Source organism: Cheilinus undulatus, linkage group 7 (assembly GCF_018320785.1).
Source record: "Cheilinus undulatus linkage group 7, ASM1832078v1, whole genome shotgun sequence".
Taxonomy (NCBI): domain Eukaryota; kingdom Metazoa; phylum Chordata; class Actinopteri; order Labriformes; family Labridae; genus Cheilinus; species Cheilinus undulatus.
The window spans coordinates 36,587,949-36,648,896 of NC_054871.1; the positions used below are offsets into that span (position 1 = coordinate 36,587,949).

General features: G+C 38.9%; 3 protein-coding genes across 4 annotated transcripts; 2 read left to right on the top strand and 1 right to left on the bottom strand.

Annotated features, from left to right (window-relative positions):
- Positions 1 to 26,297: 26,297 nt before the first annotated feature.
- On the bottom strand, positions 26,298 to 44,939 carry LOC121512565 (calcium homeostasis endoplasmic reticulum protein). 2 transcript variants are annotated; one of them, XM_041791887.1, is made up of 20 exons: positions 44,760 to 44,939; positions 43,690 to 43,863; positions 40,727 to 40,765; positions 39,156 to 39,325; positions 38,346 to 38,483; positions 38,096 to 38,247; positions 37,655 to 37,766; positions 37,117 to 37,206; positions 36,206 to 36,404; positions 35,760 to 35,923; positions 33,445 to 33,699; positions 33,070 to 33,265; positions 32,705 to 32,946; positions 32,207 to 32,340; positions 31,442 to 31,528; positions 31,153 to 31,305; positions 29,298 to 29,411; positions 28,859 to 28,953; positions 28,492 to 28,677; positions 26,299 to 28,215 (listed from the first exon to the last, which is right to left on the bottom strand). In XM_041791887.1, exons 1-20 carry the CDS (start codon positions 44,782 to 44,784, stop codon positions 28,178 to 28,180), a joined length of 2,763 nt encoding a protein of 920 aa, XP_041647821.1. In that variant the 5' UTR covers positions 44,785 to 44,939; the 3' UTR covers positions 26,299 to 28,177. The 2 variants fall into 2 exon arrangements, with proteins under 2 accessions (XP_041647822.1, XP_041647821.1); XM_041791888.1 differs by lacking the exon at positions 40,727 to 40,765 and having other exon boundaries at positions 26,298 to 28,215.
- Positions 44,940 to 48,258: 3,319 nt separating this feature from the next.
- Positions 48,259 to 54,446, top strand: dohh (deoxyhypusine hydroxylase/monooxygenase). The gene is made up of 6 exons (XM_041790716.1): positions 48,259 to 48,351; positions 49,162 to 49,271; positions 49,946 to 50,113; positions 50,575 to 50,651; positions 51,496 to 51,751; positions 53,434 to 54,446. The coding sequence occupies exons 2-6, from the start codon at positions 49,166 to 49,168 to the stop codon at positions 53,742 to 53,744; spliced, it is 918 nt and encodes a 305-aa protein (XP_041646650.1). The 5' UTR covers positions 48,259 to 48,351; positions 49,162 to 49,165; the 3' UTR covers positions 53,745 to 54,446.
- A 1,376-nt stretch (positions 54,447 to 55,822) lies between these two features.
- Positions 55,823 to 60,614, top strand: rsph4a (radial spoke head component 4A). The gene is made up of 7 exons (XM_041792004.1): positions 55,823 to 56,074; positions 56,762 to 56,984; positions 57,413 to 57,694; positions 58,250 to 58,699; positions 59,576 to 59,720; positions 59,973 to 60,090; positions 60,177 to 60,614. Exons 1-7 carry the CDS (start codon positions 55,968 to 55,970, stop codon positions 60,406 to 60,408), a joined length of 1,557 nt encoding a protein of 518 aa, XP_041647938.1. The 5' UTR covers positions 55,823 to 55,967; the 3' UTR covers positions 60,409 to 60,614.
- The last annotated feature ends 334 nt before the right edge of the window (positions 60,615 to 60,948 follow it).

Consider the following 60,948-nt stretch of genomic DNA (forward strand, 5'->3'; position numbering starts at 1 on the left):
TGGAACTTGGCTGACTTTCAGGGGTCTTTAAAGATTAAATGCACAGCAGTAACTCCAATATTGGACGTCTTTTTACAAATCTATAATCCATTTTTCAATTGTAGTTAGCAGTTAGCCTGCTGCCATAGTGTCTGTTTGTATCCCAGAGTGCATTGGGACAAGGCTGTGACAACCAATGGCAGGCTATTCTGTCATCACATCATGCTTTGCTGAACAGCTCATGTGTACAGACTTAGAAGCTGCAGAAGAGAGCCTGACTGACTCATAAAACAGATAAAGAGACACAGAGAGGCTGTAATTTGTCACTGTACTATAAATAATGACTCAAATTCCCTAAAGAGGAAGGACATTTTGGAAAAAGGTGAATATTTTGGAGACTTTTTGCCACAGAATGATTACTATTTTATTGTTTCGTCCCAAAGAGATGGGAGAACAAATTTGTGGTAAAAAAAAAAAAAAAAAAAAAAAAAACCTTAGTCATTAATTATCACTTTGTGTAATAAATAAAAATCTTTGTTTTAATTTCCAATTTTTTTGTTTAGTCTTTATAGTCCTAAAACTTTTTTAAAAATTCAAATAAATTGTCCTGAAGAAAAGGATGTTTGGAGCTTGACTGTTCACCACAGGATTGATGTTTTACAAGCTTTTCAAGACAAAAAGTCCAGATAAGACACAATGGCTGAAAAAAATAGCTTAGAGCTCAGAGGGTTTTATCAATCACTAATTAATTAACTAATTTTAAAACGTAAAGATGTAAAATTGCAATTAAAACTGTAGGAAACTGATCACCAACTGGAGCCCCCCCAGAAGATTATTAAATTTAGAAAATATGTGGAAAATGTGTTATGGCATTTATAGTGTTTTTTTTTTTTTTTTTTTTTTTTTTTAGTTTAGTTTAGTTTTGTTATTATCAAAAATCACAGCTATCGAAGGAACCCCAAAATTAAGGGCGATTAAAACTTTTTTTTCTAGATTGGCTTGATGCTTAAACAATTTTACAAAAATCTCCCATAAGCTTTTATAAGTAAATAAGATGCACAACAAATTCATACTCATCAGTCCATTCTTGATTAGAGCTGCTGGTTGCAGTATCAAGCTACCAATTCAGGTGCTTTGAGAATGTCTTTTTCCCTGCCTGGATACCAAAAACATTCAACCAGTTTCATGCATGTGTTTTCACTAATCAAGACATATATATTTATATATATTGACATATATGACCCACACCCAGTGATAAACAATGTGACAGCTCTAAAATATGTGGCCAAAATATCTCAATCGCCTTCTTGTGGCTTGCTGTAATATAGGCAAGAGGGACTGAATTCTCTGCTAATGGCTAAAAATAAGGTACTTTTCAAAGGAAATTAAAACATTTAAATAGATCTTATTTATAACTGGCTCTAGTGCAAATGTTGTCGTGACCCCTGCTGTAGGAGGTTATTAGAGGACAGACAGGAAAAACACTTAGGTCATCACTCTAGTAACATCCTTGTTCTGGTGAGCTGTCAGAGTGTTTCTTTCTTGAGAATTGAGGTGAAGTTCAAGGAAGTAACAGTAATGACAGGGTTTAATGACAGCCACATAGCTCGCATTTCAGCATCATAGAACAAAGAAAGATCATCAAGGTATCACTGCAGGGAAACAACTCCATTAACTTTGGTCAAGTTTTAATGTATTGTGTATGAATATATCTGTTTGCAATGTTTTAAGTAAACCTGCATGTCTGAATATAAAGACAAAGTTTTGCTCCTGTATGTCTCACGGTGCTGTAAGTGTTAATATGTTTGAATGTGCTGTGTGACACTTTTCTTGAGTCGCAATCTTTTGACAAGCCTGGTCCATGATAAAGTTATGTGTTTATGGTTGAGACGTCATTACAGTATGAATTACAATATTACATAATTATTGCAAAAACTAAAATCTTTCATTACTGAAAACACTGGGACAACAAGTTTATGATATAATTTTGTGCCTCTACTGATAATTCACCTGGGGGTCACCTGAGGATATCTGTGCATTCTGTCTAAAGGAGGGATTCAGAATAAGGAGCAGAATGAAACTAAAGATACACTCCTGGGAAATTCAAAGGGAAAGCTTAGCTGCCATGATGAAAATCTCTCCCTGTACTAATCAAAGCATTTTTTTCCCCAAGTGATTAGTGTGCTAGACCAGTCCTTCCCAAACTTCAGTGCAATACGGCCCAATATGAGACCTGAAAATCTTTTTGGATCACCATTCAACCATAACATGACACTCAGAGTGTTTACCTATTTCTATTTGGTAAACAGAGGATTTCCAAGGAAATGCCTTGTTTTCAGAGACATTTACGGCACAGGAAAGTGTTGGCATGAAGTACAATTAACGAATCACCAATATTTAATTTAAGTATGCATCTGCAAACTCGCCTTTATTTTCTTCTAATATTAATCTCCTAAAGTGCACATTGTGACTCAGACAAAACAAATGTTAAAAAGGTGTCACATTAGTAAAATCTTGCTGTGTTTTGTTACCTCTTGGACTAAAAAGAATTGTTTAAACATACAATCAAGTATTATATGAAAAATTTAAATTGGATTTAATGTTTGTAGCTTTTATAGGAGGGAAAAGCCCTCTTGCAGCCCTCCTACAGTCCCCCCTAGACCCAACAGTGGGCACCAGCCCACACTTTGCAAAGCACTGTACGAGACCATTAGTTCACAACCATGGGCTGGGGTGGCGAGGCTTTGTCTAATATGAGGTTGTCAAAATGTTCCCCAAATGGGCTCTAAGCACAGCAGGGTGTGACATATTTCTGGTGAAAAATTAGGCAGCCTGACAACTTCTGCCCTACGATAAGTGCTAAGCCAACACGGAGCCTACTGTCATCATAACTGTCCTATACTGCCTTTATTTGTCCGTTTTTGGGTTCGATTGTTGTTTGTGGTTACTCTTTATGGCATCCAAACGTGATAAAATGACATTTTGGGGTTAAAACACTTCTGGACGGGGCGCGCCGGTAGCCGAGTGGTTAAGACGCCACCATGTATGCAGGCAGCCCGGCATGTCTCTCCCCCACTCTCGTTGCTGATTCTGAGTCTATCCACTGTCCTCCTCTATCCAATAAAGGCACGAAAAGACCCAAAAATAAATCTTAAAAAAAAAAAAACACTCCTTGTAAAACTGGTTAGGAGCCACCATACTAGACTACAAAAGCTGGATCCAGAAGTACCTTTGATGCCATTTCTCTTTAACTTCAGTTAAACTCACCTCCACATGCATGCCTTCATACACACTTTAGTTTACATAAATACACATATAAGTCACACACACCTATATGAACCCAAACAAGAAGGTGTGTGTGCATATGTGTGAAAGAATAATAATTTGACCCAGTGGTGGTCTAAAGATGCATGAGGGACAGGGGCCAAAATAATAATAAGGGCACCTGCTGTATGCTGTGGGGCACCAGGGCAAAACAGTTGTAATGCAGTTGTAATTAAGTTAACTTATAAAGAGGAACTTATGGCAGTTAATTTCATTTTCTCCATTACTGGACATGTGCCATGGAGGGCAACACTCAAAAATGTTGTCTGCTCACAGGACACCAAAGAGGGAACTTTGTCAAATTTCGTCAATTTAGAGGATACCGAAGAAGGCACATTTATCAACCATGAAGTCATGCCCAGTGCTTTGACATCATGGCTTTTCCTTACACAGTCAGAGTTTCCTTCTGTGCGTATGTGTATGTGTTGCTAGGTAACAAGCACCAGGTGAAACAGTGGTAAGCGTATGCAGTGTTGTGTGCTATGAGGACACAAAGTGAGCTTACACATGTGTAACACTTCTACCAGAGTGTCAGGAAACCACACGAAAGCTTTTTCCCATTTGTGAACACATCAGCAGAATATTAATCATTTATTTTTCATTTTATCTTCTTTTTCCCTTGGAGGCGCCACAGCACATCATTTAATAACCAATTAAAGTGTCAGCTCTGATGTATGACTGCATGTTAAAGGTGAGGACACAAGTCCCAACATGTCCTGACAGCAAACTCAGAGGATTCCTAATGCTGCACAGCCTCTATATCTCTCATCACCACACACACAAACACACAAGATGATAACTTCTCCAAAGCGCATGAGATGGGACATTTCTTAAGAGATTAAGGTAATTGTGCTATTTTCCAACAAGTTTGTGAAATGACAGGGAATGCTATTTCCATTTCAGAGCTGCTTTGAATTAAACTATCAGGTCAGGTCAGGTAAAAAGATTTCCTGCTGAATGTGTTTACCATAAAAAGACAAATGAGCATTTCATGTAGAGGAGCATGTGAACTGGAAAGAGTGGAGGGGTCTGTGAAAGCTTTAAGTGGAAAAAGTTTGTAAAGACATTACATTTACTTCCTAGATTTATGACATGAGCCAAATCCTTGTGTAACAGTGCATCATCACTTATCATCATTTATTTCTAAGTCATACAGAGGTGGGATTGTTTCCTGATCTCTGGAAAGTTTTGCATCATAAAAACTGCAGCGAACTTCCATCAGCTCTCACAGTCAGTAGGCTTATCTTTACTCTAGTAACCCCATGCTGTTATCGTCCTCGCCATTAGATGCTTAATGCAATAAGGCCAATTTTCATGGAAAGGGGTGTTGTTCCCAAAAAACTGCATAATGGCTCAGTGTCTCCGTGTGCTCAGTTTTAACAAAAAAGCAGAGTCATGAGTCCAGTATAGTTTTAGTCTTTTAGCCCGTGTTTGAGAGCCAATTTTATATATTGGATTTTATCGAAAATCTGTACACATTTATGTTTTTTATGGCACCATTTTCAAACCAGTACACCCAAGAAGTTTTCTGAGAGGTATCAAGTTCAACTGGAGCAACAGTGTGGCTGGCGAATCCAGACAGACACATAAGTTACACAAATATATACGTATGTGCTGTAAAAAGATTAATGAAGTTTTTAAAAAGGCATCTTATTAGGGAACCTCAGCAGTCAGGAGAAGAATGAAACTGTAATGTCCAGGCAGTAGAGAGACACCCCATTTACAGCTCCACTGAGCAGCCAGGACAGCAAACAACAGCCAGTAAACACCACAGTGAAGCCCTTACTTTTAAAACTTTATGCTCAAAAATCTGAGTTTATTTTCAGAGTTAGATCTTTAAGGCTTTATCTGGTAGAATTTTGCTAATGGAATCAAATTTTCTTGGCCAAAAACATGACTTGATTCAAGACAAGTACCTTCTAACCTGGCACGAAAACCACTCATACACAGTGTTTAAGAAAGGGCAGAGCCTTTGAAAAAAAATTCGGAAAGTGATAGGATGAATGTCCAGTCTGTCAAGTTCTGATAAACTGGTGCTTCAGCAGCATCCCCGCTAATGTCTTCCACCATTATTGCACCGGCCTCTTGTTGCTGCTCTCTTATGTACAACTCTGCCGCACCCGAACATACTGCTCCTCAATGCTGATTGGTCCTGTCACTTTCTAACCTGGCCCAAACGGTTCAGACGGGAGCTTTGCAAGATGGATTCACCAGTAAGAAACATGGAAATGGGCGTGGTTAGCCTTCTGCATTTATTGATTTATTGTGTATTCTCTCGTATTAAATGAGGTACTCGTTAAGAAAAAACAGCACATTCATGTCAGTGGCTTTATTTGTGATGGCTGTGTACAGCATCCATCTGTATGAAGAGAGATCAAGTTATTCCAAAACCGAATTCCTCATAAAATGCTGCTCTCTCAGGAACTGAAATGTAAACTATGATGATCCAAGTCAAACTAAAGTTTCCTAAGTGAGCTCTTAACAATCATCAGATAATGAGTGGAACTGATAGAAGGTCTAAAGAGCTTTGGTAATGACAATAACACATATCCAACATCACACGGCTAAAATACTGATTTCTTTGGAATGGAGTGTCTCCTGGAACATTGTTGCTCCATTATTCAGCAGTGTCTCTCAGCAAAGGCGTAACTATAGACAGTGTAGACAGTTCAACTGCACAGGGGCCTGAGCTGTGATGGGATGGTGGATGGAAAGTGCCTCTAGCAGGAATGGGATGTTTTGGTCACAAACAGGTTGGTTCTGAGAGCCAGCTTTTTTATGTAAACCACAAGAGCCAGCACTCAGTTAAGAGTTGGTTTCCCTTTTTTCTTTTCTGTCATTATTTAATAGCCTACATGGCAGAATAAAGAGATGATATTTTATACAAACCACCCAACCACGAGCCATATTCTGAGGATTTGTGTTGATTGTGCTACAGCTGTTTCTGATTGGGTGCAGGGCAGCATCATGACTTCGTTTTCATTTTAGATGAATAATAAATGAGAGGTAACGATAAACATAGAGCCATATTTACAATGTTTTAGCAGACTTGTATGCCCACACCTGCAGAAAACACTATGTTTGCTTTGTATTTTTGTGGATGACTCTGATGAAGGCCACAATCAGAAAGCCACCAGCAAAGTTGTTCTCTAAATCTCAGCTGTAACTGGAGCTCTCTGTTTCCACATTGGTAGAATATGTCACAGGCAAGAAAAACATATTGTTTGAACTTTTCAAAATTAAAGCCCAGCTTAGCATTTCAGTGGAGAAGCTCGCCTTATGGGACAGAACACTTTTATTCTGAATTGTATTCTGGGCTTGGAGATGGGACTTCTTTCATCTTATTTGCTCATAAAGTGCCAACCTCTGCCCTCATGACTTGAGTTTCTTGCAAAGTTGAGTGGGGCATGTTTATCTACTTATAACAAAGACTTTTCCCAGAAGGAAGCCAAAAAGAGCACATGCCAGGTGGAACTATTGTTACTTATACTCAATCCAAGGGCTAGTCATTGTATCTAGATGACATTGTGTCTCAGTGCAAGGAGCTAAGCCCACTTTAGCACTATTGTATTCAGCAAACAATGTCACTCTTAATTAAAGAGCTGCAAACAATGAAGCACAACACAGTCCAGTTTTAGAGCTGATTTTTTGTGTGTGCATGGGTTTAAACTGACAAGCACATGCAACATATTGCATGCACAATATGTTGTGTATGTTCGTGTGTATGGCTATTTAGCAAAAGAGGTACACATGTGTAAGTAAATGCAGCTTAGAGGTGTGCATGCAGCTGACCCCAGAAATTCTCTCAGAATCCCATGTTAAAAATCACTTCTGTAGTCAGTATTAATAAGAAGCAAAATGCACCAGGCTAGACAGTGGTGCATGGTGTGTCTACATCAAACCAGTGATATCTTGTTATAGTCAAATTATGTATGAAAAAAAATGAAATAAACAACTAAAAAAAACACAAATGAAGAGGTAACACTAATTATTATTTTCTATTTTGTGTATTATAAAACAAGTTATACTGTATTTTTATGAATTTGGGGTTGTAAATTATTACTCAGTGTTAATAAAGTCAAATTGAATGTGCTCAAAACAATGCTTTTCTTTAGCATATTTCTATCAGTTTTTTACTCAACTAATTGCAATTATAACAAGGAAAACTGTAATTTGTGTTTTAACTGCAAAACATTTTAATATGATTAAAATGCGTGGGCTTAAGGAGGAAACATATTTATCAGAAACTCATCAGCAGAAAAAAAAACATCATAAATCCAAAGCTGTCACAGTAAATGATACTGTGGAAGACCAGATGTTATGTTTACCTCCGCCAAGGAGGTTATGTGATCAGGTGGGACTGTTCATTTGTTCATTAGTTAGCAACATAACTCAAAAAGTTGTGGACAGATTGTGATGAAATTTCCAGGAAATGTCAGAAATGGCATATGGAAGAACTAGATAGATTCTGGGAGTGATCCAGATCACCGTCTGGATTCAGGAATTTTTTAAAGGATTCTGTACTCTCAGGAGATAGGGCTAATGGCGGAGGTCTGCGCTGTTACCACTTTACACCAGGAGATGGCAGACATGAGTAACTTCAGTCCTGGCAGCATTTTTTGGTGTGTTTCTATTCAAAGTTTTGGAGTTTATAGAGTTTGAATGACGCACGCCCAGTCGTGGAGGAAATGAGTCAGAGCGTAACAGAGAGAGAGACAGCAAATTGTAGCAAGAATACTCACAACACTGGGAGGAATAGAGGAATATTCACCCTCTGCCATTACCTCCAGTCGTCCAGTGAGACCATGGGTGAGACTGTCAGTGCATCTATTGGCACCGGCAGGCAGTGCTTCAGCAATGACAGTCCACCCATAGTGAAGCCAATGCTTTGCCTCACTGTGATTCCAGCCTACCTGTGAGGGAGTACTCTGCCATTGCCGTGATGGGGGGCACATGGGGATGGATCTAGGAATTATTTAATGGATTCTTTACTATTGGGAGATAGGACTAACAGTGGATGTTTGTGCTCTCGGAGTGCTTTTCTAGTTTAACAAGTCATCATGTTAACTGTAGTTACAACATTGTCAAAACACTGCACAAGTCATGTTATTTCTAATATATACTAGAATATATGGATGCAATGAAAAATTCAACAAAGGTCTTTATTAGTTTTTGATATCTGTTATTATCCATACACATTTGATGCATAGTCACCAATTAACATGGTCACTCATCAAACCACAACACCGATCTTTGTTGTGAAACTTTGATAATAGATCCTGTTACTTTTGTTTCCAGTGCCGTTTGGCAACAGTTATTTGCTCATATTTATTCCTGGTGAACATGTATGTATGATGTGAATTTGGCCATATGAACTGTTCCTAAAGTAGGCTTCAGATTCACACAGTAAGTGGATCATCTGGTCAGGCTTCCTCATACCTGGGACTGTAGAATCACAGCGCACAGACAGTGCAGGCAGTACATTGTACACAGCAATATAAACATTACTGACATTAAGGCCCCATCCACATGGAGACGAATTCAGGAGTATACGCAAAGTTTTTTGTCGTATCGGCGTTTCATCTCGAGGAAGCTGCGTTTTGGGTGACTGTAAACGATAGGCTACTTTTTGAAACTGGGTCCCAGAGTGCACAAATCCATAAACGACTACCGTTTTGTCTCTGTGTGGACAACCAACTGCATCTTTCTTGAAACGATTATGTCACACATAGCATAGCTCTCTTAAGACGCCTGCACAGGTCCAGCCAAAACAACAATGGTGGATTACAGGGTTGTGTTTGTGCTGCAGAAGCTACTGAGCTTGTTATGGCTTTTACAGCAAAATCTGATGCTCCTTTCCCCAGTATCTTAGGTGAATGCTAGGTCTACCCTGTGAATGGCTAACTTCTACTTCCTTTTAGAGCTGAAATCTGTGCCAGGCAAGAGGCAGCCTCTGGGCCTGAAAAATGAAGCCAATGCAGAAGTGCAAAAAATTGCAATACCGTGAGTGTCCACTTGAGGCTCGCTGCAGGAACACCGGAAGTCCCACCTGTTAAACAGACGTTTTTTGCACTAGAAAAAAGCAAAACGTGTCTCATTGGCTAATGTCTTCATGGTGGGGGGGGGGGGGGGGGGTTAGTACCACAATGGTTTAGATTATATTTAGAAAAAACCTCGCTATGGACTGATTGGCACGTCTCATTTGACTGACAGATAGCTCGACACACAGAGGCTACGATCACGATGTCAATATGGAATTCGCTGCGGATTGGCTTTAAGAGCAGTTTGAGTCTGCCTATTGTAAGCAGATGGCTGACGTCACACACACGGTTTGCCCAAGTCTTTCTACAGTTTATGGTGCCAATCATTATTTGGATGTTCAGATTGCTAATTCATGTAACTTTGAACCCCTTTTTATCAGTTGTTTCCATTATTTTCTCAACTCTTAAAATCTTTTTTTTTTTTTTTTGCCTCTTAACCATTTTTTCTACTTTTAACCAATTTTTGCTGCTTTTTAACAGCTTTTCATAGTTTACACCCATTTCACCTTTCTTAACTCATTTTGCAACTTTTATCCCAATTTTGCAACTCTTTAACCCCTTTTTTAACCATTTTTGCCTTTTTTTAATTGTAACTATTTAATTATTTTCCCTTTAAGTTATTTCCGTTCCTTCATCCCATTCTCTCACACTGTGGCATTTGTGCAGATCTTGGCTTCCCTTTGAAATGTGACATTAATTTCTAAATGGTTAAGTCAGTTTGCCCATCCACATTGTTAACATTGGCAAAAAAAAAGAAAATAAAGGTAATCCTGTTTTCAGAAAAGGGGTTTACGTTTTGAAAAAGGCTATAATGTACTACAGCATTGTTAAGACTGTGAGTCATATTTACTGTATTGTTTGTTGTAGCTATATGGTGTAGAGGAGCACTTGTGTTTTCTTCCTCCTCCTCTCTCTCTCCTCTCCCCCACCTTACGCTGTACTGCAGGTGTGGTGCGTCCTAATTGGACGGCAGCGAAGGCGCTCACCAGCTGCTTATTGGAGGAGTGCAGTGGCGTCATGGGCTGCAATTGGCGGAGGGATGATGGCTGCTTGTTCAAAAGAAGACAGCAGGAGCGGAGACACCGACCCTCCTTCCTGACATCCAACATTCGCTACAAAGCAGCTCATTCACTGTGATAAATTGTGATTTTGATAACTAAGTGAACACCAAAGTTAAAAGTAAAAGCAGTCCTGCTACGTAGGGAAGATTAGCTATTGGGGTGATCGTTTTCTCCTGTTTCTTTGGTAGGGAGTCAGTTTAAGTTTGTATGAATTTTCTTTGTTTAAAGATAGATAAGTGTTTTGATTTACAAGGGTGTTTTTGTTTGTTATGTTTGCTATATCTCCTTGAGGTAACTTGTTGTATTTAAAAAGAAAAAGAAATAATGACATTTTGTTTTTGATGGACTGCAAGCTTGTTTCCTGTTCCTTTTGTGTTGAATCATCTTGGGAGTGAGGAAGGAATGGTCAACTTTATGTTACACCTAGTATCCCCCCCTGGGCGTAACAGCAGAAATACATTAAAAATTCATTCATTGTTATTGTTTATTTTTTAGGTTAAATATAAGACATTGTTATCACAGATTAACTTTGCAATGGGCCATGACTTTCCTGACCCCCATGGGCCCCCCATTTGGCTAGGCCCCAGAAAGCCCTCCCCTTTGTCCCCCCTTATAGACTGCCTTGGTGAATACTTGGTATCTTTCAATAAATTTCACAACAGACTTTTGACTACTGTCAGAATTTGACTTGAACAACATAAATCAACAGAATACTCTGCCTTATGTCAGTCACTCTTATTTTGCAAGTATTAAACCTTTAGATACAGGCCTGTTGCCAAACAACTGGCAAAATATAAGGAGTATATGCATACCGGCAGCCTTCATAACTTAAACATACAAAAACCACAAGCAATACCTCTAGTTCTCCCTTCAGCATCATAAGGTTATCCTGCTGTAAACCATGGGGGAATTCATATCATTATAACTGTATTTTATGAGCATCAAATTTTTTTCACAATCAACTTAAAAACACCTGCACAGGTGTTTTTTTTTTCTTTTGGTCTATGGTGGATCATTATGACTGCTGGTTTGTATAAAGTGACGTAAGATGTTTCCTCACTCTGAAAGTGAATCAGGGTGTAGTTACTCTTTAATGGAGGTTTAGCTTTTATATTCTTTATCAATGTTATTGATCAAGGCAGATACTATCTTCCCACCAGCTTGTTCAGTTTGTACTGGCTGGAGCAGGGTGGGCCAGCTGTTAGATCTGGCCCTGGATCTGATGAATCAATATTTAAAATGGACAGTGAGACAGAAGTGGCACAAACAGGATCACTCATACCACATGTGGAGTTTTTTGGAGATTAGTACAGTTGTGGCTTCTGGCCCTGTACAACATCTGACCAGCTCCTTATCTTTTCAAGAATCTCAGAATTTAAAGTAAGGGTAGCTCATCATCCACACTTCTTTAGAACACATGCACAGGTGTCAATAACAGTCTGGCAAGTATAAAATCTCATGAAGCTGTAGTACGGCCTGCTCATAGAAACGGTTCCAGAACTGCACACAGCCACCTAAAGAACACAAGCTATGATTTCAGTAATGATAACAATAACAACACACACATGGCTCTTGTTATGGAAACACAGTCTTGTGTACTTAAGGTTAGGCAGTGGAGTGGTGAAACTGTTTGCTCTGTAAGCCCAGCATATCTGGATTTCATTTTACCTCCAATCAGATCTGCTTTAAGAGCAATTAGAGCCAGCCCGTGTTTCTGGATCATGCCAGGCCTTGTTCCTGAGCGTTGCTAGGGGCAACTCAGGGCACCCTGGAAATAAAGACAAAGCTGTAAAGTTTAAAAGTGCTGCAATATTACTAATGCAACAACAAAAAAAATGGTTTACAGAAATTAGATACCAAGTTCACGGTGTAGATTGTTTCATGCCAGATACCATATGATGCTGCTGTAAACCGTCTACTGAGCAGGCCAGTTTCATCCCAAACCTTAACTTTTCTGAACTAAAAACAGCTACAGCTTACTTGTGAGACTCATCTTTGGCCATGCAGAATATATTTGTGACAGGAACTGGACACATTTTCTGGACTTTGTTATGTATTTTACTGATTACTTTTGTCCCTCAGTTTCAGCTGTTTTGACATCAAAATTTTCCCCGTAGGGTCAGGTTAGGCCAGGTATGGGAGCATATGCTGGTTCAGCACCTCACCGCCTCAACCTTGGTCCTATGGCCTCCTGATGGTCATCCTCCAAGTCTGTCTCTTGCCATCCTCATCCTCAAGATTAGACACACAATCTTACCAACGATACTCAAAGAAGCACAGAAGAGAAGTTATCACAGAGGAGTCAGTTGGCACCTCTGGCTATCAGTCATTGTCCAGGCCTCACAAGAGTACAGTCAGTTTAGAAGGACCAAGGACAAAAAGACTGACTTTTTTCTGCATGCTCAAATACCAGAACGCCGCACTGTCTTGCTCAGTAAACCCATCATCCTATCATAAGTCCAAGTCAGGCCCTGCAGTCAGCAGATCAGATGCCAATGATTACGCTGCCAGGGTTGGTGAACTTCACTACAACTTCCACACTCTCACCATCCACAGACACAGATTTTTCAGCAGCATCCAAGGCATCCCCAAATGCCTGGATGCCAGAACCAGTGGAGGACTAAAGCCTCAGCATAGGGGCACCTGCTCTAACAACTTACTGTAAATTGAACAGCACTCTAAATTGATACTTTTTAAATGCTGTCACAACCTCAACTGTGCCTGAATCAATATTTTTAAGGGGAAAAATGTTTTTTTTTTTTTTTTTTTTAAGTTTGCAGGTAAAACAAATGTTTTATTGTGTATGTATATGATTTGTTGATCAATGTTTTGTGAAAATGAGGCACATATAAGATTTTTCTACTTTCTGCTCCTTTTCATTCTAAGTTACAGATTTTACATTGGATATGAATTTTGTTTTACTGAATAAAATAAACATATAAATGATTGTTTTAAAAAAACTAATTCAATAAAAAGTTATCTTTCAATCAAACCTGATAAAACCTGAAAGGATTTATTTCATAAAGTCACTCCTCTCTACACTGTAGAGTTTAAATGATACCCTCAGCTTTCAGATGTCCATGTACACAAGCATACATAGTAACGAGGTTACACCACAGATTTCCTGCATAACTTAGTTTTTCTTAGACTGGATTTTCCTTGTTCATGTAAATATACTCAGTGACATCATACTGATTTTTTTAACTGTGTAAAATGTGGATTGTCTGGGCCACCTATGGCTGAAAAGACAGCTGAAAAAATAATCAGAGCCGGTTTCAACGAGCAAATTTCAGTCAACCAGCCAGTAGAATTGTCTCCAAGGCAATTTTCTTCATCAAGGCCCAGAGAGGAAAAGTGTATGACATACACACAAACCACTGCCTTGGGCTGCTTTATATACCTTCTTTGTAGCATGTACCCTGTGTAAAAAGTTAGTACTGCAGCCGACTGTAGTCTGAGACTGAATTTTTAATTGTAGCATAGCAGCGTGCCAGGGCAGACAATGAAAGAACTGCAGCGCTCTCCCCCTCCTCTGACCACAGCTTTAACTGCCTGTCCTGTAACCATCAAACACTGCTACTAGTTTCCTACAAGGCTTTGGAGCAAGGGAACATGAAAGGAGAGGAAGACAGCTGAGGTCCCCGCTTCTCCTCTGGATGTGGTAATAGAGGGGTAGGGCTGGAGGCTGCTGGTAATTGGTAGCTTGGTGTTTAAAGAGGGGTCCTTCAACTGAAAAACCTCATGGGAGGTCTTTAATTTGAGCTACTAAATACGCCCCTCTCCCCCTTGCTCCAAGTGAGGACGCATGTGAGGCAGACGGTTTTGTGAGGGAGTGTGAGCTCTGCTCATGTGTTCATTTTACATGATGCTTTTTTGGCTTTTTGCTGACTCAGTGTTTTAGGTTTGGTATTGTCTGAAAGCCTCACACAAAATAATTTGCATGTGTGCACACATACATTTAGCACACAAAACTGTGCCACATGTGGCGCTCAAAAAGGTCATTAAAGTTCAAGGTTAAATCTGAAGCTTATCATTGGAGGGCAAAGACAAGCTAATGGATTATTTACTGTTTTAGGGGTCAGTCTCATGCAGTTATCTTGAGTCTTGCCCACACTCTGGGGGTCTTTAGATACCAGCTTTTGGTTGCTGCTTTTGATGGTATAAGATTTGATGTGGCGTTCACAGCAGACAGGGAGTTGCTTCTGGCTTGGGCATGGTTTACACTTTGCTGTCTATTTCTTGTCCTTTTGTGCAGCAAATCCAAAGTAGTGTTCATATCTCCACATGTATAAATATGTCCTTATTTGAACCACTTCACTGTTTCCATCTCCCACTTTCACTAACTCATGCTAATGTGTCCATCACCTTACTCTCAGTGCTTTCAGACAGACGCAGTTCTGGTTCTGGCTCTAGTTCCATTAATTCTCAGAATCTTGGTGCTTTCTGAGGAACCAGCCCACATTCACACCAGTTTAAGCAGAACCAAAGTGGAGGACGTGATGGGCATGTATCACCACATCCAGCTACACTTTTGCCCAAGTTTTTCTTGCTGTCCCAGCATTCCTTCTTCAGTTTCTTGAGTTTATTAATTATGTGGTCTGGCGTTTGGGTGAACCCAGCCTTCATCATCACTTCAGCACACAGTATAACTTGCTCTTCCTCGAACTACATCCAGCTTCACTTGGAATTCTGTTTATGCCCAGATCACAACCAAACATTTCGTCTCCTCAGCAGACCACTTTTTCTCCATTTTCCACCTGTCTCCACAACACACCCACTGATAATGTCATCGTTTGCAAGGAAGTACCAAATGTTCTTTTGGTTCCAACTGAGGACCAACTTTTCAGGTCCAATTTTTTTTTTGTCTCTGGTTTGAACACACGTTCAAAATTTGATTGGGAACTGGAACCGGCACAGAGCCCTGCCGGTCTGAATGGCCTGTCACTCAGTGTTGTGCAAGGGAACATTAAAAGGGCGTCTTGATTTGTTCCCTCTGTGCTCCTGTTTTAAATAGTTTGAGGATATTATATATATGTAACAGTTATATATAACAGTTTTAATGCTGCAACCTTTTACCTTTTTCTGTTATTGTATAAAATATACAATTTCAGCCCTCTGATTAAAACAGAATTAAACAGACAGAATCAGACAGAGAGAGGGAGAGACTCATAAATGTGTGCTATTTGTTCCTGTCAGCTGAGGCAGATCTACCATTCCCTCGTGAGAGAATCCCTGAATCATTCCTTGGCTGTGGGCTCTGGCAGAAGCCCAGGGAGGAGAGCAAACATCAACATTTTAGAGCATGGTCATAGATGGCCTGTGCATATGGCCTCCTAAGTGACTTGTGAGTTAAAATCACAGGCTGGATTGCTTTGGGAGAGCTGTGAATACTACAGAGGACACTGTTCTTTCACCGTGCCTCTTGTGTCCCTGCAGACACTCAGACCCCTTCCCTTCTGGTGCGAGTGTTATTCCCTCTCCTGCACTCTTACAGAAGATTGTATCCATGTCAGGAGTCGCAGCATCTCTAATTGTTTCAACATGCGAACAAATCAAGACCTGACTACACTATTCAATTCACGACCAGCACAACTCCTATGAGAAAGAAAACATGGGTTTAAACTGCCACGCTTAATGATGGCTCTCTTGATGGAAGCTATTAGAAACAGAATTTCAGTCCATTTTCATGGTGTTTGTTAAAGTGAATTACATCAGCTTAGAGACTTTAAGTCATGCTGGATTTCAATGCTGGCTCACTTCCAACTCAAAAACTTCATTATGCAGCTGAGATTTGAGAAGCAGGCTATGCTCCTTAATAGTATGTTCCGACTCGATTTTTTTTTTAAATCCTCAGACTTTTAGTGATCTTTGAGTTCAAAATGTGCCCCATGCCCAGAACAGCATGATTAAATGTCATTAAGTGAAAGCATCTGCATCCTTTTTTATTAAGATCATAAAAACCTGGTGTGATGGCTTCTCTCTCCAGCAGTCTTAGTAGCATACCTGTACAGATGCAGTGAGTCAGAGGAGGGTCAATTAGACTCATGTTTTTATTTATGACACTTTACTGTGGGCTGTTGCCAATGCTTCTTCTGAAGAAGTAATTGTTTAAACATGCTTAAAATGCATGTGTTTTATGAGGTGATTACATGTTTTTATATAAAAGTTACAACACTCTGCAGGTGTTGGGCAGATGTGGTGAAAAAGAGAAGTAGAATATAAAAATGAAGTGAATTCTCTGCTGCCTTGAAAGAAATCCAGAGTAGTGTGATAACCTCCAAAACAACTACACGATGAAGAAAGCACGACAAAGACAGTCCAAATTCAAGGCCATGATGATTGTTTTCTTTGCCATTAGGGGTATCCTCTTCATCATCTCTGTCAGAATGAAGAAACAAGCTCAAACTTTCAAAGTAACATCAGATTAAACTTCTGGTTAGGTTAAGGGCAAGGGTTAGGCTAGCAAAATATGAAAAAGTCAAAAATCTGCCCTGCAAAGCCTTCTGACACAACGTTTAATAAAGTAAACAGCCTGTTTACAGGAAAATAGCTTGTCCTCCAAGAAAACACTCTAACGCAGATAATGTAGCCAAGGGTAAAGCTAACATTGGCAAAGCAAGCTACATAGATAATATAGCTACGTAGCCAAATCTAAAGTGAAAGAAGCTAATAAAGCTATGTAAAATACAAAGTTATTCCGCTAATGTAGTTTAAAACAAACAAAGCCATGTTTGCTATGGTAGATTATGCTATGTTCACAGCTCGTTTTAGAAGTGGCCATGGGAATGGTTGCTCAGTTTAGCTTTGTTTGTCAAAGCCAATGTAGTCATTTTGGCCTACATAATAACGTTTACTACGTAGCTGGCGAAGCTATGTCAGCTTTAACTAACAAAGCTAAACTGAGCAACCACTCGCAAAACTACTTCTAAAATGCCAGATGCCTAATGCCAGATTAGACATTGGGTCTTTTTTGCTTTTATATTTAAGAAATGTAGCTTAGTCTTAATGTTTGCAATGTGGTTATTTCTTAAATGTAAGTGCCAGACTTTATTAACTGATAAAGTTGAATTAAAAAAAGAAAACTCTAAAACATTGAACCTGCAAATTACATCCCTGCTTTTCTGGCAGAGGTGGTGTCTCACAGTAGTGGTCTGCAAGAGGAGGCATCTAAAATATAAGGTCTGCAGCTAGACCCCTCTCTTGTTTCCTGAGAAGTTGTATTTTTTCATATTAAAACTAAATTAATCCACAGGTTTGGCCACACTCTCTCAGGAAAAATGAAATTGTATCCACACTATGGGGGGAAAGTAACATACATTTACTTGAAATTGGTATTTGAGTAGCTTTTTATATGCACTTGTAACCTTTTTGATTATTTTTTAAATTGTAACTTATATCTAAGAATATTTTGGGAGAAGCATCTCGCTTCTCAACATTTTACAGAGGATCTGTTGTTTCATAAAGAAAAAGGGCAAAAAGAAGAGGATTCTCACACAGAGACGAATTCAGGAGTACACGCAAATGTTTTTTGTCGAATCGGCGTTTTGGGTTGCTGTTAACATTACTTTTTGAAAACAGGTTCCAGATTGCATAAATCTGTAAACGACTACCGTTTCGTCTCCGTGTGGATGGCTATCCGCATCTTTCCTGAAACGATTACGTCACATGTAGCGTAGCTCTCTTAAGACGCCTGCACGGCTCCGACCAAAAAAAAATGGCTGATTACAGGGTTGTGTTCATGCTACAGAAGCTACTGAGCTTGTTATGGCTTTCCCAGCAAAAGCTGATGCTCCTTTACCACCACCGCTAAACGCATACACCACATGTTCTTAAATCCAATGTGGAGAGCAACCAGAAGGGTAACTAGAAGAAAATTTGTGTAAATTTTCAGTGATCTTCTTCTCTCTCTTCTGGTGCATTTCCGTGGCAGCAGTGTTAACGCGAATATTTCTTTACGGAAAACTTTTTAAAACGAAACGGCAATATATCGTTTTTGTCTCCGTGTGGACAGGGCCTAACATAAAACAAAACATCTTCAACATGTTTGCTTTTATATTTGTAGTATTTGAATTTAAAAAGTCAAGCATTATTAACATTAAACTACTTGACGTTTTAACAATCTATTTAATTCTGGGGGTTGGCATCACTTACCGCTCGTAGTACACCAGTAAAGAAAGGCAAATGAATGGATGAATGAAGTCTTGCACTTCATTCTGCTGCAGATCTTTACTACTGCATCATTAAGGCTATTGTGGTTCCATTTTCAGAACACACTGTGACACACAGTGATTGTAGACACACAAACATTTGTTTACCATATCACTGGCAACATCTTGCCCCTAACTCATCCCTAGCCACACACAGTTCAAGACCCCCTACACACTCTCTACAAGTGCTCCCTTTAATCAGAAGTGCCTGTAGAAGTGCTCCCTCCAGTCAGCAGCATGGTGTGTATGGGAAGAGGGGAGCTAGCAGGGACCTTGGGGGTCTTGCCTCAGGCCACATTATAGCTCCTCATCACAAGTGATCTCTTAGTAATAGCAGGCCTCGTACCACCTAATAGCAGCATCTCTCTAATGATGTCTCCATTGATCCAAGTCCACACTGCTATTTTGAGAGAGCTGTGGCTTCTTTGCCACTCGCCTCTGCTCTTGTCTCGGTTTTTACAAGGTGCCATTAGTTGAGGTTGAGCCTGTGAGGTGAGTGTGGCCGGGTTAGAAGTGGGCCTGGGCTCATGATGATGAAAATGCTCAGGCTAATTTAAGGCCTCATCTCTGGCTCTGGTTACACAATAAGCCCTGCTTGGCTAGTGAAGGTTTGTGGTTCAGTACTCAACAACTGACTCTCTGAAGTATATATCTATATATCTATCTGTATAATCCCACAAATAAGATAATGGCTGCCTTCTTATGTATTTCCTCAGAACAAAACCTACTTAAGTGATAGCAGCTCTAGAACAGCAAATAAACAGTTCAACCACCGACCTCCAATTAAAGGACTATTTCTAGCTCATTTAAACTTTTTTAGAGGTTTTATTCAGCTTGATATACAAACACAAACAAACCTGATTTACAGACAATTTGGGAGGTTGTGTAAAATGTGAAAAAAAGCAAAATACAGGGTTACTAATCATAATTAGGGCCAAAGCACTAATGGTGCGACAGCCCTATTGTTTTCGTTGGCGCTTTCGTTTTTTGTGATCACTCTCGCCCATTTTTGGGGCATTAGACATGCATGTAAATTGGAATACACTTTAACCTTGCAAAGCAGATGGATACGCCATTTCCTTGTTTTTCACTGGCGAATCCATCTTGCAAAGCTCCCATCTGAACCGTTTAGGTCCGGTTAGAAAGTGACAGGACCAATCAGTGACAAGGGGCAGTACTTTCAGGCGCAGCAGAGTCGTGACGTAAACAAGCAGCTGGTGCAGTTATGGAGGAAGAGATTAGCGTGGATGCTGCTAAAGCGCCAGTTTTATCAGAACTTGACAACATTTCTTCATTTAAAGAAGAGCAAAGAACAGCAGTGAGTTGTTTTCTTTTCAAACATGACAAAAGTCGAGTACTTGCATGTCTATAGTCGCCCTGTTTCGTGTTATTCCCTGTAGCTGTGCATGCCCAGCTTGATAGTGGCTACGAAACGTGTTCTGTGGCTCTTATTGGCCTGCAGAGATGTGACAGACAGAACGTTCATCCAATCACACTCCGAGTATTTTTTCAAAGCCTCTGCCTTTTCTCAAACGTTTCCTATTGAAGCTTTTCCAGATGGATGTGTGAAACACATCCATCTGACCTGTCAGGTTACATACACCTAGAACTCCAAAAAATTGAGAGGTTGATATAGGTTCTAAAAATGGCGCCCAGGAATGGCCTCAATAGCGCCACCTTTCGGGCTTCTACGGAACACTGTCAAAAGGCAGTTTTAGTGAGATTTATTAAATTTTGTGTGTAGATGCGTTGTGGGGAGATCAACAAACAAAAAAACTCACTGGGACCATGTTTATGTCTCCAACAGTAAGTCCACCATTTTGAATAAATCAGTCCAAAATGAGGAGTTTTTGGCCTGCTCCAGGGGTCAAACTTGATTGTATTTGACATTTGAATTTATTTCCTTGAATTTAAAATCTGAATAGCTTGACTTAAATTTGAATTCCATTGCTTGAATTTGAATTTCTCCACTTGAATTTGAAATTCTTGATTTGATTTTCTTGACTTAAATTTCCCAACTTAATTTTCTTTACTTGAATTTGAATTCTCGACTTCAATCTGATTTTCTTGACTTCAGTTTGAATTTCTTGACTTCAATTTGAATTTTTCGAGCAGAATTTGAATTTAAATACTTCATTTGAATTTCTTGAATTCAAAATTCAAATTTCTCAAGAAAAAAAAGTTGCCATTTCATCTCACCACAAATTTTTGAACAATCCTAACTCTGGTATACATCGTTGTAGCTTCGATGATTTTCATGTGCTAGATAACAGTCCAGGCCAGAACACATTCATATTTTAAATTTTTAAATAATTGTGCAGCACCCCCCTCTGGTACTAGGAAGTCTCTACTCCTGAATTTCACATTCCGATCCCCAGATTACTGGCGAAATCATGCTTACATTTGCTCAGGCATTTCCCAAAGAGTTGACCTTACACATATTTGATGGTCACGGGTATACATCCAGAGGTGTGACTATGCCAAACAGGACATAGATTTTTTTCAGGGACTTAAGCAATGTGAAGAGCAATGAAACTTACCTACAGTAATTCTCATTGGCATTCTGAGTTGATCGATATTACTTTTGCTGGTGGATGTTGCCTATTGGCTCAATGGTGCCCCCTAGAACGTTTCAAAATTTCAGCCCCCCAGGATTTTCAACCTTTGTGGGCAGATAGTTCTCACTAAAAATTTCCATTTATTACAGGATTAGCCAAACACTGCTTGAATTAGCCCAGGCACATCCCCCGTTTTTGTAATCCTTTCCTTAATCTTTTTCATCTTTTTTTAAATAATATATTCACCACATCATTTTATCAGTTCATTGGTTGTCATTTTCAACGTTTTTGTTGAAATTTTCATCTTTGTCATCAGTTTCACCTTTTTTAAGCATTTTCATCTGTTTTTCACCATCATTTTTTGTAATTTTCATTGTCATTTTTTTAATCATTGATTTTTTAATCACTTTTTTCCAGTACTTTTCTTCATTTTGGTATTTAAAATATTTTTCATCGCTTCAAGCTCAAGTCCAAGTTTCATATTTTTATTGTAATTTTTTTTTCAAAAATGTTTATACATTTTTCCCTAATGTTTTCATTGTTGTTATTGTTTTCTTGGAGTCTTTTTTCCAAACATTTTTTCATCGTTTATGAGGGGGTTTTTTGTTTTAATTTTTTTTCTCCCTTTTTGTCCTTTTTTTCATTATTTTGCATTGCTTTTTGTAGTTTTTTAATGTCATTGTCTTCATCAAAATTTTTGTCTATTTTGTATTTTTCAGCATTCTGGTCAAATTTAAGTCAAGAAATTCTGCTCACAAAGAATTCACACTGATGTGTTAACTTTAGGTGAGTTTTAAACCATAAGGTGGCAAACTCTCCATACAATAGCTCACTACACCGCTTTCCACATTATTATGCAAATAACATTTTTCTCTTATTTTCCTAAATATTAATGCAAATGACAGAGAATATTTTTCAAGTCATCAGCCGTTAGAGCATAATTCAAATGTTTTTGAACAAACTTCATAATGATAACCATTATGTTTTAAAAACAAAAAACTCAAAATGCACTGTTCCACATTATTGTGCAAAACAGTTTTAAAAGATTTTATAGGTTGTAAAGAACTGAAAACATCTTAACAGTTACATGTGAACATAGAAGAAATTTGTGGCTGATCAGAGCACAGATGGGTTCATGCAGATAAAGGCATAATGAGGAAGGTTAGATGTTACATGTTAACAGAGGAGCCTTTCATTAGTATCACCTGTGTATATCATAGCCATAGCCCTCCACACCATCCTGACCCACTTAGAACAAAAAAAACAGTTATGCCAGGCTTCTTTACATTGACTTTAGCTCGGCATTTAACACAAACATATCGAAACTAATCAACCTCGGCCTCCCACACTCCACCTGCCTCTGGATTAAGGACTTCCTCAGCGACTGACCACAGAGAGTCAGAGTAGGGCCCCACCTCTCCACAGCACTCAGCCTCAACACCGGCTCCCCACAAGGATGTGTACTGAGTCTCCTGCTTTACACTCTCTATACACATGACTGCACCCCCACCCACCCAGGCAACTCCATCGTGAAGTACACAGATGACATCTCAGGGGGAGATGAATCTGCGTACAGGAATGAGGTAAAAAAAACTGTCATCATGGTTCAGCATCAACAACCTGGTCCTCAACACAACAAAAACTAAAGATAAAAAGTTAGACTTCAGGAGCAACAGACCTGACCCTCAACCCATACACATCAACGGGGTCTGTGTGGAGAGGGTCTCGGACTTCAACTTCCTGTGCCTGCACCTGGATCATGACCTGACCTGGAAAACCAACACCACAGCGCTGATCAAAAAGGCACAGCAGCGACTCCACTTCCTGAGGGTCCTGAAGAGCAACGTCCTGGCCAAGGAGCTGCTAGTGTCCTTTTACAGATGCTCCATTGAAAGTGTACTGGCATACTGCATCCCAGTGTGGTTCTCCAGCTGCACTGCTCAGGAGAAGACAGCTCTCCAGAGGATCATCAACAGCACAGAAAATCACTGGCTGTGCTCTCCTCTTCTCCTTGGAGGAGCTGTTCAGGTCCGGCTGCCACAGGAAGGCCCTGGGCATCCTGAAGGACTCATCCCACCCAGCACACCACCTGTTCCAACTGCTACCCTCAGGAAGATGGTTCAGGGCAACAAGAGCCAAAACTAACAGACTGAAAAACAGCACATATCCCAGAGCAGTTGCAATGATAAATGATAATTACAGTAAATGGAACTGCTTGTGCATTGATTGGAAATGCACACAATTTTGTTGTACTTGTGTACAACAACAATAAAGATTCTGATTCTGATATATAAATACAGCTGGAAACAGTGATCTATTCTTTTCCAAGGGAGATTTCAATGATGTTTTGTGTTTTTTTTAACAATATGTGGACACTCAACAAAATAAAAACAACAAAACAGTGGCAAGAGCATTGTAAATATGAATGTGAATATTTGCATGTCGTGTCTGTAAGTGTGTAGCCCTGCCTGTGTTCAGTCAATTACAAAACAGAATGTGTGTGTCTGATTGTAGTGCTGGTAATAAAATTGATCATTTCTTTAGTTTTGGGAATACCTTGTTAAAACTGAGGTTGGTCACACCTATCAGGGCACTACTGAAACCATCTTTATTTCTTTGACAGAAGCGCCTCCCCATGGCTGCAGCTGTAATTGCAAGCAACTTTTCAGTACTGCAGGAATTTTATTTGGATATTTAAACATCTTAAATGGGGCTCTATGGTCCATGATGAATTTCTGACATAAAAGAGACTCATTTTGGAGGATAATTTCTTACCAGGATGCCAGGCGTGGAGATGAATGGGATTTTAAGTGTAAGAATGCTGGGAGTCTCACATTCTGTGTCTTCTACTTCTAGGCAGGCTGAAGTGGGCTTGCATGGAGTCTTTATTAGGACAAAGTGGAGAATTTAAAAAATGCACCTACAAGGTTCAGTGTTCTTGACATTAGGCCTTATCCTAAAACAAACCCCATATACCCACAAAACAATTTCATGTTAGACGCTCAAAGTGATGAAAACAAAAAACCTAATCACATAACCCACGTGAGCAAAATAAACTACCACACACAGCCATGATGCAGGTGCTGTGGAGTAAGGTTACTGGTATGAAGGAGGGATGATAAAAACAGGTCAGCTTGGTTTTGCTGGGTATTGCTTTGAGCATCTCCATGAGTTCATTATTGGTGGTATTAGTAAAAGATTACATTTGACTAAAAATATTTATTCTAACTAAATAGATTAGAACGTTTTTTCCCAAACTTCAGTGCACTGTGGCCTAATTAGAGACCTGAAAATCTTCTGGGGACCACCAAATCCTTCATTTTACCACAAAATAAGACTCAGGAAGTATTTGCCTCCTTATTTTCTTATTTCATTCAAAGAGAATTTCAAAGCAAACCCCTGCTTTTCAGAAACATTAACGCCACCATAAAGTATTAGTATAGTAATTAAGTACGGTTGGTGAATCGATAGTGCTTACTTCGTTCAAAAGGGTATCTACAGAGTCACCTATATTTTCTTTTCTAATATTGATCTCTTAAAAAGTACATTGCAACTCCATAAACCCATTCATTGTGACATAAATACAGCATAATAGAATATTTAAAAGAATGTCACCAGTTAATTTAGCACCAAAAAAACCAAGACACCTGTTCAATAGATCAGACAAAATAAATGTTGAAAAGGTGACATGTAGGCTAAATAATCTGGCCTGACAGTTTTTTTTTTACTTCTTGGGCTTATAAAAAATGAATTTTAACATGTAATCGAGTATTTTACTAACAAAACTCCAAATGATAGGGAGAAAGTGAATTTGTTTATAGATTTGGGTGGTGATTTTTTCCTGAATTTTCATGGAATTTGTAGTGAAGTTGTTTGGATGTTTGGGGAATTTGTTAGAAAATTTTCCATAATTTCCACTGATTTTTGGGAGAATTAATTTTTAAGTTTTGGGGAATTTGATTAGAGATTTTATGTTGTATTTGCTTTAAAATTTTCCTGAAATGTTCCTAATTTTCCATGGACTGTTACATAATTTGTTTGGATGTTTGGAGGAAGTTGTTCAGAAAAATTCCATAATTTTCCATAAAATTTTAGGGAAGTTTTTTTGTAACATTTAAGGATTTTGATTTGAAATTCTGGGTTGCATTTGTTTGGAAATTTTCAGGTACTTTTAAATTTTTTTCTAATGTAAATTTTTGGAAATTTGACGGTAGGTTTAGGAGGGGACTTTGCTTCAAAAATTTTCCTGTATTATAATGGAATTTTTAGGGCCTTTGTTTGGATGCATGAGGGTATTTGTTTGGGAATTTTCCATAATTTTCCACAGAATTTGATAAGAAATTTCTGGTGGAATTTGCTTAAAAATTTCGGGGAGTTTTCTTAAACTGTTTATTGAAATTCTAAGGCATTTGTTTGGATCCTTGGGGGAATTTGTTTGTAATTTTTCCATAGTTACCACGGATTTTTAGGAGAAAATATTCGTAAGTTTTGGGGAATTGTAATAAATTTTGTGTGGAATTTGCTTTAGTTTAAAAATAATATGTTAATATAGAATAAAAATTCTGGTGGGTCTGTACTACACTAGACTAATAAAAAGGCATGAATGATCTAACATAAAACAAAAAGTAAGGAAATTTGCATTTGGTACATTATTTCTTTGTTGTTTGTAACAGTGCTTCTTGGCAATGAATTTTATACCGTTGGAAAGCCTGTTTATTACCCTTGTAAATGGTGCCAAATTTGTAAGGAACATGCATTTGTGGGATGAACAGCAGAGCTGAGTATGTGGGTTGCGCCCATGAAAAATGTGCCAAATCTTCTCTGCCAATGCCAAACAGCTTATTTTGCTGTTGCTGACTCTTGTTTTGAGCTTCTGGTACCCCCAGGTGCAGCACCTGTGAGCATGGGCCCTGCTACAGTGGTCAGATGTCTGCTTTAAGAATCGGCATGCCACGTTTGACTGATCTGGATAGGGCCTGTCATCATGTGGCATCATTTAAAAGGGTAATAAACAGGCTTTCCCACGGTATAAGATTTATTACCAAGAAGCATTGTTAGAACAAAGAAATATTGTACCAAACACAAATGTCCTTACTTTTTGTTGTAAGTTTAAATAGAACAAGAGGTTTCTCATGATATCAACATGAAAAAGGGTAAATCGCTGTTCTTTATCTTAAGGCTGTGACAGTGTATTTGTGTGGAAAATGCGACTGATTTCATTGTCATACTTTGTTTTGTAGGATTTATTTTAATACTACAACTAAATGACCAATATTTTTCCATAGAATAAGTCATGACATGAAAAAGTATCACAATATTCAGCAGCCAAAACAAACAAGATCAAGACGGGTGAGTTTACACAATTAAAAATCCCCCCGCCCGCCCTCAGTTTTGAGTTATTGAAAATCTTCCCATCATCCACAGTAAGCGATTATCAATACTCTCATCAAACTAAGATAATTCTTAAAAATAAAATTGCAATGAAAATCTCCAACAAGCAATTTTATGAGTTATACCATCAAGGCCAAACAAATTTAGTTTTTCTACTTTAAACAGACTGACCTTTGAGAGTGAAAACAAATGTGTAAAGCCAAGACTGAAATAATTTTGCATAATACCCTGATCATCTGTGGACTGCCTTGACACTTCGCACATTTTAGTTTATTTCCTCACAATAGTTGATAAATTTCTCCACCTCTTTTTTGTCACATAAAGTCCAAGTCAGATCTACTTTATGAGTCTCGACACTGAAAAAGGTCTAACCGGCTTTCAAGGTACTTAAATACAAAACACTGGGGCTGAATAATGAATGATGCTATCCATGTAGTAACAGTTCACAGAGGTACTGCTAGGTTTGTACCTTGGTTTTTGGGTCACGGTTCGGAACAGGCACGGTTCATCTGTAAAAAGGACCAAAAAGTCCCTGAATGATTAGGTTTCCCTTATTTCTTTTAACTGTCAAAAGTGCAGCTTCCTTTTTTTTCATCTACTGCTATTTTGAACTACCTCTGATTGTTGGTATAACCTGTGGTGTATTCAAAGTGACAGAAAAAGAGGAAAAATGCAAAATATAATTCAACAGAAATGATTAGTCCAATGTATTTTTTGACATGTAAAATACATTTGTTAAAAGGGCAAATTAAAATGTGCATTCTAGAGAAATGCATCATATTTATGATTCTACTGTGAGCACATCACATAGTTGTCAATAAATACCTGGTACAAAGGATATTATTGCAAGAGTAGACCACAAACTAGTGTATGTAACCATAGGGTGGGATGTTGTAACAGAGCCTGAGCAGAGCACTTAAATACACACTTGCAGCTGGTGTTGACTACTTCTGCACATCCCGTCTTGAAAATGTATAAACATCATTAATGTCTTCCAGCTCTCTCTTTCACATCCGAGGCTTTTTAAAAACAGCACGTACATGCAGAGGAGAGAAGCTTTCAGGCTGACGTTGCTCTGCTTGCTCTTACCACTGAAGCTTGCATTTCTTTCTCTGTTTTGTTGCACCTGCTTTTTCCTCTTCTTCATTGGTTGTTTAATAGTGGTGAGCAAACACTTGTACGTGTTACTGCGGGTAAATGCTCTCATATGTGATTGATTGTTTTTATGGTGACTACGTTTTTATCACGTGACTACATGTACCGAACCATGACCCATGAAAACAAACCCTGTTACACCCCTAATGTTTATTGTTGGACTTTTCAAAACTGCTAAATTACACATTCAAAATCCTAACTGTTACTAGTGTTAGTGCTCACTTCTTCATCCACAGACAGTTCTTTGTGATGTGACAAGCACACCCAGAGTGTTGAACCTTAGTGCCCTCCAGCTTTTCATGTGTGGTCAAATTTAACATTGTTGGTTTTCAGTTACTTGGTACTGGGTTACAGAGAAAGTATTGGGACTGCAGAATAAAATCTTAGAAGGGCACTGTACAGTGAAGTCTATATTTTTGCAAATGGAACATGAGGAAACTGTTCAATGCGATTCGATGAACTCAGTCGGTTGGAGGGGCTTCCTGAGGTTCACGATTGACTGAAAAGAACAGAAAGAACAGTCAGTTAGGTAACCACAGTATTTAGCAAAATAATTTTTTTGTACTTGAATGTGGAAAAAACGCCATCTAAAACCCTATTTCAAGTTGTTGCTTTGGTAAACAAGGGCATGCACTGTCCTGAAAATATCATCTTCTTGTCCTTGAATATAATGCAATCTCCTAAAAACAATAATTTTAAAGAACCCTCTTCAATACAAGGAAAGTAAAGCAATGTAAACAAACAATCTTTACAATATTAAAGAAAGCTTTGTTACCTTCCTCTCTTGCCTTCATGCGGGCAACAAAGTTGTAACTCTTGTTCCTGCGATAGTTCTCATAAGGGTCGTCCAGTGACACGCCCACACCTTTGTACTGGTCCCATTTATCCCTGACGTCTCCTCCTTTGATGGGGTCCTGGATGCCCTGTTCTTTGGCCCCCAAACCACCTGAGCCACTCCAGCCTAAGGTAAAACATGACAACACAAGTGCATAAAAGAAATTAGTGCATACAGCATTTAGGTAATAATACTTTGAATTGAATTTCAGAACTGAAGACTTCCAGATTATAAAACACCCCTAATCAGTAAATTACCAAATATACAGATTAAACTGTTAATTAAAACAACGAAACAGAGAGCATACCCATCTTCATCAGGAGCTGGTGGCCTTTGTTTTCCTCCCCTAGCCTGTTATCTGTAGACATTTTGGAGGAGGGGGCACCCAACACTGACGTGGAGCTGAAAAGTGTAGGGGATATTTTATTTCATTTAATTTTTATTCACAGTGGTCATGGTAAAGTTCACAATTTTTCATTACATTCCATGGTCAGAAAGGTGCAGGGAGAAGAAAAAATTCTTATTTAGCCTGCCCCTGAAAACACAAATGTTCAACAGTTGGTCTGCCAAGTTTACAATAACACAGAATGATATTACAGCATCATTCAAAAAACATACAGTAACGATTTCAGACTCTGTCAACGCCTACCCTCAGCAATAACATATGGATATGGTTATCTTCACGAGAATGAAGCATGAAATTGAACCATGTAATGTTTTCTTAAAGAGCTGTGAAATGGACTTACGGAGGAGAAGAGCTCCGCGATTTTTGGCCACGGCGTCTCTTGGTGGGTGAATGAGAACGGGATCTTGATCTGGAGCGAGACTGACTTCGAGATGACCTGGATCTACTCCTTGATCTGAAAAGAATTATGTGAGGCAAGTAAGGCTATGTTCTTCAGATGTAACAGTTACAGCTATGAAGATGCAGTGTTTCAAAATAAAAACAATCCTAAAACATATGAAGGAACAAACTGGATCAGCAGAACTTAGCTTACCTTGGGTACAAGAGGCTTCATGTACATATTCAATAGACCTTCAATAATGCTACTCTAAAGTGCTGTTCACACAGAACAAATATTACCTGTGGACTTCTGATAATTTATGAATTTTTCTTACCTATATTTGTCAAAAATTATAGGTTGTTTCCACCAAGCGGTCTGGCTCAGTTCGGTGTAGATGCATATATTTTTTTGGGTTTCCATAGAGCAAAAGTTGGAAAGGGTCCCAAAAAAACGACCCGTACCGTCCCACTTTTCGGCACCCTTCCGTAGGGCTAACAATCTTACCTATCCTGCGACACAGCTTCTCGGCTTTGGGCTGCAAAGCATGGAAGTCTCTGTGAGGAGCAGTGAAAACGGGAGAAAAACTGACTAATGTCTGCATTAATCGGGGATATTTGGACTCGACAGAGATCCAGACTGTTTCCTAATCTGTGGATAATGATATCTGGCCACAAATCAAGTTTCCTGACGTTTATCTGGACCTGATTTTAAGAACACAAAGCAGAGCCTGAAGGCTCACAGCCTGGTCTATCCACAATGGATGTGAAACTAAATTAACGCTGTGAAAGTTTTGTTATTACAAAGCCTTAGATCAGTTCATTCTCTGTATTGGAACTAGTTATTAATCAACTTCTTACTTTAGATAACCTGTGAAAACATTGCTCTGTGGTTGCTGAACATGTTTGTAAAACTTTGGGCTGCAGCCTATTATAAAACGAGATCAGCACTCCCAGGATTTCTGGCATAATCTAGTTTGATTTTAACACCAGATGAACATCTACTTCATTTTTAATGTGGTGAATTCTCACAGTACAGCTCTAAACTTTCATATTTTGTTGTATAAACTGTTCTAGACTAAATATATTTACATATTAACGTACCGTTACAACTCTAAATGTTTCTGTAAACGTATTCCATCAGCTGAGGATCTGTACTGACAGCGGTTAACATAATATGTAGTTATTTTTTAAAAACACTTTTAGCTGATATAGGGGTATTTAATGCTTATTCCCTACTGATTTCTGTCAGTCATCCTTTCTATAACTCTGCGGCTGGACCAGCAGACTCACGCTGCATGTCACGTCACATGCATAGCTTTTATAGTCCGCCCACTAAGTGAGGGCACAGGTGTCTGTGGAAACACAAACTATTTTGGCATACCAAACCATACCAAACCGGACCCCCTGATGGAAACAAGGCTTTAGCCGTGTCCTAACCCTCTCCTACGCAGCATCTTATTCTTTCAAAAAAGGCCACACGAACTGTAAAAAAACACCCATTAATAACAGCGATACGGACTCATATGGGATTGGATTTACCTGTTGATCTCTTTGTGTGCTAAATTTATGGTTGGTAATTGGCCCTGGAATTCTTATACAGCAAATAACAGACATGGTCGATTCACACGGGATAAGAAAACACAGAGGTACTGCACCATTACTACAAATTACCAGAGCTCCCTAGGTTACTATTAATATATTATATTAGGTATACTAATTCTGTGCGAATATGACATAAGTATAGTATACAAAATACTGTTGATGTACATGTATGTATTGGCAAACCACATATTCCTGTGAGATGTGTGTTAGCACACCTTGATCTCGAGTAAGAGCGAGAACGGCTGCGAGAACGGGAACGAGATGAGTGGGACCTGGACCTTGAGGACTTTGAAGAGCGAGAGCTTGAGCGTGAAGAAGACCTTCCTCTGCTACGAGAGTGACTCCTGGAGCGACTGCCTCCACGAGCACTGAGGGAGAGAACAATGAAAGGGGAGGTTAAAGGGTGCAGCAAGACTGAAATTTAAACAGTTGAATCCACGTTTAACATCCAATTTACAACCCAATTTAAAAAAAAAGACAAGGATCCTAAAAAACAAAGCTCACCTGTTGTGTTTCTCCTGTCCCTTTTTCCTCCTGGCTCTCATCTTGGCCCTGAAGAACTCATAAAGGCCATTCTGCTCCCATCCTTCACTGTTGGTCAAAACACCACAGCAGGCTGTCAACTACACAGCAAGTGTCTTTACAAGATTAATCAGAACATAGCAAAACTGCCACTTTAATAGCAACCAACTTGTACCATTTGTTTATCTCATGAATACAAACATTCAGATGTCAGCAGTGGAACTAAAAGCTGGAGTTTGAAGCCATCAGATCATAAATGCAGCCATGGGGTGACAAATGTAGGATTCAATTTATGCAGCTAGTTTCATAATTATTAGTGATGTCGAAAAAGCCCTAAAATTTTGCATGTTTAACTAAGACTTCATCTCCCCTTATAGAACAACAAATACGTTTTATATGCTAATTTAGACAAAAAGTTTGTCTCAGTATTGTAGTTTGCAAATCACTATTTTTGGGCAATGTAAACCAGAATGCAGCTGCAATCGGGATGCACTAATGTTATTAATTTTAAGGTAAACTCAAAACAATGTAACAGTATGCATACAAGTGTTAACAGCCATCTCCAGTAAAATTTTCATGTGATAGTAAGGGGTTTAAGTCTCCTTTTTATCTTTATCTTTCAGGCAGCCGACAAAAGGAGTCAGTTAGAGACGCTAACCCCTGGTAAATCTGCATGAACACCCATAACATCCAAATCACAAGCTCATTTCTTTACATCTTGCAGACAGAGCTATGGTATGTGCATACCTGTTTCTAGGTCGATCATGGGATGGAGGACTGTAGAAAGCTTCAACAGCAGCTAGCAGCCGATCACTAGGTGGCATCGGAGGAGGCAACCGGATGTCTTTTGGGTCCAAAGGTTTATAATCACAGTCTTCAAGCTGTGCAGTAGACAGTAAAGGGAGAAAAAAACACATGTAGATTCGACTGTTGTGACTAATTTAGCCTAATGTATCAATTCTTTAGCATCTGAAGACCCGGCGTGTACATATGAGGAAATTACATTTTACACTGAGATATTTTTTGCTTTAAGCATTTTTTGGATAATTGTCCAGAATGCCACTGAAGTAATTTGCTTGAAATGTTTGGAGAATTTTTACAAATTTTCAGTAGAGATTCTGGTGAAAATGTTCAGATATTATGGGGAATTTCCTTGTTTAAGTATTTTCATTGAAACTTTGGGGATATGGTCATATATTTTAGAGCAAGTCACTAAAAGTTCTGGAGGAAAAGCAGGGGACCTACTTTGACTAATGGAGCCATGAGACCAGCAGGCAGGTCAAAGTAGGGTACATTCGGCACCAGACTTGGGTCATCTTGTACTGGATGATGGCGATGGCGCATGTGAGGTGAGTGACCATTGAAACCATGTGGGGGAGGGCCAAAATCTGGATGCTGCCCTCCACCCCAGGGTGGATGTTCAGCCCCCATACCTGGTGGAGGAAGCCTCTGATTGGGATGGTGATGTGGAGGAGGACCTGGCATTTCTGGAAAAAGAGGATGATTTTGTTAAAACACACTAAACATAAAAACTTTCAGAGGTGATCACAAAAACAGGCAGTTTCTTTTTGTAAATTAAGTAAAGTTAGTGATCATTTGTAACTTCCCACCTCCAGGAAAATCTCCCTGAGCGTAGTCAAAGCGGTGTGGGGTGTATGGTGGTCTGTCATAGTGGTGTCTAGGTGGAAAGTCGTCCTGCATAAAGCGTGGTGGGAAACGTCCAAAATTATGTGGGGGTGGAGGGGGTTGATTGAAAGGAGGTGGCTGCTGGTGCGGAGGGAAAGGTCCCCTGAAATGTGGAGGTCTCTAAAAAATATACACAAAAAAATTAATTATTACTGTGTTTAAGCAGCAGATTATATCCAGTGTTGAAAGTCATATCCAGATTGTGTTTCAGAGGGTAGATGCAGAGAATTCAGAAACAACAAACAATGGAAATAAATATGGGGGGAGAAATCAAGCCCCCGAAATCATCTACAACATGCCTGCATGCGTGGAGGAAAAGGAGGCTCCCTTTGGCCCCATGGAGGTTGATCAGGCTGGTTCCCCCAAGGTGGCTGCTGGTCAAATGAGTTCCAAGATGGAGGGCCTTGGTCAGGGCCACCTGGACCACTCCATGGGCCTCCTTCTCTGGGTGGAGCCCCACTCCAGCTCCCAGGATCCCTCTGGTCATTCCACATTCCTTCATGGCTGTTCCAAGGAGGGCAAGGAGGAGGAGGCTGATTAGGGTCGAAAGGAGGCTGGGAAGATGAAGAAAATACAAGAAGAAGGTCACAACCATGGACAGCTACTGCAAAACCTCTCTCTTCCACATCTCTTCATGGAGGAGAGGCCTACTGCTACAGAAGCTGCAGGCTCAAGGTATGTACAAGAAGGTGGGCAAAATGTGTGCCCCTCCAGAGTAGGTTAGGAAGCCCCAAAAAGCCTTCATTGACATTTAAATGTGTAGAGAGGCAGACACTGATCATACATGGGAAATTTGAAGGTAATCAGATGTTTCATATGAGAGTTATGCCAACTCCCCGTGAAAATGGTGCGATATCAAAATGCTCCCCATTGCCAGTGAGACATCCCTAAATGAAACACCACTGTTGTGGACAGTTAATGACACCTCTCTTTCAAAATCAAAGTTAATGGAATTAGCACAGTATGACCAATGAATATATAACCCAATTATGTAACTTCTTGTTGCCATTAGGAGGTTCTATGTTGAGATCTTTGTATGAGTGTGTTCAGTGTCGTTCTGTTCTGTTGCCTAAAAATGTAAAGAACACAGGACAATGTATTCAAGAGTTACAACAGATTAAAGTCATTTGGCACCATCAAAAAAAGCATTATTTTGAAATGGAGATGAAGGTGGTTGACTTGGGTATTGGTCCAAGGGGCTTTTTTGTAGAGCGAATGGTGATCCATTTGCATATCCAAAATAATAAGCCTACGGTGAAGGGTTTAGGGGTTCTAAATGATTAAAGTTGGTTTTGAGGTAAAAACCCTAATTCAAAGGAGGGAATTTTAAATTGTCAGAATGGGTGCTGTGACAAAGTAATGATATTGATGCATGAATTTATTCAGGATTCAGGTTTTGGGATCATCTCTGTGAAGGTTGATGATGATTGATGTAATCACTGCAGAGTAATGTATAATTTTCTGACCCCAAACATAGCAAAAAAAAAAGAGAAAAAAAGAAAAAAAATTTGTTTTTCAACTTTGGCCCCCATGGCCCCAGCCTCTAGCAAAAATCAGGCTTTTGAAAACTTTCGATCTACATCTTGTCTAGAAATAAGCTACAAAAATCCGGAATCAATCCGATGAAATCCCTTGGGGCTAGTATGAAAAATGTGAAAGTTGTGAATCAGCGAAAGACGCCCAAAAATTGTTAATATCAATTTTCCGGTACATTTCAGGGGATGGTAGAGGAAATAATATTGTTTGGCTGCTACTCATCCCCTACATGACTCTAATTAGTTCAGTCTATTCTCAGAGTGGGCACAATAGTTTCGGATTGGAGCCTTCCAAGAGGAATTTGCCTGATGACAGACATGGAATCTGGACAATCCATCAGCTTTTCAAAGTTAAAATAAAATTCTCTGTTAAAATGCATTTGAGTGTCTAAATGATACATGTTGTTGCAACAGAGCTGTTTATAGCAAAGTACTACAGCGAGGGTTATAATACCATCAACCATTTCTGCTGGAAATGTCCATCTACTGGAAAACAGTCATTTTTCAAAGTTTCATTAAGTTTATTAAAATTGCTTAAAATTTTTATTTCTCCTCACTATACTAAATTTATGTAATGTCTGTTTTTAAAGGTCTATGTCGCAGACTGTTCCCTTACATTAAATGTCAAAAAAATAAATAAATAGAAATCAATACATAAAATGTTTTACCAAGAAATATATGTAGAGACCCAAACTGTTTATTTTAATCAGGCTGTCAGCATGTATAGTTCCAGTTGTTTACTTCTTGTCTACATGGAGACAGGCTTTGTAGGGAGGGAGGGATTTTACCCATCTAAAATGTAAAAGATTCGACTTGGAAATAGTGCACAGAAGTGTTAGTATTTAAATATAACGATTACTGAAAGATTCCTCCATGATGCTCTGCAGCTTGGGTTATTTATCATATGTCCATCAGTTTGGATAAAGCTGCCAAATTAACTGATGTAATTGTAAGTGATGACAGGCCATCATATTCTAGTCTTTAACCTTGCCAAACCGCCATTTATCCAAAAATCTACAAGCAGAGATCCTTAAGAAGTCTGTACACAAACACATATACACAAACAAATAGGTCCTCACTGGCTGGTTAGGGTTCCAGGGGCCCATGTGCTGAGGGTCAAACCATGCAGGCTTGTTGGAGGGGATCTCTGAGGGTCCACTGGGGTTGCTCGAATCCTGTGGTCTGGATGGCGTTCCATCAAACTCCCCAGGAGGAGGACCTGACATGGGAGGCTTCACATCACCTGGGCATAAAACATCAACAAAGTTCAGCACAGTGGTCCACAAACAGATATGTATGCAATATAGAGAAAGTAGCACATTTACATAAGGTGATTTAAAACTAACCAAAGTTACCAAGGTAACTGGTGTTACATGCTATTTACAGTTTTTCAAACAATGAGACTGCTTTTGTTAACGTATGCTATCACTGCAATTTAGGGTGTTTTGGTTGTTAGCCCTATAAAAAACATGGCTCCATGTACTATATACGGCTCTTTCTCCGTTTTCTTAAAGTCTCCTCTCACCAGCTTGTGTGGTCATAGGTGGAGCTTTTTCAGGCTCAGCAGGGGCAGCTAGTGGTGCTACAGGAGCAGGCTGCAGCTGCTGCTGCTGCTTTAGGCTGGTAACAAACTCTTCATGCTGAGTCTTCAAAGCTGCAATCTGCTGCTGGAAGGCCAGCTGGATTGGCTGTACCACCCCTGCATACTCCGTTATCAGAGAGGCCTGAGAGAGTGGACAAAGGGTGCAAAAATTAGAGACAGACACAATGTATTAGTAAATGAAACCATGCAGGTTTAAAAAAAAAAAAAAGCTAAATTTTTAAATGCACTGGCTAGACCTAAACAATTCGTGTAAAATTCTGGCAAAGAGTGAAGGCAAAAAGTGAAGGGTAAACCAGTCATGGTCAAAGTATGTCCAGTTAGCCTTTCAATGTCTACCCTCTTTTGATGCGGCACAAGATAAAAGTAACACCTTAAAGATGTCATTTTTCAATTAAATGTAAACCTTAACCAAGAGTCCCCCTCTTTGAACATAGCAGAACATGCATTTATGAGCCTCTTGAAACTTGACCAATCCTGTTGTGCATGTGGAGATTTCAGTTAATCATAATGTTGCAAACGCTGGACTATTTGTGTGTAAAAATGGGCACAGCCCCTTTAAAAGACATCTCAGACTGAATTCAACAAATGGATCGGTCCTGCTTAAATGTCCAGTATTTCTGTGACTGAGTGGATTTGATCTAACACAGCCTCAGGCTCCACATCTGCTCTGATGTCAGTAGATGGCTAACCTGACACAACATGGGATATATATTTCGAATCCATCTAGATAGCAGCCTTTAGTCAGCATTTAGGAAGGGCAGAACCTTTCAAAATAATCTTGGGGAATGAGTCGCCTTCATCTCAGACCCTACTTCAGATCTTATTCTACTTACTTGGTATTGGCCAAGTCCCAGTGCTGGATTCTGGAGCTGTTGAATGGTCTCCTCATCAAAGTACCCATTCTTCTCCCAAAGCTGTAACAGCTGACAAAAAGAGGATTGTAAGAAAAAAGACTCAGAAATAGCTACACAGCTTCTTAGCCTTTGACTTTAAAAGAAGTAGAGAAGAAAAGTTAAGTCAGAAAAACCTTTCATAATTATTAAAGCATTATATAAAGCCTTCTGTTGGTATCTGTCTTATAAGAAATACTAATGCAACAGTGATGATATAAATAAAACATTAACATGTTTTAAAGGTTAAATTACTTGAATGATCTTTAAAAGATATTATAATGGACAAACTCAAAAACTATATCAAATATCAAGTTATGTGATGTTTTTTCGTTACAATTACTCCAAGTAAACATGCAGAGTTGAAGTCTCTCAAGACGCTAACAGGTTAGCATTGATGAAACTAATAATCAAATCAGCTTTAATGCAAAACAAAACAAAATAACATTCTTTCTAATATAGATGTTTGCCTTAAAATTACCCTTGTGATCTTCTGCTGCTTCTCCTCCTCTACTGCCAGAAAGCTGGTGCAGTAGATGGGAACAACAACTTTCTGTAGGGCTGCCAACAAGTCCTTCTGCTGCTTCCTTTGGCTGAAAGGACACATTAAAATACACGTCACATTATAAAACGAATACAATCAAAACTGTTTTTTAAGATTGTTTTACTAGATTTGTTTGAACAGGACAGCTGATTCCAAGAGGCAGGCCCAAGCAACTATTGAATACATTCAGCCTTGGTCAATAAATCAATTTAACCACCCACTTGGTGGTTTAAGATTTTCAACCACTGTTTAGAATGTGTTCTACCTGTAATCATAGATGAGTTAATGAAGCTTTACCAATATTTAGAAAACAAACTACACCATCATTCCAAATAGTGTACAGTCAAGTGTTTCATCAGTGAATTTAGGTTGTTTTACCAGTGGTGGAGGACATCATTCATTAAATAGATCAGATGCAAGCGAAGCTCAAAATGTGCTCCATCAACAGTGATGCGGTTGCGAAGATGTGATGTCATCAGTTCACAGTGCTGTGGAGTCTTGGCATTGTTAAACATCCAGTTCTTGCCAGCCTGAGAAGGAAAAGTGAGTTATTATTTGATTCTTAATCTGCTTTAGTAATCTAAATCTAAAAGAATCCTTGGAACAACATCTTTTATTGCAGACTTACAGAGATAGCGTCTTTGGTGCAGGTGTCAATGATGGGCTGCAATAGATTGTCAAACTCAGTGATGTCTAACTGAGTTTCCAACAGGAGTTTTTGGGTCTGCTGCTCCATAGCAAGAGCTATGGCTGCAGTCACTTGTTCCTGCATTGAGAAAGGTGCAGAAATACCATAAAGCAGGCTAAACAGAGATTTCTGGAACAATCTGTGAAAAGCACTCCTCTTAAGTACCATATAAAAAGAATAATACAAGATATGGTTATTCAAAAACAAGACAAATGCTGTAATACAACTTATACAACTTGAAGAATGAAACCATTTCTCCACAACTGTGGTCTCTTTCTTCAGACTTCCTCTAGAACCTGTTTGTAATAGTGTTGATTCACCATTGACACTTCTGGAGCCCATTCCTCCAAAATGGTACCCTTACCGTCAAAGAAAACAAACAATATGGCCTTGAATTTTTAATGTACCAATAGATTCGGGTGCTGTTTTGTTCCATTTCACATAAAAAAAAATCCAGTTTATGCATTGCTCAACTTTTAAGCTAATTATTTTCTGACACCTTGGCAAAAACAAGCGAATTTCAATCAGTAGCTAGCAGTGCTAAAGACATCACTTATTGTAAACTTGCAGCAGTTGTGCATGAATACCCAACATTTAATATATAAAACTCCATGTGACCGTGAGCCTGTGGTTTTAGCAACACAATCATAAGCACAGTCTCATCACTTAATAGCCATTGCTCATATTTCTTGCTAGAAGAGAACAGACATCCTCTTGCTTAGAAGCCAAAACTTTGTTCTTGCCATTTACCTGTCTGAGAGTGTGAAGGTGCTGCTCCTGCTGCTGCAGATTCCATTGGCTCTGTTGAACAAGCTCATCAATAGAGGGCCCAGATGGTGGAGGAATTGAAGGTGGGGCAATTACTGGCATTGATGGAGGAGGGATATCAACCACATCCTTAGCACCAGGGTTGTACATGTCTGCAGAGAAAAAAAGAAAACACAAATAATTATGTTTTAAGGTTTGTTAAACTCTGTTCTCTGAGTTCATGTTAGAATGTTTGAAGCTGAATGGCTGCTGACATGATGTAGAAACCTGAAGAGGAAGGTGCATCCCATAAAATCAGATATAAGGCAGATATTAAGTTTTTTTTGCAAAGAAAGTTACTTTCAGATGTTGAATCAAAGAAATAGTTTAAAACAGCAAGCAGATGAAACGTTCCAGGAACTGAGGGCAAGCTTGAAAAAAACGTAAAGGCATGCAACCTGAATAGAACAGCTATCATCCTTTATTTCTAAGTTTTAACTCCTGTGAAAACAAGAAAATACATCCAAATGTCCTGAAACAACAGACACAATAGAGATTGACATGTATAATCTTGGGTTACTTAATGACAGACTTCAAAATTAGATTATTTCAAGAGGTTATTTATAATTATAATCTTGGATGATAAATATTTGTTTAGCTCATCCAGTGCAAGTACAAAAAATGTCTTCCTGTCCTCAGCTAAACACTGGATCCAAGAATTTTAAATGCCACATATGCTTCAAGTCTTCCAGAAACATTTAGAGTTCCAATAAGGGTTAAAGGGTGGAGAGAAATATGAAAATACTTATAGTGTCAAGTAAGATCTGTGACTTAAACTAACTTTAAAATCATTCATAATCTTGTGCACAATGTCCAATCTCATCAATATCAGAAAAAAAAATCTCATGATGAGCAGTGAATCAATAAGATCCACTTTTACTGTAGTCTTCACTTCTAACACAGGTACATACTTGATGTAGCTACTGCAAGTTCATAATATTCGGGTAAGCATCTACATGTCCTATGCAGCTTTAGGATATTAAAGAGATTAAATAGGAATGACATCTACAGATCGAGGTGTGCAAATCAAAGCAGTGTGTGTCAAACAGTGAAGTGTTAAACCTGAAGTGGTTGTATGGTAGTTATTTTGTGAAGATCTAACATAACACTTTGAGGCTTTTTATCCATGACAAAGTACAACCCAAATAACACCGCTGCCCTGACTATTTAAAGATAAGAGACTAGATTAGATAACAGGGCCTGCTCACACCAAAGTCATCAGACTCCTTCTATTTGTCCAAGTATTTCTGAAAATGTGAAGACCGAGGAGTATATCCATTTCGGTCAGCACAAACTTGAAGATATTACTGAGATATCTTCAGTTAAGCTTCATAACAACAATACAGCACAAATACAAAAGAAAATGGCACTAACATGAAAAAAATGCAACTGAAAACAAAGCAAATGCTTTCAAGCACAGGTGGGACAAAATCTAGGAAGATATGCAAAAACAAAACAGGACTTTCCAACTGGAATTTGGAATTTGTCAGAAAAATCTGTCTCCAAATAAATACCTTCAGAATTATATTCCTCCCCGTCATGGGTAGAGGGATCTAAACGGAGAGAAGCAAACTTTAATGCATTTCAGGGAATTAACATCATTGATTCTGACAGAAGAACTTCATGCAACCCTGCACAACACTGTGCTTTTATTACCAGGCTGACCTTATTAGGCTGACCCTCATCTTAACATCATTCAGTGACCAAAACCCAACAGTTTTTCAGTGATGTTAGACCTAGCCTAGGGATGCACCGATACCACTTTTTCCAGACCAAGAACGAGTACCTTTATTTGGATACTTACTTACATCTAGTACAAATATGAATACTTAATATCTTTACAGTCCTGAAATTATTTTCAAAGTTCATTGTCTTTCTTAAGATGTTCTTCGCCTCTCCTTTGTCAAGGAATAGCAGTGCATAGTTTGCAGTGTGCTCCACTTTTGGCATCCTCATTTATGTTAAATATCACCAAACTGCAAGTACGCCTTCAACTTTGTCTACCTTAAAAAATGAGGGGCAAACATCATGCAGTAAATGACGGCGAGTACAGTATCTGCTGTTTTTATGAGTATCGCGCACCGATACACAAAACTGGTATCGGTGCATCCCTACCCAGTACAGTTTCTTTTGTATTTCATTCATCAACACTGAAATTATTCAAAAGGTTTTTTTTTAACAATATTGTAGGTGAAACAGTGTTTGGTTACTTGTTGGACTGAAACATTGTCTCAGGCCGGTATTAAAACTGTGAGAACTGCATTCTGAGAAGGGAGGTTAAGCAATTTCTAGCTGCCACTGTTGCTAAAACAATCATTGTCCTTGTTAGATTTTTTAAGGACCTCTAATGACTAATATTAGTGGTGATTACAAAGACCATCAGTAAATATTATCAATATGTTAGCTGTGCATGCATAGAAATTTTTATATCTGCCAATACTAATAATTAACTTTTTAAGCAGTTATCTGTTAAATTATGCTGATGCAATTGTGATTTTAAGCGCCTCATTCTTGAGAATCTTCGGTTTCTAAGTGTGTCCTATAGAGGACAGAAGGTGGGTTAACCTGCACTTTTCTCTCTTAATGGGAAAATTAACAAAAACATTCCCTATAACTTCTACCCCACCCTAACCAATACAAAGACTGACACTACAGACTCACACTAGGCAATCTGTACCGTGCCTGAGAACATTTGAGCCCACAGCTCAGTTTGTTTGACCAGTGTGAGCGCGCTATTCTACACACAAGGTAGGCCAAAGCATGACAACAAGCATGGCATGTTACAAAAGACACACAAATCCACCATGGGCACAGAGATGCTTTAGGTGAAGAGGAACAAGTGCAGGGTAACAACTGTGTTTAAAAAGCACCCAGCATATATGTGAGCTGTAGCTCATGGCCTGTCAGTGCAGCACACTGTTAGTGCAGACAGAAAGCCAACAGTTTACTGTGTGCACCACATGAATCAGTCCACATGCATGCATCTGGGATTGACACACCTAAAGAAGATATATTTAGCTACACGTAACAACTTCTCTCTACTAGAGGGGAACAAAATAAAGCACTTGTCACAACTTGAAGAGTGGATTTCTCTCTAAGGTCTGGGTCATATGTGTTATGTGAAAGTAGTTATTGAAGTACTGCTGCTCTTATACAAAACCTACTTAAATAAGCACAGGGACGCTTTCATACTGCTGTTTATAGCCACCTAATCAGCATAGCTGTGGAGGGGCAAAAGGTGGGCAATATGGATAAGCTCTTGAACAAGATACAGTAATACAGTAGGTAACATTACCAAACATTTATGTGTTTCAATCCAACCAGGAATTTGCAATCAATGTGTTTTCCATGTGTATCTCAGTACTTTATTACACTGTTTTAAAAAAGGTAATCATTAAATAGACCTTTTAAAAGGATTTTAATACAAGCTTTACTAAACTGGTAATATAACCCACGCAGAAATGAGTGATGTGGATATTGGAGTATTTGAAAAATAAATTCTAGACAATGCTTTTTTCACCAGTTTGATCTGTTTGTAGATGCAATACTCTTTCTTTCCATTTGTCCAGAGCCAAACAGAAATGTCCATAGTGGACTATGCTGTTAATAAGGCTGCTCATACTCATGGTATTTTGTTTGGGTATACCACAGTTCTAATGATTTAGGTTTGGGGGCACAGTGATGATACATATATGACATGAAAATATATAAATACCCTATACAAATGGAATCACACAATCTCTGGAAGCTTGCAAATGTATGCACTCTTGCAGTGACATAACCACTATAAGCAAAATGCCTAAATTGAATTAATTATAAACTGATAAAAAGCATTATTAGATTTTTTTAAAAATACGCTGACAACATTGATTAACTTAATTTTGCATTGCTAGCTAACTCAAGCCACTCAAGGTGTTAGTGCTTTTGAAACATTTCAGCTTTTTCCAAACCCAGTCCTTAGTTTAATGCAAAAAAGTGTATTCTTTTGTAAGTCTGATTCAGTTAAGAACTGCTACGTTTCATTAACTATGTAAACATGGCCCAGAAAGCGGCCACAGCTTTTGCCTCAAAAGATACTTTACATAGAAACACAGCTGACAAAACAGGACACCTAAGAGCTAAAGTGAACTACTCGCTAGGGTAATGAAAATACTATCTTACTAAGGCATGCTTTGGATTCCTGTAAACATGACAACATCCACCCTAAAACCAGAACACAAATCATTTATATGATGTTATAGGGTTCAATGAACCATTTCTTCCTAAACAGGAACCAAGACAACCCAGACTTGTTCCATTTAAAATAATTATTTTTGTATTTGCTAGTTGTTATTGGCCTGTTTTTTAAATCCACTTTTCAAAGTTCTTCATTTTTTATTATCATGATTTCTTCCATGTTCTTTATGACAAATACTTATATCATCTATAAATGTAGGTGCATATAGTTTTAGGCTGGATGGTTCTTTAAACTACATACGCTGCTGTTGCTCCATAGCAAGCTTGCATTTGTAGTAGCTGAAGTAGTCCCCCCCAAAGAGAAAGGAGAATTTAGGGTTGTCCTTCTGTTTCTCCATTGTCATCTTCTCAAACTCTGGCCCATTTCGAGCAACGAACTGAGCCAGCTTGTCAATGACATTCCTCAGTTCTTGATCTGCACCAGAAAGAAAAGGAAAAAGATACGGTTAAAGTTCTGACCACTGTTCATCAGTTTAAAATTGATGCAAACAGATCAGCAGGTAGAAGGAAAACTGTTTCTTAACCTTACTTATAGTCATCTTAAGCATCTACTATTACATTACTTACACCTTTAAATAATAACAAAATAAAACATCTTGGGGTTAACACATATTATATAAAGCAACACCAGCCTTTGAAAATGCAAAATCCCCATTAAACTCTTTATTATTATTATTATGCTATTGTTTGTTATTTACAGAGACTGGGAATAAAATTCACATTAAGCTGACATCCATGATTGGATGATACACTGTATTTACTTGAAAATCTGCTCCAAACAGTAATATTTAGTAGTGCAGCAGGCAGTTTACATCATCATTAAAGGCACTGTGTGTCAAACTCAGAGTCCACACAGGAAATAATGTAGCACTATTACAGCACATTGGTCTGTGACTTACTGCTGTAGTTCTAAAAACTGTGTGTATCAATCCTATGTATGTTCAATATTTAATAACGTTTATGTTATTCCATAGTTATTAAAATCTGATAACCAGGACAAAAATAAGGGGAAATTTAAAAAAAACCCCATCAAACTAAGACAAAATATAACAACGTTGTTTGAGGTAAACAGCACTGCAGAATACATATCTAACACGTCTGATACTACTTTAGCTTACATCAATGTAAATATTACTTGGTTGCACATGTGTCAAAAACTTGTAAAGAAAAACTTTCACTTTGAATTCACTAACGTTAGCCGAAATGCTAAATGCAGCTGCAGTGTTTGCAGTGTTGTATAGCAGGATAAATAGGTAGCATGTGTGCTATCTAACGTTCAATGAAAATGGTACGCAGCAGCGTACTCCTCACCTTCGGGGGGATTCGGGATATCCATGTTTGGCGTTACAGTTACAGCGAACCCGCTGAACAGATAACACTCAAGATTCCTCAATTAATATTTTATGCCTGTGAACGGTTTAATAAAATTGTCAAGAAAACAAAAATTAAATTGGCTGCCCTGGAACTTCCACAGGAAGTGTGGTTCACCGGAAGCAAGCGCCAGAAGAAGTAGATGTCTGATTTGTCTACAGCGCCATGAGGCGGTTGGGAGGTGTGCTGCTTCACAAGGTATTATTAACTGATCTTTATGGCTGTCATAAACATAAAAAATACTACGTCTAACTTACTTTTGTTTCTATTCCATTGTCAGTAGATGGCGAACATTTGGTTTCATGTTAAAGGTCGATGCAGGGGAAACAGGCCTGTAAATGCTTTGTTGAAATTACCGGGCCTGTGTTTCAGTATCTCTTTAAACACGTTCTAGTGTGCTAAAAACTAAAACCTTGCACAAAAAGTAAGGAAATTTGTGATTGAGATAGAGTCTATTTTTTGTTGTAACAAAGTTTCTCCGCAATAATCTTATACCGTTGGAAAGCCTGTTTAAATTTCTTTTAAGTGGTCCAACATTTGTAAGGAACATGCATTTGTGGAATGAGCAGCAGAGCTGAGTATGTGAGTTGCACCCATGGAAAATGTGCCACATCCTTTCTGCCGATGCCAAACAGCTTATTATGCCATTGATTCTTGTTTGGTGTTGTTTGGTGGATTGAATGATTGTAGTCTGAGGAAACAAGACATATTGGCAATTTAACAGTTCATTCATTTAACAAACAGGAGCCTCAGTAGTGTCTGGAAGAGCCACAAATTGCCTGGCAACCCCTCGTGCTGGTCACCAGCCTGGTCACACTCTGCTGTGGGATGGCATTGTTCAACCAGCATTTGTCACAAGTCAGACAATGTGGTTGTGTTGGTCACTCTGGCATGAACAGCACTCAAGCTGATCCCACAAGTGGGGTTGAGGTCAGGACTGCTGGCAGGCCATTCCATCCTCTCCACTCCCAAATTCTGGAGGTAGTCTCTGATAAAACCCACTCTGTGGGAGCGAGTGTTGTCATCTTGGAGGATAGAGTTTGGTCCCAGGCTGTGGGGATATTGGGTTGCCACTGGTTGCAGAATCTTATTTTGATATCTCTCTGCATTGAGATGTCCTTCAATGCAGACAAGCCCTGTTTTTCCAGTGATGGCGGTGCCACCCCATACCAACTTACTACCTCCAGAGTGGTTACCTCATTGGTACAGCAATCAGCATGCATTTTCCAAACCTGACCGTATGATCCAACTGCCTTCGGCCGGCCACACTAAATGATTTTAAAATCTGAAATGATTTTAAAAAGTGGGAGACCACAGACATAAGGACAATTTCAAATGATTTTTCATCTATAATCCTCTGAACACACACACTACTCAGCTGGACTGATCTGTAATAAACAACAGGACTTCTGATTTTGATTCATTGAGCTGAAGGGAGTTTTGTGACATCCAAAATTTAATGTCTGAAAGACAGGCCATAACATGAGACGATTCACTGGGGTGGCTACCGGTCAGGGTTAGGGATAGGGTTAGGCTTAAAAGGATGCCACGATCAACAGTATTAAAGGCAGAGCTGAAGTCCAGCAAGATTTAAATAGAACATGCACCAGAGTCAGCAGCTAAAAGCAGGTTGTAAGTGACTTTTAAAGAGAAGTCTCTGTGCTGTGGTGCGTGCGGAATCCTCATTGAAATTGTTCAAATATTCTGTAATTTGTCATGTGTGTAATTATCTGAGATGCTACTGCCTTTTCCAAGACTTTTGACAAAAATGGTAAGTTTGAGATTGGTCTGAAATTGCTAAGGTCCAGTGGGTCAAGTGTGGGCTTCTTCAGGAGGGGCGAACTATTGCATGTTTGAAGCTAGTTTGAAACGAGCCAGTAGACAGTGAACAGTTGACCCTCTTGCTGTCCCTCCACAACAAGCTGTCCTGGCATGCATAGCAAAAATCATAAAATGTTTGCGACAGGCGCCAATCAGGACATGCCCCCACAATCGTTGGGGGAGGCAAATCTTGCCTCAAATTGGGTATAAAATCCTGTAGGGTGTGGCCAGTGTTCTGCCATTTTTTGTCACCCATCAAAAATAGCTTCTTTTGTGGTTCTGCCCATGTGCCCTACGCCATCAGCATCACACCCAGAAGGGTTAGGGTAGTACATAAGGGTAGTCGATAGGTAGCAAAATCTGACAAGGAAGCAAAATATGTCAGAACACTGGCCTTAGGCAGAATCTGGACTCATCACTTAACGATAATTGGCATAAAGAGCCAATCAAGTACCTGATTGTCAGCACCTGGGGGTACCAGAAGCACAAAACAAGAGTCAATAGCAACAGTAGAATAAGTTGTTTGGCATTGGCAGAGAAGATTTGGCCAATTCAACATGGGTGAAACCCACATACTCAGCTCTGCTGCTCATCCTACAAATGCATGTTCCTTTCAAATGTGGCACAATTAAAAAGGGATATTTACAGGCTTTCCAACAGTACAACAGATTTATCACCAAGAAGCATTGTTACATAAAAAATCTACCAAACTCAAATTTCCTTCCTTTTTATGCTAAGTTTATTTAGTATTGGCATGATGTTTGTCCAGTGTTAATCAAGTCTGTGTAGAGACATTGCTCTCTGTAAAGACTTGAATGTGAAGACTGAGGACTTGAATGGTCAGGTCCTCTGAAGCAGAAGGGAGCACATATCCAACAGGGGGCAGTGTTGACCGCCTGGGTGCAATGTGAAACAACTACTAGGCAGTCAGCTTCATTTCTCGCCCCACATCAGTGTGAGCAGAGTGGATTATCTATTTTAAAACATCAACTCATTGCCTCTTAGTTGGTACGAAAAGTGCGTAAAGACAAGATCGGTAGGAGAGATACCAGAGAGACTTGAAGAATGTTTGTAAAATTCAATGAGCTTTATTGGAAAACAAGTGTTAACATTGTCAAAGCAGAGGACAAATAGATGTATACTTCTTGTATTCTAAACAGTACAGTGAATTCCTTTCAGTGACATAAGATAATTCACGTTTCTTAATCATTAATTTCACACTAGATAGACGCTGCAGATGATGAAAAGAGAGAGGAAGATCAGCAGAGGACGAGATAAAACAAGACACCACTGATCAAATTGTATTTGAAAACTTGCCAATATCAGAAACATTTGTAACAGCCCTTTAAGACATTAGTGAACACTATACGCCTATTCACCAGATGTATTTGCGTTGCTTTCCAGGGTTTCTTTATTTGTGTAGGAGTTGATCTGATTTGCGCTTCGAAAATATTCCGTGCATCTATTTGTTTTATTGATGTAATACTTCTGAACAACTGTAATAAAAGATAATGCTGACAGGGAAAGAGACCATTTAGTGGCACGAGACTCCACGAACAATACACAAGTTTAGTTTTACTTTGAAAAACTGCCCCGGAATTGCGTCATCCAAGCGGAAGTTGGAAGACTCAGTCGCATGTGTTGGATGGTGTTATCAAACCAGTGGCACTGTCAATGGTCAAACTTGAAGCAAAGTCTTTAAATCCTGAAGGTATGTTTCATCCCATTTTCAACACTTGTCTTTGTGTGATAGTATCCTCGAACTCCGTGTTTGATGGGCTTGACTGCAGAAGCGTTTGGTTTAATTTCGACAAAACTTGAGCTCCAAAAGCTAACAGCTTTAGTCCAGTCAACGTTTTGTAATAGCAGCTGGTTACAAATCATGCTAATTACTGTTTTGTTTTGTTTTGTTTTTTGTTTTGTTTTTTGTTTTTTTTGTTTTTTTTTTGGTGTTTTTTTTTTTACGAAAGCCAAAATGTGGCTGCTTAGAATGCCAGCTGAATCTGTGAGCTGTAGCTACACAGAGCATACTACTTTACCACTGATACTCAGTCAATGATAAATGTACCAAAGCAGGTTTTGGTCAGACGTTGGCTAGACTATTTTATGGCTCTGAACGATTAGTTATCAAACATACTTTCACCATTAATACCTCAATGGTATTATAAGTATCAGTTGGTCTTAATCAGGAAAGTCTCGTTGAAACGGCACTGTAAGTTAGAGAGCCCAAGGTATTTCATGAAATGTCCCTTTAATCTGTCCATCACTCCCAAAGCCTATTCAAAACTTATCAATGTACTGTAATGTTACTGAAAGTTGGATATTATCATTTGAGAGAATTAAACAGGAGTATGTTTGGATATTGTTTTTGTCAAAACTGTAAAGGAACATCAGATATGAAATAGCCTCTGATAAATCTGTAAATTTTACATACAAATCATTTCAAGTTTTACTGTGCACAGCTGTTTGAGAAATATATTTGTGCAGTAAAACTAATACACCTGTCTGTCTCCCTGTCTAGCATCATGGCCAGTGGCGAGCAGGTGGCAGCAGTTGGAAAGGTTTTGGTGGACCCAGGAACGGACCTGACCCGGCGGTTCAGAGCCTTATTCACCCTCAAGAATCTTGGAGGTAAAACGTTTAGAAAAACAAGAGTTGGTTATCACTATATGCAAAGCCAACACAACATTGGAGAGTGGAATTGGATAATACCACTTTTGTGTGATATTGGATAATATTTTTCTATAACACTGATTAAAGGAAAGCATGTATTTTAAAGGAAACTAAATAACAAAGCAGAACTAAAACGATGATAATCATAATAGAAATCTTTAAAATAAAAAAATATTTTTACATACTTAGCTGAACACTAACATTTTTGTTTGTCCACTTTTGAGCTGCAGCACCTACAGAGATCAGTACATTCTCATCTATAGATTACTTCCCCACAAAGAATTAGCTTTATTATTACACAACCACCCGGCAGGGCTTTGATACTGTTCAATACATAGAGAGATCTTTGAGATTCTTTACAATAATTTGAATTCTGCTTTGGTTTGGTCAACTGACCAGAGATAGACATTGCTGATAAATATGAGCATTTGAGTACTGAAGTGTTCATAAACTTAAACAACTTTATAGTATGTGTATGACTGATTGTGATAATTGCATGACCAACCTTCCCTGCTGCCTATATTTGCTATGACTCACTGTCACTACACCAAAATTCACCAAAATTATCAGTATTCAAGATGAGCTTGAAATCTATGTAATGTCCTGTGAATAAGCTGAAACCTGTGTGCCAGGTGCCGATGCTGTGGAATGGATCGGTAAGGCCTTCAGTGATGAGTCTGCCCTTCTGAAGCATGAGCTGGCCTACTGCCTCGGGCAAATGCAGGACAGACACGCCATACCAACTCTGACTGCTGTACTTAAAGATACACAGCAGGAGCCCATGGTCAGACATGAAGCAGGTAAACACACACTTTGAGATATGAAAGAGCCAGTTTATTACCAAACACATATAATTTTGTACAAGTATACTACATGTATTTGTGTGCCCCGACTCCTGGTTTGATTTGCCTTTAAGTAGACCCCTGTTGAAATGTCATCTGGCAAAATATTGAACCCCAAATTTCTCCTGTGGACATGGCCCTTATTTCTGGTGAATTAATGTCTGAATTATTAATAGATGAAAGGTCTGTATGAAAGTGTGGGGAAGGGGGAATGACAACATCTGCCGCCTTTATTGGTTAAAGACCACGAAAAATTGCAAAGTAAAATCCACCAACCATACTTGAGCTTGGTGAAAACTAGGAGTAACAGTGTTGTCTTTCTAAAACTCTGACCTACGAATGAATTTGTCAGTCAGTTAGGGAAAAAAAATATATCTTTACATGATTGTCCATTATCTCACTGTGTTTTACATTTCTAGGGGAAGCTCTGGGAGCCATTGGTGATCCCATAGTTTTGGACCTTCTGAAAGAGTACAGCCAGGATCCAGTCATTGAGGTAGGAATGAAACTTTGAAGCTCATCAGTGATTTCCCCAGGTTGAGAAAATACTTGTGGTGTTGGCTGGCTCGTGGCTGCATGTTTGAAACAGCAGGAGAGCAGTGCCAAGAAAAGCAGCCCAAATAAATAGTTCCATTTGAAGACCCATTTCAAAAAAGTAAAGTTTGACTTTTTCTTCAAATGTTGGGCTTAATGCTTATCACACAGGATTGTTATTTGTTGATGCAGGTTATGTTAAACCCAGGATACTTGTTCAGAATGGTTTGACTTTTATGCATTCTTTTTCAGCTTTATCCTCCCGTTACAGTCATCAGACACTTAATATAGATTATGATAAGGACTTCCTTGATCAAGAAGCCTAAAAGTCACTACAATTCTGTGGTTTATCTAGGGAGTTTAGAAATTGAACTGCAGTCCCTGTTAACAGTGACAAAAGCTCAAAGCAAACTTGATATATAAGCAATGGTTTACTTTGTTTAAAATTCCAACCCATTTGTAAAAATAGAGGTGTAATGGATGTTCAAGCAGAAGGCTTGTTGTCTGCTGTAGTCTCTGGTTTAGCTCTGTGTTACATTCAGTGCTGAACCTCTGTAGTAATCAAAGCTGATATATAAAAATAAAAACTGATTTATAAAACTCCAGTCTGTTGCTAGAAAAAAATATATATACCCATCTGTAGAATGCCAGATTAATTTCAACCATCCCCTCCTGAAAATTTTTAGTGGATCTGAATTGGTCTTTTTGCCTTATGTAGATAAATATATGCCTTTAAATAAGGGAACAAAATGTGCATGTAAAGCATTAAACCTGTTGTAAATTTGAACCTCTCTTCCTTGTTGCAGGTTGCAGAGACATGTCAGTTGGCTGTTCGTCGGATAGAGTGGCTGCAGAGTGGAGGAGAGAAGCAGTTAGATCAAGCAAATACAGATAAGAATCCATACTGTTCTGTGGATCCAGCCCCTCCAGCAGAAAGGAAGACTGTGTCAGTGCTGCGCTTGAACCTGCTGGATGAAAGCCTGCCACTATTTGAACGTTACCGTGCCATGTTTGCTCTGCGTAACATAGGCAATGAAGAGGCTGTACTCGCACTGGGAGATGGTAAGAGATGATACTGTCATATCATTTTTGATCTATCTTTAACCTCCTAAGACCTTGCATGTACATATGAGAATGTTACATTTTGGCTTTCTTACAACATAGTTATAATTTCTGTTACTAGAAGTTTTAGGTAAAATGTCCAGAATGTTCATTAAGTTTAAGTTGTTTGGTTGAAATATTTGAAGAATTTGCTCTGAATATTTCAGGAATTCTCATGGATATTTTGGAGAGTTTGCTAGGAAATCTAAAAGAATTTTCATGGAAATTTGGGGAATTTATTTGTATCTTTTTAAATTGGAAGTTTCATTTTAGGAGAAATTTGCTTTGAATTTTTTGGGTGTTTTCATGGGAATTCATGAAATTTGTTGGGATGTTTTCAGGAGTTTGGAAAAGTTTGATATGCATTTTGGAAATTCAGTTATAATTCTTGGGAATATGATTGAATTTTTGTTTTGCTTAAAAATTGTAGGTTTTTTCACAGAAACCTGGGAAATTCAGGTTTAAATTGTTGGGAAGTTGCTTGGAAATTGGGGGGATGTCCTTTCAAGATTTTGTTTTTTGCTAGAAAACTTTCAGGAATTTACAGATTTTTTTTTTTGTTGGAATGATGAGGCTTTATCATAAAGTTTCAATGAAATATTTGGGGAATATTTGAATTTTGGTGTACATTTTATGGAATATTGCGAATGTTGAAGAATTTTCAGAGAAATTTGAGATAATTTCTTTGAAGTTTTAGGGAATTTTTGTGGATTTTGGAGAGGACCTACGTATCCAAAATTAGTGGAAGAAGCTAAAAATACATTCCAAATAAATGCAGGTCTCAGGCAAAAATGTTTACTTTGTAAGTGAATTTAAATATTTATGTAAAAAAATACAGTTTGCTTTAGTTGGGGAACTTATGAGAACCGGAACAACATTTTAGCAGTTTTTAAGAATCCCAACATTAACTCATCATGTGGAATCACACACCCAGGGTTTTCAACCTATGTTAACGACTCAAACAGTTTAGTTTCTTGCAGCTTACTAAAATTACTGTAGAGTAATTTCAAAGCAAATCAGATCATGAGGCAGTCAAAACTTCAAAACTTTCAACTCTTTGAGTTGAAAAATATGTCAGGCAGGTGCCAGAGAACGACTTCTATGCAGAAAAGCCATCTAACCAGACTTCCTGATCTATATTTGGTTGCTTTCAAATGTTTTGAACTTCATACAACTATTGAGTCTTTCCATTTGTAGTCTTTTTTCATTAGTGGGAAATTATTTTCATACTGATTCTGGTTTAAATCTTTGAAAGCAATGGAAAATGTATCAGCATTCATTGTGAAAATAGGCGTACCATGGTCTTACAGTGGGGGAAATAATAATTTCTTTTATATTATGTGTTTTTATGCATTTTTGATTGATGTTATATCTATTGCCATGGTCAGTAAACAACCATAAAAATGAGAGTCTGTTAATTTCTTTGTAAGTGGGAAAACTTACAAATTCAGCAAATGATTAATTCCCCCACTGTATATCTGACTCATGCAATTGTCCTGAAATCTCTCCTGAAACAGAACTATGAATGAGTCATGGCATTAAGAAGATCTTGTCATATTTGCATGTTGTTTACCAATGAAGCAGCCTTGTTATGGTGAGAGTTTGGCTTGTTCAACCACTTCTTTTCATGTCTTGGTCTTCAGGCCTGCAGTGTTCCAGTGCTCTGTTTCGTCATGAGATTGGTTATGTCCTGGGTCAGATGCAGCATCCTGCAGCCGTTCCCGCCCTGCGTGCAGCTCTGGAGCGATCTGGCGAGAACCCCATGGTCCGACATGAGGCAGCAGAGGCCCTTGGGTCAATCGGCAAAGAGGAGTGTTTGGCTGTGCTACAACAGTACCGTGAAGACAAAGAACGTGTGGTCAAGGAGAGCTGTGAGGTGGCTTTGGACATGCTGGACTATGAAAACAGTGACCAGTTCCAATATGCAGATGGACTGGTTAGGTTACAGGGTTAAAGATCAATGTCTTTAAACATGTATTTTAACACTTTACCCCAGCTTTATCTTATGCCTTTTACAGTAAAGACAGCTGGTTAACTCAGTGTTATTCATGCTAATGCTAATCCAACAAAAATACTGGATTTTCTGGGTTGAAGTCTTTCATTTTGAAAACTGCTGTGCACATTAAATGAAAAATGAAACTCTAATAATATTTCAATCAAACTAACACGAAGCAAGTTTGATTTGAGGTTGTGTGTGATGCTATGTGGGATAAATGAGAGTTTTTGAGATCTTTGTCTTTGTTTCTTTATCCATCATTTACTCTTATTTATATATTTTGGCTTGGGGATTTCTGGCATTATAAATTCCAGTTAAACTTTGTTTAGACAGTGCTGCATGGACTTGCTTTACTTGAAGGCATTAGGTGTGAGCCAGCGTATGCCGCAGACAGTCTTATGTCCCATCATCCTGCTACAACTAATAAAGACAACCCAAAGAGCTGTCTGTAGACAGTAGATTAATGGAAACCCCCTTTTGCTTCTTTGTTTGCTTTTATGATAGAAAATTACAGAGGCAGATTTTGTGTTTTAATCTGTCTTTTATCATTCTGCACAGTGTAGAAAGTATGCATCTTCAAAATTATCTTGTACACATTTTTGCCTCCTAGCTCCTACAAATTGACAAATCAGCAATGTATAAAAGAATTTTGTGAACTTGCAAGCTGAGTATTTTTTTTCTATGTACCTAATGTCACACTGAATGGTTTGGTTTATACTTTCAGAAAAGTAAAAAAAAAAAAAAAACATTAGTAGACCACAGTACAAAGACATTGCATTAGGAAAGTATTTAGACCCACTTAACTTTTTTCATTTTGTTATGTTGCTTGATACTACCGTTGGAAAAAAAAAACATTTTTAGTGTCATTAATTTACACACCCCATCATGAAAAAGTGAGAACATAATATTAAATTCTTTGCAAATTTATGAAAATTGAAAAGTTTGCCACATTCACCAGTTTATGGTAGAGTGGTTAGATGGAAGCTTTTCTTCAGTGCAAAACAGAGTAAAGTCTGCTTGGACTTTGCAGCAAAAACTCCAAATGAAAGTCAAGCAGCCTTTCGTATGTTTCGCGCTGAGGAGAGGCTTCTGTCTAGCCACACTGCCATGAGTCCAGATCAGTGGAGGGCTGCAGTGATGTTTGTCCTTCTGAAACTTTGTCCCATCTCTGCTTAGGATCTCTGGAGCTCAGTTTGAGTGACTATCAGGTTCTTCGTCATCTCTTACTAAGGCCCTTCTTCCTTCCCTTATTGCTCCATTTGGCTGGGCAACCAGCTCTTGGGAGAGTCCTGGTCATGGCAGACTTCTTTCATTTGGGAATAATGGAGGCAACTGTGCCCTCAGGGGCCTTCAATGCAGCAGAATCTTTTTGCCAGATCCATTCCTTGCAGCAATCCTGCTTCTCTAAGCTCAGCGGGCAGTTTCTTTGACCTCGTGGCTTAGTTTTTGCTCTGATGTGCATTGTCAGCTGTGAGGCCTTGTATAGAGAGTTGTGTACCTTTCCAAATCATATCCAATCCACATTATTTACCACAGGTGGACTCCAAACAAGGTGTTAAAACTTCTATGCAAAAATTGGGAGAAATGGGAGGAAGCTGAGCTAACATGTTTATTTCTTTATTCTTCTTGATGAATGTAATACCAATGAAGGAAAGTACCAAAACCACTGTCCTGGCCATGTTCTTGAATAGGAGTACATTTTGAATCTGGCTGTCAATGGTGGATGTGATTTGCATTGCAAACTATATTAATGTAGTTTAATTAATTTTGGGCTGTTGCTCTGACCTTTCATGCATATGGCTATAAAATAATTGGGTCGGCTTTATTTAAATGACTTGAAGACATTAATACATGTATTATCGTTAAAATGCTGTAACAGTTCACCCTGATTGCTGTCAATTTATTTAGTCTTTTATGTTTTGTAAAATCTGACGTAGACGTATTTGTCCACCAGGCGGCGCGGTTGCGTCGCAAGGTTAGCAACCATTCTGTTACAGTAACCTTAGCAACCGTTGAAGTTTGGGTCTACATCGTCACTGTTTCTCCCTGTATCAGTTTAATAACATTTAATGCCAGCTTTACAGAGGTTTCGAAGATATTCTGGCCGCCGCTGCTCTTTCATATATTGAACAGACATACTATATTAAGAAGAAGTCTGCTAATAGACGAAAGTGAGGAAAAATGGACACTGCGGAAGAAAACCAAGACAAAAGTGAGCAGAAACTGCAGTCAGCTGCCTCGTTTAAAGCCTTCATGTTGAAAAACAGCACGAAAAACAACATAAACCTGTAAGTAACCTGTAACTGTTGTAACTGAGACATGTCTATAAGGTGTTGTTAAAATACGGTGTAGTGTAACTATGATCTGATTAATTTTAAGCGTCAACATGTGCCTATTAACTAAAATGAGAGAAGCCATATTTAGCTACAGAGATGCCTTATTATCAAAAGTTGATGTATTAGTCTGCAGCTTACAACAGTAATGTCAATGTAACAAGGAAAACATTTTAAGTGGTTGTAAAATCTAACAAAAATGGCAGCCAAACTCTGATATTGTTGCTTTAGCAGTTATATAAAAAAGTGCAATTTTCCAAGTCCTTGCTTCTGTCATAATAAATGAGTCCCTGATCCTGTATGCTAATTAAGTTAGCTTACATGCATCCATAGCATACATAAGTTACAGTTAAAAAATTACTTGCACTGTAAAAAGTATTTAAACAACTATTGGCCTGTAAGTATTGTCAGCACTTTCTGTTTAAGGGCCTTTATTTTGATGTAGAACAAACTATATCTAAGGTAAAGTGTGAGTCTCTAACAATAGGCCTGAAGTAATGAGAACATTTTCCTTTTTCAGTAGGAAATAAGTGTGATTTTAATTGATGTTGCTTGTTCTTATTTTTTCTAAACAGCATTTATGGGTTGACATCTTTGAAATAGCATGAAATTAGAAACTGATGACTGTCTGTAATGTTTCAGCTATGACCACCTTACCCGGTTGCTGATAAAGGTAATGGATGAGCGTCCACAGGATGCGGTGGATGTATTTGAGGACATGAGCCGTGATGTGAAACGGGGATTATTTGAACAAACGCAGAGCACCCTTCGGGACTCTCCACAGACTACGCCTGCTGAGGTGCTGGCTGAGCAGCAGCGCCCACTGTTTTCTCAAACAGGAGAGACGGATCAGGAGGAGGAACTGGTATTGGCTGCAAACACCAACACAGCACACTTTCTTTCTGTGATACAAGGTGGGGCAGGAATAGGGACATTTTGGCTATCCAGTGTAATGATTAATGGTTTAAGTGGATGTTTAATGTCTGTTTTTCCCCCAGATATCTAAAGTAGCAAGTGGTAGTATCTTTAAGTTTCTGCTATTCTCTCAAAAGTTATTTGACCATAAATCCAATTTGGGGCATGCAGACTTATTTTGATGCTACTAACAGTGAGAAATAATGACAATGTCTAGTATTCTTTCACTGATGCAATGTACTGAAAGAGACTTTATCAAACCTGTATGACACAGTAATTTTGATGCTTGCCCTTTCATTTTAATAGAGGGGAAACAATATGTTTGTATATTTATGTATTGCACTGACTTAAGTAACATTTGCTATTGGTCTTCATCAGGGGGACATGCTTTTTCCCAACGTCAGTGAGATCGGTTTCTACCTGGAGCAGGTGGGAGTGGGTCTTGGCAGAGAGGAGATGCAGAGGGTCTTTCTCGCTCTCAAACAGCTTGTTGAGTCACAGGCACTGCTTCATTGCCGATTCTGGGGTAAGATTCTGGGAACAGAGAAGAGCTATATTGTTGCTGAAGCTGAATATCGAGAGGGGGAGGATGAAGAGGAGCAGAGTACAGAGGATGCCAATGAGGAAGAGGAGAGTGAGGCCAAGACCATGGAAAATGAGGTGAGGAAGCAACTGGGTCTCTGTTTGTTTGATGATTTAGCCACATTGGAGGTTTTTTGAGCATATATGACCTGTTAAAGGTCATGCCACAGCTTCTTACTTAGATTTAAGTCTGGACTTTGACTTGGCCACCACAAAACCTTCATTTTGTTTTGTTTTTTAAGCCATTTAGAGGGGAGCTTACTGGTGTGTTTCACATCATTGCTTTGCTTCATAACCCTGAGCTTGAGGTCGTGAATTGATGGCCGGACATTCTGCTTCAGGATTTTCTGGTAGAGAGCAGAAATTGAATTCACACCAGATGTAACAGGCCAAAAGTTCAACTTTTGTCTCATCAATCCAAAGAAAATGTTCCCAAAAGTCTTGAAGATCATCAAGATGTTTTTAGCAAATGTGTTTCTTTGTTAGAATCTGTCCTGGTGACAGTAGTTACAGGCAGTAAACATAGATATATATTGATATTGATATTGATTTTGTCAATATAGTTATAGTGTTTGTAACTTTCATGGGAATTTACTAATTTACTTATAGCAGTTTTCCTATGTTTTTTTGCAGGTTGATCCACCACCTCCATCATCCTTTAAACCCCAGCCTGTGGTCCCAAATGAGGCTATAGGAACAGGTGCTAACAAGTGTGTGTACTATGTGTGCAATGAACCTGGTCTTCCCTGGGTAAAGCTGCCCCCAGTCACCCCTGCACAGATCACTGTTGCACGTCAGATCCGTAAATTCTTCACCGGGAAGTTGGACAACCCTGTTGTAAGCTATCCACCATTCCCTGGAAATGAAGCCAACTATCTTAGAGCACAGATTGCTCGTATCTCTGCTGGAACACAGGTCAGTCCCCAGGGCTACTTACAGGCTGGGGAAGAGGAAGGTGATGAAGAGGATGAGGTGACCCGGGACAGCTATGAAGTAAATCCGAACTTTGAGGGCATCCCAGTTCCTGAGATGGCTGAGTCCTTGTCCGTCTGGGTTCATCATGTTCAGCACATCCTGCAACAGGTACATGTGTGATTAAAAGCTAATGCATCTACCATTCACTTAATTAGGCATACCGGTTCAACTGCTCACTAAAGTAATTATCTAATCAGCCAGTCAGTTCAAAGTCTCTAAAATCACCTTTCTTACCCATTCTGATACTCAGTTTGACATTCAGTAGACAGTCTTTAACATATTTACATGCACAAATACATTGATTGCTGTCATGTGATTGGCTGATTAGTTTAACTATATTCTTAATTCCACTCCCTCCAGCTTCCCTCGAGATTTCTGACCATTACCGCCCGCTCCTGCAATGCATGCCATCCACTCCCACCTGCACCCGCAATAATTGTGTCAAACCCTGCCCACATCCCACACAGATTCTGACAATCCATGTTAGATATTCAGAATAACAGTCAGTGAGCTCCCTGGCGATCATGGAGCAGGTGTAACATCTCATCCAAATATGTTTATCTTTGGGTGTGTTTCAACAAATCCAGCTGTTGTCCGGCTTTGTCACTCATTCCTAGGAGCTTGAAACAAATGGAATGCATTCAACTTAGGTGTGACGCAGTTCCCAGCTCCAATGTACGTCTTTCAAGGCAAATAGAATGCAGCAGAAGTCCTCATGATTTTATAGAAAATCTGTGCATGTTTATGATTTTTTTCGTGGCATCAGTTTCGAACCAGTACACCCAAGAAGTCTTCTGAGAAGTATCAAGGACAATTGAAGCATCAGTTTGGCATGCAAAATGGCACAGACAGACAGACATGCTGCCAATAATAGGAGTAAGGTGTGCAGTTGAGTAGTTATTCCTCATAAAGTGATCGGTGAGAGTACAGAGTATGTGCTTTTTAGTATGTAAGTGTAAACACAACAAATATGAACTTTTTAAGGGACGCTGTACTTGGGTGAACTTAGCTGTGAAACCAGAAGAAGAATCTCATGAGGAAGAAGAGGCAGAAGAGAGGGAAGAGGAGGCTGATGAACCTGAGCCAGAGGTTGGACCCCCTCTGCTCACCCCCCTCTCCCAAGATGCAGGTCAGTCTTTATTTTCTTATTTTTTAGAATACCCCTACAATACTTATCTTTTAGAAAGCTGATACAAAGCTATATAACAAAATTCTCCCAATGTCTTTTTGACTATAATCATACAAATGGATACAATTAAAATAATGTACACATTTTTGGATGTTTGGTTAATTAACCTATGACTTAATTGTTCCTACACTTCTGTAACCAAACTTGGGCCTTCAAAGATCACTAAGTCTTTGTAATGTCTTTGTGTCTCAGAAATATTCAACACAACTACCTGGAGCTGCAAGATGTCATCCACTCTCACCAGTCAGCATGCAATAGCTGTTGTGCGTTCTAATCTGTGGCCAGGAGCATATGCATATGCTTGTGGAAAGTAAGTAAGATGGTCAGCATGTTTGATCTGTCTTTGTATCAAAAAGAAGTGTGGCATTGTACAAATAGTCCTGCTCTCTTTTATAGGAAGTTTGAGAACATATATGTTGGTTGGGGTATGAAGTATGCAGGAGAAGGGTACAGCCCGCCTGTCCCCCCACTACCAGTGAAAGAATACCCAAGTGGACCAGAAATTACTGAGGTCTTGGACCCAACACTTGAGGAGGAACTGGCACTGAAAGAAGCTTTAGAAAAACAGCAAGCTGCTGAGGAGGAGGAGGATGAATCAGGTGAAGAGGAGGAGGAAGATGATGACTGAGAAAACAACACTACAAGTTTCATTCCTGTTTTATCTGTCTATTATTTGTTAGTCAGTGGCCAAATAAATCAATCTACTCAGCAACAACTTGATATTGTAATACCATGCTAATATTGTTTAATAATAGCCATGACCAAATGGTGTGACACTGCAGTGTACCTAATTTTTGTTGGAGTAACCCTGTGGTTTTAGCAACTACTAGAACTACTTGGACTTTTTTTTTTTGGTGGTGGGGGGGGAGGGGGGGCACACATAAGTACACAAATAGTGTGCAACTGACAAGGCACAGCTGTCAATGTTTTAACTACACTACTCATCTAGGTAACAACAACAAAAACACAGCAATGGGACAGGTGTCTCTTTTTTCAAGACTCCTTGAAGACTCCTTCCAAATTCTAGTAAGACTGCCTTGTGTTAGCTACTTTAATTCTAATGATAAGGTTTTGGTATTTCATTGTGCCAGGTGCAGTTTTGCATAACAAAGCCTTGGCAATGAATAAGATATGAATGTGAATGGAATTTAAATTATTTCAAACATAT

Excerpts from the sequence above, each read along its gene's own strand:
- dohh (XM_041790716.1), top strand. The coding sequence starts at position 49,166 with ATGGCCAGTGGCGAGCAGGTGGCAGCAGTTGGAAAGGTTTTGGTGGAC. Across the intron at positions 49,272-49,945 it reads CACCCTCAAGAATCTTGGAG|GTGCCGATGCTGTGGAATGG; the intron begins GTAAAACGTTTA and ends CCTGTGTGCCAG. Across the intron at positions 50,114-50,574 it reads CATGGTCAGACATGAAGCAG|GGGAAGCTCTGGGAGCCATT; the intron begins GTAAACACACAC and ends TTACATTTCTAG.
- rsph4a (XM_041792004.1), top strand. The coding sequence starts at position 55,968 with ATGGACACTGCGGAAGAAAACCAAGACAAAAGTGAGCAGAAACTGCAG. Across the intron at positions 59,721-59,972 it reads CCCCCTCTCCCAAGATGCAG|AAATATTCAACACAACTACC; the intron begins GTCAGTCTTTAT and ends TTTGTGTCTCAG. Across the intron at positions 60,091-60,176 it reads TATGCATATGCTTGTGGAAA|GAAGTTTGAGAACATATATG; the intron begins GTAAGTAAGATG and ends TCTCTTTTATAG.
- LOC121512565 (XM_041791887.1), bottom strand. The coding sequence starts at position 44,784 with ATGGATATCCCGAATCCCCCCGAAG. Across the intron at positions 43,864-44,759 it reads TATCCCGAATCCCCCCGAAG|ATCAAGAACTGAGGAATGTC; the intron begins GTGAGGAGTACG and ends TTTCTGGTGCAG. Across the intron at positions 28,678-28,858 it reads CCAGCTCCTGATGAAGATGG|GCTGGAGTGGCTCAGGTGGT; the intron begins GTATGCTCTCTG and ends GTTTTACCTTAG.